General features: G+C 31.1%; 3 protein-coding genes across 13 annotated transcripts in view; 1 reads left to right on the forward strand and 2 right to left on the reverse strand.

Annotated features, from left to right (window-relative positions):
• Positions 1-13,941: 13,941 nt before the first annotated feature.
• Positions 13,942-40,770, forward strand: LOC110649686 (uncharacterized). 8 transcript variants are annotated; one of them, XM_058135039.1, is made up of 21 exons: positions 13,942-14,560; positions 14,685-14,823; positions 14,969-15,300; positions 16,357-16,438; positions 16,515-16,815; positions 17,227-17,285; positions 23,326-23,415; positions 28,136-28,227; positions 28,371-28,469; positions 28,594-28,671; positions 31,677-31,761; positions 31,844-31,902; positions 32,004-32,073; positions 32,161-32,252; positions 37,806-37,868; positions 37,978-38,056; positions 38,181-38,429; positions 38,790-38,906; positions 39,771-39,923; positions 40,104-40,233; positions 40,487-40,770. In XM_058135039.1, the coding sequence occupies exons 1-20, from the start codon at positions 14,133-14,135 to the stop codon at positions 40,197-40,199; spliced, it is 2,763 nt and encodes a 920-aa protein (XP_057991022.1). In that variant the 5' UTR covers positions 13,942-14,132; the 3' UTR covers positions 40,200-40,233; positions 40,487-40,770. The 8 variants fall into 8 exon arrangements, with proteins under 8 accessions (XP_057991022.1, XP_057991024.1, XP_057991025.1 ...); XM_058135041.1 differs by having other exon boundaries at positions 40,104-40,246; positions 40,553-40,659; XM_058135042.1 differs by having other exon boundaries at positions 40,553-40,659.
• A 2,112-nt stretch (positions 40,771-42,882) lies between these two features.
• LOC110649688 (uncharacterized) lies at positions 42,883-60,160 on the reverse strand. Of its 2 annotated transcripts, none has more exons than XM_021804369.2 (9): positions 59,914-60,160; positions 58,800-59,090; positions 58,545-58,694; positions 58,308-58,442; positions 58,121-58,186; positions 57,428-57,478; positions 57,193-57,303; positions 52,702-52,786; positions 42,883-43,264 (listed from the first exon to the last, which is right to left on the reverse strand). In XM_021804369.2, the coding sequence occupies exons 2-9, from the start codon at positions 58,995-58,997 to the stop codon at positions 43,068-43,070; spliced, it is 993 nt and encodes a 330-aa protein (XP_021660061.2). In that variant the 5' UTR covers positions 58,998-59,090; positions 59,914-60,160; the 3' UTR covers positions 42,883-43,067. The 2 variants fall into 2 exon arrangements, with proteins under 2 accessions (XP_021660061.2, XP_021660062.2); XM_021804370.2 differs by having other exon boundaries at positions 42,883-43,261; positions 59,914-60,159.
• Positions 60,161-71,712: 11,552 nt separating this feature from the next.
• Positions 71,713-72,089, reverse strand: part of LOC110633414 (expansin-A13) — a 4,771-nt gene continuing 4,394 nt past the window's right edge. For all 3 annotated transcript variants that reach the window (XM_021782000.2, XM_021782001.2, XM_058135141.1), the window contains one exon: positions 71,713-72,089. This exon is cut by the window's right edge and continues 77 nt beyond it. In XM_021782000.2, the coding sequence (XP_021637692.2) occupies positions 71,857-72,089 (233 nt within the window). In that variant the 3' untranslated portion in view covers positions 71,713-71,856.

Here is a 72,089-nt window from a genome sequence, read left to right on the forward strand (position 1 = left end):
AGCGTCAAATTTTATGGTTCGAAATTTGAGTTTAGACTGACCTCGCAGTCATTTCCGAGAAGATCACCCATCGCTGTGACTCCCGGCTCATTTAACTTCTTGTGTTCTATTTTTCTTATTTATACTTAACTATTTGACAATTACTAATTATTTGTATTTAGGGCTTCTCTAGGTATCTTAGATATGGTTCTAATTCTCTTAATTGTCCGGACCGACACCGGTCACCGGAACAGTAACATATATCAGGCTATACAAATAGGGGTGTTACATAAATATACTATTATGTCCAACAAAAACTATTAGTTTACTAGGCAATAAAACAAGATAAGCAACAAGAAAGCAGAACCTTAAGTTTGAAGAAGACTGCAAATCGAACCATATTTAAATTTTCATCACTTTATAAATAGCTAAAGACAAAAGAAGATTTAATGCTCAAATTTCTAAAGATAATTCTTCTTTTGCTCTCCATTGTCACATGCGAGAAACAATTTTTTACAAGAAAAAAATTATTGGAAAAAAAAAAAGAACGAGGAATACAAATAAGGTCTCTAAAGCTAAGAAGCAAATAAGAATAAACAATTAGTAAAGTAGTGTTCTCCGTTCACATAGCATGACACTTAAAAGAAATTCCTCTAAAAGCCCCTCTAAGCAGACATTCACAAAGAAGCCAAGAAACCCACCTTATCTTACAATAGATTGAAAGGAAAAACTTGTGCCTTTAAAATTGTGAGCATTCTCATTCCTCCAAATAATCCACAATAGCACAAAGAGGGCATAAATCCAAGGAAATTCGGTATCCTTTCTATCCTTTCTAATACTAAATCTTCTAAACTTTAAACCCACAAACATCTCCAATGTAGAGAACCAAACCCAATTCTGCTAAAAAGTTTAAAAATTTATTTCCAAAGGAAACAAGCCAACTCATGAAGTAAAACAAGGAAAAGGAAACTTGCTATGGTGGCATATAAAGCACATCAATACAAAGACAAAGCCTCTTGATGCATTCTTAGTTTTGAAAATCCTAAATATTGGAACACACACATGAAACAAATCCCATATACACCCTCTTTTGGGAATCCCACCCCCACAAATGCCAATGATCCATGTGAATATGCTTAAAAAGCTATTTTCATGGACTCATTAGAACTACTGAACAAAGAGACTACTAAAAATGTGTTTTTTCTCATTGTGGATTAATAAAATCTTATGACTTTATAAGTTCTTTGTTATGTGCATGAGCTCCCCTTGTACATGGATAGGACTTCAATTCTACCAAAGTATTAAAAAAATAATAATAAATTAACAAGCACATTGAATACATTTGTCTCACTTAAATGAAACAGTATTGTCAGCACTATCGATTAAGATATCTTAGTAGCAAAGAGATATTCAGATATTTTTGCATCAAAGAAACACTCAAGTAGGCCCCACTGAGGAATTTTGATTCAGATTTTATCAAAAAAATGAGCTTTCACAACATTTCTAAATAAAATCACAAAGTTTTCAAGATAAGTACAAATCTTTTTTTATTGTTCTTTGTTTTGGTCTTTTCATCCATAAGAAATGGCTATAAGAGATTCCACGGAGACAAATATAAAAAAGGAAACCTTTAAAATCAACAAACTGAATCCTTCTGTAGTAAAGTATATTAAAAAAAAGGGAAGAAGAAAAAGAAGGGAAGAAAACCCTGATTATACATTGCTTGAATAAACAATCCTTGTTTTTCTAGCAGCAATCAATATGAGATCAAGCCAAACTCATAATATCAAATGATTCAGTCCAGAGATCAGATGCATATACAAGCAACTTACTTTGCAATTCATCATGTCTAGTGCTCTTTTCAATCAAAAGGCACTCTGCCAGAATCACCACCTGCTGGATTGTTGTAAACGGGGCAACACCACCCAAACTACTTTTTTTATTACCTTGTGTACTAATTCCAGATTCATCACCGTTCTCTAGCAACTTTGGTGTCATAAGGATGTTAGAGGATTCATGTTAGTGCAGCTGCAAAGTTTCTTCATTAATTATGGAATCATGGTCAGTAACACTAGCACCACTATTTGATGAGCTTCTATTTATAAAAGTACCCTTTGTGCCTTTAGCTCTACCTGTAACCAATAGTGATCCTAGTGGTAAGCATAAGTTCCTATAGATTTATAATAGCAGTAGTAGTAATAATTTTAAAATATTAACCTAATGCACAGTACAGTAGCCAAGAACTCCAATGACAGAAAGTTGAAGCCCAGCTGATGCTTGAGCTGATCCAAAATGTAGTCTGACATAATAAAAATGTTTCAGATAGAGCATTAAAACAAATAAAGATTACTACACTAAATAGTGACCAGAAAACTGGAATCCAATTGCAAAACATTCAGTCCATCACTCATGCACTCTAATTGAAAATGGCATCCTAATAATTGAAAGGATAGCTATGTGTTTGAAAGATAATGATCATACATGTTATCCATCTGTCCGTGAATAATATCCTACGTTGCAAGCATAAATAGTTAGATTTTTTTTAAAATAAGAAAAGAGAATAACAGTGTTCAAAATCGAGGGTCAATGAGTGTGGATCAATAAACTGGTTGGCCTCCATATTGAGCTGAGCTTGAAACTGGGCTTCAATTCGCCAATACTTATATACCCTTCAATTTTCTTGTACACTACTGATGTGGGACTTCTAACAAGCCATAATATTCCAACAAAAAGCATTCAAAGAATCATTAAGGCTTGGTATATTGAAGGAAAAAAGAAACTGGTATAAATATGCAATGTAACTTATGTAAGAGATGTAAAACAATAGTTCTCTTTGCAAGTGCTCAACTGCATTCAAAAACATCTCCATAAGTTGATCTAGCATTGTTATGCTCTAGTTTCTTCATCAAGAGTTATGACATATAGTGGCCTCAAAGAGGCAATTTCTGAATTAGGAAATGAAGGTGCACCCTCTCAAATTACTATTTGAGAAAGCAACTTAGGTTCTTAGCCAAAACAAACAGATAAATGCAATATAATTTTTTAGAACGAACAACACCTTGCTTAGAATATGCATGGCCTAAACAAAATCTTAAAAACTAAACCTCTGATCAATAAGAGGTAAGTTAGAAGCTTATATCCTATAATTTCTTATCTATCATCACCAAAAAGCAAGCATTACAACATCATGATATGTAGATTGAAAATCATACTAAGAATATAAAGTAAAAAAAAAAAAAATTAAAACAATCACATGCAACGTAAAGGAAAACAGATTCTTCTGAATTCCTAAACATCTAGTTACAAATGGTAGAACACATATAACAGTTAAAAAGTCCTCTCACTACATGAGTTAATGATACCTGCATGAATCAACCTGTCCGTAGGCATATTCTATTATTCCTGCTTCTAAATGGACCATTGATACAATACTAGAAGCTTCTTCATCATGCAAATTAGCACACTAGTAAATTGTTACTTGCTCCAAAGTACCAAAATGACATAGAGTTTAGCCCATATTCACTTGCAATAGATCAAACAACTCAAAAGATTGCTCATCTAAAATTCTCTGTTGAACAAGTAAGATCCTAGCAAGCTACCATGAAATGCTTTTGATTCCATATGTAGAAGACACCGTTCCTTCAAATAGCAAGTCTTTTGTCTTTATAACCAATATTTTAGTAAAAACTACAAACTAGAAAACAAACAAGCAATTGGTATAGACCAAATATGATCAAGAACAAAACCCACCTAGCAACACAAGCCACTTATACAAACAAATGTATTAAGACAGAAACCATAATACTAAGTGAATAGGTATATTTGTTTAAAAGCAGTACCTGAAGATTTGAGAACTTCCCAAACAAGTGACAACCACCAGACATAAGCTGATTGCATGCCCAATCCTCCCATTCCACAAATTCTCCACCTTCTGGCATTTTGAATTGCAACCACCACAAATTCTCCACAAATTCTCCACGCTCTGTCAACTCAAAATATACATGTTCAGCAAAAGAATACTCCGGCAAGTCAGGCAACTGAGTTAAGAGTTTGGTTGCATCAGAAAAGAAAGCATGGAGATAGTTTCCAATCTCAATTGAATTGAGAAGTTCATTTATGAGTGAGTGGAGATTATGAATATTGCCATCATTACTACGGTGACTAGAATCTGAAGAAGGTGAAAGTGGGGAAGGCAGAGGAGCGACGGTGTAACAGAGGAGACAAAGTTCATAACCGCGTAAGATTTCGCACTCTGGTGGCTGTAATTCTTGCAGAGCTTCGGCCATTTGTATTATATTGTACTTAATCTATAAATTCAAAGGCTTTTTCAGGTTTCAGCAGAGAAAGGTAAACAAAAACATCAAATCAAACCAAGAGTGAAATTTAAATCTCAAATTACCATAAATAGAGTGATTGGTTCATTTTTCAATTTTCTTCAGGTGCTAGTTTAACAGCTTTAGTTGATGACATGGACACTTGAGGATCATGAAAAGTGCAAAGCCATTGTCTCCTCTCACATAGCATTAACCAATTAAGCTCAAGAAATCAAGGGTCTAGCCGCCAGCTTATGGTATAGCCTTACCACACTATTACCTTTTGGTGGGAACGGCCTTGTAGAATACAATCATAATATATAAGTTAACATAGAGAAATAAAAACTCCTACCTAAGTACAAAAAAATCTAACTCAACCCTCCCCTAAAATCATATGAAAAAGCTAGCAAAATTTCCCTAGTCAAAAAAATAAAAAAGGGACAAGTATAGACACAACCCTCCAAATATATATCTATCTGCCTTATTAGAACTAAAACATAACATATAACAATTATCACAAACAATACATATCATTTTAAACATTAAACTCATCAATAAACTATTTCCTCTTAATAATAATAATAATAATAATAATAATAATAATAATAATAATAATAATAATAAGCTATAATTGCAAAATAAATTTCTATTGATAAATTTATAACATTAAAAAAATACACATTAAAAAAATACTATGAAATTCCCACTTCATAATTAGAAAAGCTAAAAAGCATGCAGGGAAGCTATGAAAAGCATTATTTCATGCCATGATAAGGAAGAACTAATGACAAGAGCATCAACCACCTGCAGCAGTCACACTTATTGCAAAATTGCATAAACCCTTGCTCTTTAATGTAAATCCATGCTTACCTTGTCATCAAAGGCTTTAAGAGATCAAGCTCATTTACATAAGCTTTTCAAGCCTAAGGTGGTAAATGAGCCAAGATTGAGCTTGGCTTGTTTATATTATAAACGAGCTCAAGTTGAGCTTCATAAATTTTGAAAGAGACAAACTCAAGCTCTATTATTAAACCTCTGGTTGAACTCAAGCTTTTAAAAATATTGACAAGTCAAACCTAGGCCATTAAAGCTCAACTTTGATCATTTACAACCCTCTACTTCCATATCCCTATAGTTGGCATGTTTTGCCGTGAACCAAATTATATAATCGGTTTTTCTCCATTTAGGCTTAGAAAAAATATAAGCTTTAAGCAATAATGAAAACCTGAAACCATCTAGCTTTTATTCCATTAGTTTCCATCTATGAATAGTGTGAAATTGCCTTTAAATGATTATGAATTTGAGCAGAGCCTCTCATTATTGTGTTTCGCATGAAAATGTCTGGTTCAACAATTTAAGCGAATACTTAGTGGGCATAGAACTGAACTGATTAGTGAGATAGAACCAAACCAAAAATCTCAGTTCAGTTCGGTTTCTTAGTTTAAATTCAAAAAAAAATCCTCAGTCAACTCTTCAATATCTTAGCATCAAGAATTTGAATTCAATGACAACCCTTTCATTTTCACATTTGAACTTGCTTTATAAATATAATGCTTTTTTGGTTGGCTTGAATGTGTTTGGACCATTACATTTCACAGGCATAGGATGAACTAAGAAAGAAATTTCAGTCATATGCACTAAAAATATATCTCAAGGAACAAATGTGTAGGAGAACAAATGTTAGTTTTTTCCCAGACCATCTCAACTGAATAACAAGTTGCTCATTATGCAGGCTACTGGTTTAGGCCTTTGAACATTCAACATCTAAAGTCATAATCCACATAACAAAATTTCATATTATAATTTCAAAACACAGAAATCTAGAGTTATAATCAATCACTTTCCATGTCAAAACAATTCCAATTTAATGGCCTGCATGCTTATAAAAAACTTCACCTCCAATATTGGTTATTCTCCATATCTTCCTCACAGTGACCAGACTTCAAATACCACAATCATACAATGTCAAAAATAATCTCCTAGAACATTAAGTACTTGTAGAATCGAACTCTCAGAAGTCTTTTCTTTGGTCACAACATAAAATTTCTTATGACGAGCTCACAATGGCATATGAAACTATCCAGAAGTCAATGTCGCAGCAAAAATGTATCAAAAAAAGATTTTACAGGACATAAGGCAGCAATAAAAATTGCAGTTATAGAGAAACTCATTCCTTCCATTCAAAACTATGTAGTTTTGATAGAGTTAAATTCAAAACCACGTAGTTTTGTAATCACAACTTAACTTTTACTTAATTATTAATTATAATTATAATTTATTATATTTTTATCAATTTAATTAAAAATATATAATAATTTCCTATTATTAGTTTATTTATATATATAAATAATTAATTTATGTATAAATATGTTAAAAATTTGTTATCATATCGCTATATCGATATTATAGTTATCCAATCTAATCACATTTTATTATAAAATGCTATTTGTAAATCTATATAATTATATCTTTTTCTTTAATTTTTCTTATTTAAGTTATATATATTTACACTACAAGAAATTTAAAAAATAATTACAAAAATTACTGATTATATATACAGATATTTCATTGGTAATCATGATTACTTATGAATTAAAGATGAAATTTTTTCATCCATAAATTTTAGCACAGGTAATTTTTACTGACGAAAAAAATGTTTCGCTCAATTTACCGATGAATTATTTTGTAGGTAAGTTACAATTTTTTAGTAGATAATTTCATGAGATATTGTATACTTATAAATTATCGACTATTTATCAATAATATTTTTCGTTGGTAATTACTGAAGATGACAAATTATCGTAAGTAATTACCAACGACAACGTTTCATAGCTAATTTTTATTTCATATTTTTAATTTAATTTTTTACTTTTTAATTTACTTCAATTTTTTAATTTAAATTAGCTTTTAAATTTAATTGAATTTTTAAATTAAATTTAATTTAATTTAATTTACTTTTAATTTTTAAAATTTTTATTATTTTTAAATTAAATGTTAAATATTAATTATTTTAATTTAAATGTAAAATTATTTTTTAATTTTTTAAGATTTAAATGACTCAAAAAAAATTACAATTGGGGCCTAAAGTAAGCCCCACATAGTGGCTATGCCACAGTACCTTATGTTGGGAAGTGATTTTCTTTTCATAGATAAACTTACTCATTTCCTATCTATTCACAAACGATACGAGAATTTCATAATTTTTGTAATTTATCGATGAATAATTTTCATATGTAAAATTTTTTAAACTTTTTAAATTATTTTTTCTTTTTTTAATATTACCGATTAAATATGATTCATTGGTAATTACTAACGAAAAAATTTTGTATATAAGCTTTTTAATTTGTTTTAATATTACAGATCAAATATAGTTCGTTGGTAATTATCGATAATAGATTTTGATAAGAAATTTATTTTAAAAATTTTATTTTTTGTTTCTTTCTTAATATTACAGATCAAAAATAAATTCGTTGGTAATTATTGACAAAAAAATTTTATAGGTATTTATTTTAAAATTTTATTTTTTATTTTCTTTTTAATATTACCTACAAAAAAAGCAAGTTCATTGATAATTACCGATGAAAAATTTTTGCATGTAAAATTTTTTAAGCTTTTAAAAATTTTTCTTTTTTATTTTCTTTTTAGTATTACCAACTAAATTTCGTTGGTAATTACTGACGAAAAATTTGTATAGATATTTATTTTAAAATTTTATTTTTTATTTTCTTCTTAATATTATCTATAAAAAACGAGTTCGTTGGTAATTATCGATGACAAATTTTTATAAGTAAAATTTTTTAAGCTTTTTAAAATTTTTCTTTTTTGTTTCCTTCTTAGTATTACTGACTAAATATAATTTGCTGATAATTACCAATGAAAATTTTTTGTAAGTATTTATTTTAAAATTTTATTTTTATTTTTTCTTAATATTACCTAAAACAACGAGTTTATTAGTAATTACTGACGAAAAATTTTTATAGGTATTTATTTTAAAATTTTATTTTTATTTTCTTCTTAATATTACTTATAAAAAACGAGTTCGTTGGTAATTACAGACGATAAATTTTTATAGGTAAAATTTTTTAAACTTTTTAAAATTTTTCTTTTTAATTTCTTTCTTAGTATTACCTACTAAATATAATTTCCAATGAAAATTTTTCATAGGTATTTATTTAATTTTTTTTTATTTTTTTCTTAATATTACCTAAAAAAAACGAGTTCTTTGGTAATTACTGATAAAAAATTTTCATAAGTAAAATTTTTTAAGTTTTTATTTATTTTTAATTTTCTTTTTAATATTATCGACTAAATACTAGTTAGTCAGTAATTACTAAAGAATCTTTTCATCGGTAATTTTTTTATTTGATCACTAATTTTACTGTCAATATTAGATGCCACTTTTAATTACAAAATTGTGTTGTCGGTAAAAGGTTAATCAGTAATCGGCCGATAATTTTATTGGTATAAATTAGTTTAAATTTTATTTCTTTTTTTGTTAATAAAGCGTCGGTAAATTACTAACGATATTCTGTGATCGGTAATTTTCGTCGTTATTATATATATATATATATATATATATATATATATATATATATATATATATTAGACTTATATAGGTTAATTAAAACATTTTTAAAAAATTAGATAAGCACAAAATCAAAAGTGAAATTTTGGAGTTAAAATTTTATATAAATTAAAACTTTTAATGTATTGATACTTTTAGATATACTGTATATTTCATGCATTAATATTATTCTGTACCATTGGAAGAAAAAAGTTTAGTATTCATTAAGTTCATATTTATACTTTATAATTAATTAGAATTTTAATAAAAATAGTTTTTTCAAATATTAAATAAAATCTTTTTTTTTTCCATTAATTCACATACTAACTATTTATTTGTACTTTATATAGATTATAAATAAATTAATTAAAAAAAAGATATAAAAACTATTTCACTGATATTTCATATTATAAATAATCATAATTCTTTCTAAAACATCAAAAAGAAATTATAAATAATCAAAGAATATATATATATTTTTTTTCTTTGATTGGTTTGAGATGTATGCTAAACAGCATAACATTTCATATCCGTTTTCCAAAACTCCAAAAACTTTCAAAAAATCAGATCCAGTTTCAAAACCTTTTCAAATTTCAAAACCTAAACAACAGGAGTTAGAAGATAATCAATCAGAGTTCATTGCGGCTCTAAAAGCTCTCCTAAAGAGAACAGAGGAAAAACTGTCTGTTAACGCTGTTACTGTTAAAAATAAAACTCCTCACAAAAAGAATTCAAAACAACGGGTTTTAAATGAACAAAACCCCCAAGAAACCTTTGAATTACAAAACAAACCTCTTCCAAAATCAATCCCAGAATTACAAATGGAAAGTGAATTCAAAATCTCTGAATCCACTGACAATCATAAATCATTACAAAAAAAAGAATTAGTCATTCAAAATTTGAATACTAATTTTTCAACTTTCCCTTCAAACTCCAACCAGAAGTCTGAAGAAAACGCGCCTTTACAAAAAGATGGATTAGTTAAAAATTCATCTAATTCAGATTCTAAAATTAAATCTGAAGAAAATGTAAAAAATGTCAACATGCTTTTAAAAAATCAAGAATTAGTCTTAAATGTTTTAAAGCATGACGAAAATCCTGAAGATCAGAAAAAATTATCTTTGTAGCCGAGAGGGCGTATTTAGGGCAGTGATTCCTGATGCGATTACCTCACTTAACTCAAAAGATCAACCTAGAAAAATTCTTTAAGTATGAATCCAATTTTCTGTAGGACAGTTTCTTCTTCAAACTCTTCTACCTCGTCCTCCGAGTCGAGAAAGATAGTTAATAGTGAAGAAATAATAATCGAAAACTTTGAAAAATGTATAGATAATTGGGAAATTCCAAAAGTACAAAAAGATCAGATCTATCAGACTACAAAACTCAATTTTTTCAAAACTGATTTCACAATCAAAACTGAAGAAAGAGATCTTCAGATTACAAAACCCTTTGAGACGATTTCTCTTCTGTCTCAAAAATCCTTACAAAAACACCGTGAAAAACAATACAAATACATCCATATAGGTTTAGTCCAAATTGGAATTAAACCGCTTACAAAAGAAGGGTTGAACACCTTAATCCTAGCAGTTCTTAGAGATACTAGGTTCATAAACTTCTAGGACTCCATGCTTAGTTCAGTCGAGTCTAGCTTGTGCAGTGGACCAATATCTTTTGATTGCTATCCAAATTTTACTGTTTCGTTAAACGACATTAATATTACAAAATCCCTTGTCTTACAAATCAAAACTCACAATTACAAAATGCTTGAAGGATCTATTCCTCTTACACTGATTTACAAAATCCATTACAAAGCTATGGTTTCTGCTTTTGCTACAAAACATAAGTTTCAAAGTAAAAGAGGAGAAACTTTGCTTTTACAAATTGATCTTACAAAATCCAACACTGTAATCCCTTGATCTATCCAGTGGAAGGACATAACCCTACCAGAAGAATGGATCTTAGAAGGTGCAGTAGAACCAGAATCTTCAAAAATAGTTGAGCCAAACGTTCAACTTAGGCAAATAACCCAGTATGATGATGAAAGAGTCAGCCTTAGCTTTAACAGAAACCTTAGGTTTTCAGATGATTCCTCAACGTCTAGTACTGTTGACATAGGAAGAGTGTCTAGTATACCTTCTGTCATTAGTTTGCCTGTTACAAAACCAATTGGAATACAAAATATTCAGCCTAGGTATTCTACCTCAGACTTACCTAGTTCTTCTAGGTTTTCTACTTCAGAAATACCCAGATCCACTTTACAAAACGTAAATTACTCTATAAATGTTTCACATCTAGTTTATACAAATTTACAAAATGAGTCTGTTCAGGATGAAACCCAAACATAGTCAGAACCTACTTCTCCTACCTTTTCAGCCATTACAGAAAATGAAACCCGAGCCTACTATCAGGCAATACTTGAATTTACTGGCTCGGCAAAATTCAAACATTTTTATCTAAAAGAAAATCATGCTGATCCGGCTTATTCAACCTGCCACATTCAAAACTTCCTTAATCCTACTGATTGGGGGCAAGAACTTACAAAACCAAAAGTCTTCCATTATCATTCCAAAACAAGATTGACCATTGCCAACATTTCAATTATTGAGATTACCAGCAGGCATGGTATAATACCTTCCTCATACAAAACCACAAGAATAGCCATTCTTGGCTTTTTTATTTCCAAAAAACATTTGACCCTTCCAAAACCCCTTCATGGTTTGCTCAGTGGTGGAAGTATTTTTATGCACTACCTGAAATTCTTACACCAGAAATATCAGAGAGTTTAAACCTTTTCAAAACCCATTAATATATATATATATATATATATATATATATATATATATATATATATATATATATATATATATATATATATATATATATATATAATTTAACATAATTTACACCCATTAAATAAAAATACTTTTCTAAGATACTAAAGATTTTATTAAGTTTATTATTGTCTCTCTCAACATTATTTTCTTGTATGCATGTGATTAAATCTATGTTTTTGAAAACTGTCAAGATAAAATTGAGAAATTAAAATTAAAAGTATATAATTATAAATTAAATTATAAAAGTTATTAGGTAGCATAATAGTTAAATGTGTATTTTACGATGCATTTAAGAGTTCAAATTATGATTATTTATATTTTCTTTAAAAACTTTTAAGATGTGTGGAAAATAAAAATGACAAAATTGCTCACTTTATAAAAATCTAAATAAAACTTCGATTCTTAGAAGATTGACCATATATAATTTTTTTTTAACATATAAAGTCTGATGCTATTAAATCAATTTACAATATTGATTAAAATTCTTTTTTTAGACAATCTTAAAAATTGCATTTTTCATATTAATCTAATGTATAATAAAATTATATTATTTATTTATTTATTTAAATAAATTATTAACTAAATTTATTATCCTTGCTAATTAATGAGACTATATTTTTTATTTGTAATTTTAACATTTTAATTAAAGTATTTTAACTTTATTAAAATATTTTTTATTAATAACATAAAATATAAAATATTTATTTATATTTAAAAACTTAAAATTAATTATAAATTTTTCTATTAACAATAATAATTATTTTATTATTTTATCTATATTTTTAAAATTATTTAATTATCTTAAAAAATAATTATTTTCTTATTTTAATAATAAAATAAATAATATAATATAATAGATTAGTAATTATATATTTAATTTAATAATAAAATAAATAATATAATGTAATAAATTTATAATTTTATATTTATTTAAAAATTAAATAAATTATATGATATATATCCTTATTAGTCATTTCACATATCAACAATAACAACTAAATATAATTTTATTAAATACTTAACATAAAACAGCTATCATTAACTATCAATTATCAGCTATCAGCTAACTATAACAACTACCAGCTAACAGCTAGCTATCAATTGTATTCAACAGTTAAACTAAATAAGCCCTAAAATGAATATTGTTGGTCCCGGCTTGATTGGGTTAAGCATTATTTTATGTGGAAGTTATGGCCCTTACTTATGCTTTTAAATGTCTGCACGGGGAATGGGACTCTTATTGTTCAGGGGCTTTGGCTGTTGCTTTTGGTCTCAGTCTTGCCACTGATTTCGTTTGGTATCGGTGTCGAAATTATTATTTAAAAAATTATTTTTTTAAATATATTTATTAAAAAATATTAAAAAGTAATTAAAAATTAAATTTAATTAATTTTAAATATAAAAAAATTAAAAAAATAAAATAATTTTTTTAAAATTTATTTTTTTAATAATATCTATAATAATATTTTTATTAAAAAAATAGTTTTACCTTTCAAAATTCAATGCTAATCAGCGTGTTAGTCTTTTTTTTTTTTTCTCTTATTGTCGAACTGAATTGCAAGTACATTGTTGAGAAAGTCCAAATGCAGACTTCTGTTCTAACTCTTTTGGGAATGATTCTTGAGAATTGCTATGTCCATTGTGGTCAGCTGCATCAAGTTCGGTGGTCTTTTACTCCAAGAAGTTGTAACAAGCCTTCTCGTTATTTAACTAAATCTTTTGTCCCATCTATTGGTGAGCTTATTCTAGTGTAGTTTTTCTTCATCCTTTATGCAATTCCTCTGTTTCAATCAAAAAAAAAAAAAAAAAAAGACGTGAAGTTTTATAATATACTACGTGTACAATAACCACATGAGAGCTAAAAAAGTATCACATAAGATTGATATCATATAAGATTTAGAGGCATATATTTTGATGAAAATATAAATTAAATAATAAAATTAAAAATAAGATTATTATGAAAATAATTAAATAAAACAAATTATTGTGAAAATAAATTATATAGTCTATAGAATTCATCATATATCAGAATACTATACTCATTTTGCAGTATTTAGTATTTTATTTTAATGAAAATTGTATTTACTTTTATTTAGAAATTAATAAAAATTGAATTAAATATCCTTAATTTAGTCGATTACAGAATGGAATCCAACTTTCATATGCGCATTTAGACATCAGTATGTACTTAAAACGACAACGTTTCTTCATGGCGAAAGCCCTAATTACCATTTCTTTCCTGTGTTCCCTCCATTTCTTGTCTTAGCTTCTTCCCTTCTCTCTCTCTCCTCCTTCAGCCAAACTCTCACCGCAAAATCCTCCCTTTCACCCTCTCTCGTCTTCTTCTCCTTCTCTACCTGCTGCCAAGTAAAGCCAATTTTCTGTCTCTGCTGAAGCCTGAAAAAGCCTTTGAATTTGTAGTTTAAGTACAATTTAGTACAAATGGCTGAAGCTTTGCATGAATTACTGCGACGGGAGTGCGAAATCCTACGCGGTTATGAACTTCGTCTCCTCCGCTGCACTGTCGCTCCTCCGCCGTCCTCACTTTCACCATCCTCGGATTCGAGTCATCATAATAATGATGACAATATTAATAATCTCCACTCACTCTTAAATGAACTTCTTAGTTCAATTGAGACTGGAAATTATCTGCAAGCTCTCTTTTCTGATGCAGCCAAACTCTTAACTCAGTTGCCTGACTTGCCTAAATTTTCTTCTGCTGAACATGTTTACTCTGAGTTGACGGAGTGTGTGGGGCTATTTATCATGAGCGAAGGTGTTGATGATGAGGAGAGGGCCTGCAGGGTGATTCTGGTCTTGTGTGTTGCCGTTGCTGCAATTTTCTTCTTCACTCAGTGTAACATTACTGGGTCTGTTTTTTTTTTTTTTTTTTTAATTTGTATATTCTTATCTTGTTATCATGTTCAATTGGATTTTGATGGCTTTTGTTATTAATATTTTTCTTCTGCATATTGTTTGATTTTGGAAATTTAGACCAATAGATGAGATTCCTAGATTTCCTCTGCCATTCAAAGTGCCAGAAGGTGGAGAATTTGTGGAATGGGAGGATTGGGCACGCAAGCAGCTTATGTCTGGTGGCTGTCACTTGTTTGGGAAGTTCTCGAATCTTCAGGTACTGTTTTTAAACAAGTATACCTATTCACTTAGTATTATGGTTTCTGTCGTAGTACATTATTTTGTATAAGTGGCTTGTATTTCTAGGTGGGTTTTGTTCTGGATCTTATTTGGTCTATACCAATTACTTGTTTGTTTTCTAGTTTATAGTTTTTGCTAAAATGTTGGTCATGAAGACAAAAGACTTGCTATTTGAAGGAACGGTGTCTTCCACATATGGAATCAAAAGCATTTCATGGTGGCTTGCCAGGACCTTACTTGTTCAACAGAGAATTTTAGATGAGCAATCTTCTGAGTTGTTTGATCTATTGCAAGTGAATATGGGCGAAACACTACGTCATTTTGGCACTTTGGAGCAAGTAACAAGTTATTGGGGTGCCAATTTGCATGATGAAGAAGCTTCTAGTATTGTTTCAATGGTCCATTTGGAAGCAGGAATAACAGAATATGCCTATGGACGGGTTGATTCATGCAGGTAGTTATTAACTCATGCAGTGAGAGGACTTTTTAACTGTTACATGTGTCCTACCATTTGTAAGTAGATGTTTAGGAATTCAGAAGATTCTGCTTTCCTTTATATTGCATGTGATTGTTTTAATTTTTATTTTTTACTTTATATTTTTAGTATGATTTTCAATGTACATGTCAGGATGTTGTGATGCTTGCTTATTGGTGATGGTAGATAAGAAATTATAGGACACAAGCTTCTAACTTACCTATTATTGATCAGAGGTTTAGTTTTTATGATTTTGTTTAGGTCATTCATCTTCTAAGCAAATGTGTTGTCCTTTCTAAGAAATTGTATCGCATTTATCATTTTGTTTTGGCTGAGAACCTAAGTTGCTTTGTCAAACAGCTATTTGAGCGTGTGCACCTTCATTTCCTAAGTCAGAAATTGCCTTTTTAAGGCCACTCTATAAGTCATAACTCCTGATGAAGAAACTAGACCATAAAGAGGCTAGATCAACTTGTGGAGATGATTTTGAATGCAATTGAACACTTGCAAAGAGAATTATTGGTTTAGATCTCTTACATTGCATATTTATGCCAGTTTCTTTTATCCTTTAATATATCAAGCCTTTATGATTCTTTGAATGCTTTTTGTTGGAATATGGCTAGTGAGAACAAGTCCCACATCAATAGTGTACAAGAAAATTAAAGGGTATGTAAGTATTGGCGAACTGAAGCCCAGTTTGGAGCCTAGCTCAGTATGGAGGCCTGCCAGTTTATTGATCCACACTAATTGACCCTCGATTTCAACACTGTTATTCTCTTTTCTTATTTAAAAAAAAAAATCTAACTATTTGTGCTTGCAACTTGGGATGTTGTTCACGGAGAAAGGATAACATGTATGATTATTGTCTTTCAAACACATTGCTGTCCTTTCAATTATTAGGATGCCATTTTCAATTAATGTGCATGAGTGATAGACAAAATGTTTTGCAATTGGATTCCAGTCTTCTGGTGGTTGTTTGGTGTAGTAAGCTTTATTTGTTTTAATGTTCTATCTGGAACATTTCTGTTGTGTCAGACTACATTTTGGATCAGCTCAAGCATCAGCTGGGCTTCAACTATCTGTCACTGGAGTTCTTGGCTACCGTACTGTGCATCAGGTTAATATTTTTAAAAATATTATTACTATATATATATAGGAATTCATGCTTACCGCTAGGATCACTACTGTTACAGGCAGAGCCAAAGGCACAAAGGGTACTTCTTGTCAATAGAAGCTCATCAAATAGTGGTGCTAGTGTTACCGGCCGTGATTCCACAATTAATGAAGAAACATTGCATCTGCACCAACATGAATCCTCTGATATCCTTATGACACCAAAGTTGCTAGAGAATGGTGATGAATCTGGAATTACTATACAAGGAAATCAAAAAAGTAGTCTGGGTGTTGTTGCCCCTTTAACAGCAATCCAGCAAGCAGTGATTTTGGCAGAGTGCCTTTTGATTGAAAAGAGCACTAGACAAGATGAATTGCAAAGTAAGTTGCTTGTATATGCATCTGTTTTCTGAACTGAATCCTTTGATATTGTGCATTTGGCTTGATCTCATGTTGATTGCTGCTAGAAAAACAAGGAGTGTTTATTCAAGTAATGTATAATCAGGGTTCTTTCCTTCTTGTTCTTCTTCACCACCAATCCCTCCCCTCTCTCCCCTCAAATTTAGAAATTTGAGCATCAAATCTTCTTTTGGCTTTAGCTATAGTAGGTGTTTGGTATGGCGTTTGTGTGATACATGGACTTTTTGTCTAAGCACTTAAGATGTAAGATGCAATTGGAAGTTGTAGCATTTAGATTTGTGCATTGTCTATAAAATTCAGGTATGTAATAATTTGGTCATCGAGTCCTTATTCTTTCGTAATAAGCATCTTTTTTTTTTTTAATGGTTTCAGGGTGGGATATGGCTCCATTCATAGAGGCAATTGATTCCCAATCGTCATCATTGTTTATAGTAAGTATGCTAACATTAGTCTTCTTGAAATAAAAATGTTGGATGTATTATAGTTACTTGGAAATAACTTTTAGTTCTTTTTTTACTAGCAAAGACAAACAAATTCTATTTAATTTCTAATAGGCCAATAAGTTTTATCTTTTAATATTTTTGTCCAATTTTATTTAACTCCCATGTAATATGCTTTCTATCCTTTTTCCATTTACCTTTTTTTGGGTAAATAAAGGACTTTGTTAATCCTGTTAAACCCTCTTTCCCCCATATAAAGAATGGATTATTTTCTTATTTAAGAAAAGGAGGGGGGACATGAAATTGATTAATTGCAGCATTTAGAAAGTTATATATTATAATTTGGAAAATTTGTGTTTCAATGTATAATTTTTGACAAGCAAGGGTAAAAGAATAAAAATTTTTTTTATAAGATTTGATATAAATGACCAACATGAATTAGAAACTTGTAAATTCTTTATGATATGAACAAAGAAAATTTTCAAAGGTTGTTTGCTAAAGGTAAGAGCTTTTTTTGATTTAAAATTCTTCGAAGGTGGGTTAGTTCATTTGGAATTGTCTTTTTGGACATTTTGAGGAGAATTGGGTATTTCCATTTTGATTCTTTTATTAGGTTAAAAAATGGAGTTGGATTTGGTGGTAGGAAGGATTCTTAAAATCTTTTGGAATTGAGTTTCCTTTGTGGTGTTGGAGTATTTGGAGCTCCAAAGTTTTCTCTTAGCAACACTGAGCATTATCTTTACACTATTGCCAACAAAATGTTTCTTTACGAGCACTTTTCACTTGCATAAAACTTGAGAATCATTCAATACCTTTGGTGTTAGAAATTGTAGAAAGTGAAGAAGAAGAAGAAGAAGGAAAATGGGAGAAGAATTGCTTGATTATTCCCTCAAGTTCAGGGTTTATATATAAACTAAGAATCAATGCATCGATTAGGAAATCCAATCAATGACATAATGACTACCTATATTCTTTGTAATCATAATCTTAGTATTCACATACACATCATACACAAACAACTAGGATTCTAACACTATCTTGCAAGCTGGATGAATACATATCATATGCTCCTAGCTCGTTACAAATGTAATCAACCCGAGAACCTATAAGGGATTTTAGTGAGGATTTCTGCTAAACGAAACTAGTAGTAATATATTTTGACTTTTGCTTGATGAAATGACAATAACTCTATTTGTTTTGTCCTTTCATGAAAAACTAAATTACAGGTATTGTGTAATGTTGCTTGATTATCATACATCAACTTCATCTATTTAATATCCGCACATTTTAGTTCTTGAAGAAGTTGTTTCAACCAAGCAAGTTTACATGTTGCTAAAACTATAGCTCGATATTTTACTTCTACACTCGACCTAGCTACTACATCTTTCTTCTTTTCCTAAATATTAAATTTCCTCCAAACAAGACACAATATCTTGAAGTAAATTGTTTGTTTGAATGAGAACCTGATGCAGCATAAGCACAATAGAGCACCACACACAAACATTGGTATTTGAGAGAAAATCTAATATAGAAAATCTATTGATTGAAATCTAAACTGAAATACATAGATTAAAAGGGTTTATATAGAGTTTTGAAACCCAAACTAACTAGGAACATCTGTGTCTATAAACTAGGAAAATAAGCAAATCTTAAACAAAGTTGGAAACCAACTCTAAATAGGAAAAATAAAGAAATCTAAGCTTTTCTCATGCGTAACAAGGCCTAGCTAGTGTTGCATGCTTGTGACACTTGGCTTTGCCCATGTTTCTCTCTGGAATATTTTTCTCAACATAGGGTGGGCCTGTGATGCTTTGGATTATGTTCCCTCAGCTTTTTTGTCTCACATTTCTCCCACTACTCCATAAATACATCACCAACACCTTCCACATTAGTCTCCTCCACTCGGAAAAAACTTGACCCTGAGTTTGGTTCAATTTTTGGATACAAAGGCTCATACACTACTCATTTTTGAACTTTTGATTTGTGCTTTAGCCTAAAAGGAAACTTTGCAAGAATTAACAAACTTTGCAAGAATTGACACCATCTTGTATGCATGTCTTTGCTAATCCTTTTGCTATTCAAGTACTTTGATACCTCGTGCTTTGAATACAACATGAAGCCTTTTACCCCCCCAAGTAATGCTCCCATGTTTTAAGAGCATGCATAATTGAGTAAAACTCTTTGTCATAAGTGCTCCAATTTCACCTAGCATCATTGAGCTTCTCACTGAAATACGTCACAAACCTTTCTTCTTAGGACAAGATAGCTCCAATCCTAACTCCACTTGCATCACAATCAACCTTAAACAGCTTATCAAAGTTAGGCAATACATGTACTGGTGTGGTGCATAACTTTTCTTTAAGGATTGCAAAGCTATTTACGACTTCCTCTCCTTATTGGAATTTGCCTTTCTTTAAGCATTCTGTCATTGGTGCATCAATGGTGCTAAAGTCTTTAATAAAGAGCTTGTAGAAACTGGATAGTCCATGGAAACTCTGAACTTCGGGGTTCGGACACATTAGTTGGAGTTGGACATTCCCTTACATCTTTGACCATCATCCACTTGTGTACCTTCAGCACTCACAACATAACCCAAGAATATCCATTTATTGGTCATGAAATTGCACTTGAAGTTAATGTACAACTTATTCTCTTAGAAGGTTGTTAGTACCTTTCTCAAGTACGATAAATGATCTTCTTTTGATTTGCTATGGATCAAGATATCATCAAAGTAAACCTCCACAAATTGCCCAATGAAAAGTTTTAATACTTGATTCATCAAGCTCATAAAGGTTCTAAGTGCGTTGGACAATCCAAATGGTATCACTAGCCACTCAAAGAGCCTCTCCTTTTTTGTTGGCTCTCTTTCATTTATCACTAGGTCTAATGCAAATCTGATGGTACCCATTCTTCTAGTTAATCTTGGTAAACCACTTCACACCATGTAGCCTATCCAACATGTGATCTCTTGGAATTGGAAATTTATAACCCATTGTGATTTTATTGATGGTTTGGCTATCTACACACATCCTTTAGCTACCATCCTTCTTTGGGATCGATAATGTGAGAACAACACATGGACTCATGCTTACCTTAAGAGGGCCCTTTTGAAGCAGCTCTTCAACCTTCTCCTTAAGTATTTCACTCTCTTTTGGGCTCATCTTGTAGTCTGGCAAGTTTGGCAAACTCTCACCTAGAATTAAATCAATGTGATGTTGGATATAATGCATTGTAGGCAGCCCATTTGGTGTATCATCTGGCATCAACTCTTCAAATTCTTTCAATAGTGGCTAAACTAGCTCCGAAGGCTCCTCCAATTGAGGTTTAGCTTACCCCATAAGTACCTGTTTAACAATCAAAGCATGAACTTGTCCTGTTTCTTTAGCCTACATCTTGAACTCCTTTGTCCTTTGTGATTGTCAAGAAGGTCTACACCTTCCTTTTTGCTACTTTGTTCTTTAATGGCAATAAATTGTATTTCACTCCCTTCTTTTTGCTATATGTATTGTTTCTCCTAGATTGTTGTGCATTGACATCATTTGCCATGGTCTCCAAAACAAAGTGTGATAAACATTCATGTCCACAATGTCTCAATAGACGTAATCCTTGTACTAGCCAGTAGAAAATGGCGCTTTGCACCTTTCGATCACCTTGATTGTACCAACTGTTGTTTTAATTCGTCCCAAAGTGTATGGATTGGGATGTTTTTCAATTGGCAACCCCAAGCTCTTCACTGTCTCTTTCCCTACAGTATTTTCACAACTACCTCTATCAATAATAACACCAAACGCTTTATTATGAATAGCATACTTGGTTCGAAACAATTGGTGACATTGAGTTTGGTCCGCTTGCTTTGGTGCCAACGTCATTCGCCTCACTACGTAATTTTGGCCTTCATCAAGCTCTTCCTTGAGCTCCTCATCATCTCCTTTGGCTTCGCAACACAATTCTTGCTCTTCTTCTTCCCTTTTAATTACATTCATTGTTTTACTCAAAGGATAATCACTAGAATGGTGGCCTTGTTGATTGCATTTGAATCACTTCCCAAGGACCTGTTGGGCATATGCATTGGTGGCTTTCTACACCTTCCTCACTTTACCTTCATCTATGGGGTGCTTTCCCACAACCTTTTCCTCTTGGTAGCACTCCTTGTTGAAAGCGATTGTTACTATACCATCCATTATGTGCACCATACTCTTGATTTGGTTTTGCCCTTTCGCTTGAGCTAGTAGTTTTATACCCTTCAAAATTCCGTGTACTCCTTTCTTGCTGCATCAATTCAGCATTTGTTGCCATGTTCTTTCCTTCAAATAATGTTCGTAGCACCTGGACACCAATTTAATCTTTGATTGCACCTGGATGCAATCCGATTATTAATTCCCTTAGGAAAGGAATCTCGGGTTTGTTTTCCAAGGGTAGGAACCAATTTTTGGAGTTGGAAAATACTTGGATGACCCAAACTACAGTGAATAAGATTTTGAGAATTAATAAAAGCAAAGATAGCTGGAGATTTTAGGTTTGAGAGGTAATATAGTCCTTGTGACTCATGTCCTATGCCAATCACATTCCTCGTATCTCAGTCCTGCACAAGAACAGAATCAGCCATGAATGTGACAGAACAATTAAGGCATTGGGTTAATTTGCTAATGGGGATCAGATTGTATGGACACTTAGGAACAAATAATATTGAAGTTAAAGGAAGGGAGATAAGAGGATGTGCTTCCCCGATTTCTTCAATTACAGTGTTTGATCCATCGACGAAAGTGATGTTAGAGACAGTAATAGAAGATCTAAAGATAGAGAAAAGACTTTTAGTGCTAGAGATGTGATTAGAAGCACTAGAGTCCAGAATCCATGAATATTGTGATGGAATGATATTACCAGATTGCACTGTTGAGACAGTGGATGAGGATGACTAATGTTAGTAGCTTTATATCGTAGAAATTGTTCATATTTTGGTTTAGTTAGAGTAACAGATCCATTTGTATCGCAAACCTTATAATTCATGTTGAACAATCAATTCTTACCTTTTTTTTTAATTGTCCAACAAATATCCTCCAATCAGTAAGCAATAAAAGGAACTGGTACTAGCAATTAGACATGCCAACCAATGTGCATTAATTAGGAAAAATGGGTTCATCAATAGGAATCAATATAACAACTAGAAGTAGATATAACCTGAAATGACTAAAGATTCAAAGGACCCAGGTGATGGGTTGTAGCCAGATGGAGTCACAATCATTTGCAAGACTGCCGTTGTTGATTCTGACTAAAAAGGATGAAGAAAACTTGGTGAAGTGAAGAAGCAGGTGCTGACCCGACTCGGTCGAATCTCACAAATGCGGTATCAAATGGAGTTCTGACGCTAGATTTGTAGTCACATAGAGCTGGAGAAGGGCAGGGAAGTTTTGTCCTTTGGTAACTGTTGAGATTTTTTTGGGTCACGACCAGGGTTGCCTTCTAACTCAAATGGATCTTTGTCTCCTGCCACTTTCAGGTAGCTAAATTGGTTTAGCTGGTGTCTTCTATTGATGGCCGATTGTTTGGCAGTGGATTTGTGGCTGTTTGGTGACCAGAGAATGGTGCTTTAGAAGAAATAGAGGTTTGTTCTCTGTTTCTGTGAGACCCAGAAAAAGGAAAGGGAAGGAATGGGAGCAGGGATTAAAACCCAAGCTCTGATGCCATGTGGAAAGTGAAGAAGAAGAAGAAATCGAAAGAAAAATGGGAGAAGAATTGCTTAATTATTCCCTCAAGCTCTTGGGTTTATATACAAAAATCGCATAATTACAAACTATAATCTCTATAATCATAATCCTAGTATACACACACATATTAGACACAAACAGTTTTCATTCTAACAGAAATGATTGCTTTTGTAACTGCCATTATGTATTATTGTGGAGCATGGTTATTGAATATGATTGTTGCTTTTCAAGAATTGAAGTTGTGTTGCTTTCCCTATTTTTTTGGTCCTTTTACTATGGAAGCATTTTTTTTTTTTAATTTACCATTTGATATTTTGTTCTTCTAGATAAGATATTTATGCAACCTCTTGCGTATCCGTTGGGAGTCGACTCGTAGCCATACAAAGGAGCGTGCTCTAGGAATGATAGAAAAATTGGTATGTGTGGCATCTCCCTTTATGGTTGGCCAATCTTCTTTAACTAATCATCATGTTTGGACTTTATACATTGTTTTTGCTGATTTTTAAATGCTTCTTCATTGAGTTAGCATCTATTTCTTTAATTGCTTTGAGTTTATTTAGCCATTTGGACAAGTTTGTGTTTGTGTTTAACAACGTAATCATCAGGAAAGGAAATGCTGTAAAGATGAATAAAGCTTGGTATGTTAGTTTGCTGACATTGTTCACAACAGGCTTACTAGGATAATTACGCAACTAAGGAAATTTGGGTGATCTGTTATTTTTTCATCAGATGGGTTTCTGCAGTGTTAATTTTTTTTTTTTTAAACTAGCTATAATGGTCGTCAGGAATCAGAAGATACCCTAATCTTACACACGCTTTTGGGAGGTTAACTACTAACTAGTCTTGCGTGTTTCTATTTCCTTACCTATTTTCACTAGAGCTAGCTTTTTTAAGTTCATTTTTATTTTTTTTTTTTGGTCATAAGCCTCATAAATTCAAGCATTAATTGACCATCAATAGTTCCTCAAAGACATTTCCCTTCTTGATCTTCATATGGATTCACGTCTTTGCATTTGCCATTTATCCAAAATTTGTTGCATTTGCATACCAGTTTCTCTCAATCTTTCTTTAACTTGCACTGTCTAAATAATCAAAATTTGGTTTACTTCGCTTGAATCTTGTTTTGTAACCCTAATATTCTTGGCAGATGTCACGTATTATAGGAGAAAGTATAGGAAGAGGGCAGAAAACAATGTGTGGACAGTAGTAAGGGAAGTCAAAGCAGTTAGTTGAATTGAGGGAAACTCTTATAGAGTTTGTTACTAGAGCAGTTACCAATTGGCGGGAACTGTAACATAAAAGAGCTAGGATAGCTCCTGTATTAGTCATTCAAGAATCTGAATCAATAATACAATCTCCTCTTCTAAACTTTCTAATTCCCTCTCTCTATCTTTTCTCTCTTTTATTCTTTTCTATAATTCTCTGTTACCCTAACATTTGATTTCTAATGGTATTCATGATGAATATATCATATTGTTTTAATGCCGTCTTTGATCCTCTAGGTGGTTTAACAAAATTTTTTTTTTTACTATGTATATATTAACATTTAACAAACACTCAAACACACACACACCCCCCAATGTTAGTCATCCACAATTTACATAGTTTTAATGTGGTCATTCTTATAGTTTTTTATTTAACAAATTTATGCTGTAGAAGATTGCTTCCAATTTCAAAAAAATACCTTCTCTTCTAATCTTTTGTGGGAGAAAGTCGTTTTTCTTGGCATCTTTATGCACTATTGCTTTTGAGGCTTTTAGAGGAGTGTCCCTAGGTGTCATCTAACATGAAATGAGAACATTACTCTACTTGTCTTGCTGTTTTTTCTATTTATATTTTACTTGTTACCCTTTTGATTTATTCTGATTTCAGAACAATTTCTTTTACAGAAGTAACAAGATGTTGGTCCTAAACAAAGTTGAATATAGGATTAAGATCTACGTATCTAACAGTTTGTTCTGGAGCAGAGACTTTGTTGAGCCGAGTACATGAGATGTTTAAAAATTTGACTCGCAAAGGCAGCTGGGTTTTCTTATTTTTATCAATCAGTCTCTTCTTGGCATCTTGACTGCAGTCTCGCCGTATTCTATTTCCCATTTCCTTCATCTTTCTCAAAATGTATGCTCATGAGTCCTAAGATCTCAATCTCAACTCAACTAAGCTGAAAGTCCAAGATCTCATCAATTCGAAGCAATTTCTTTAAATTTCTTAAGGGGTTTATTTTTGGCCGTTGACAGCGTATACATTCATGTGGATCTGCATGTACTCTTGGTTTAACTGCTGCCTTCGTTGTTAATAGCCATATAAGATCTCAAAAGCATTTCCTTGGTTGTACTTGCTGCCACTATTGTAGGCTTTCCTTAGAATTTACATTCTTTGAATGGCTCAGTTTGACTGCCTTTCTTGTTTCTGTTAGTTGCTATTGTTACCATAAGCATCTTGCCTTCTTTCTGACTATGAAACTTTTTCTTCTTCTTTTTTTTTTTTATTAAAAAATGGCTATATTTATTTGACATTAGATGTAAGGAGGCTCCCACTTTGTGCATTTAATTTGCACCTTTCTTTTGGTTGGGATGATATACCATCAATATCCCGGATTGAACTATGTACTGTTTTCTTGATTATTTGAATTTTACCACTTGAACTTAGAACTCAAATTCCTAAAATCTGGATTTATTCTGTTATCATTGCTATAATCACGAGTTAGTAGTTGTAACTCTTTTTTCTATCAGGGGTTTGAGGATTTTGTCCATCTATCAAGTTAGAGCTGGTTAAAGTAAATGCATTTTAATATTTTTGGTTTTGTCAGTACCATAGGTTCACTGAATTTTGAACTACTACAACCATGAAGAAACCTAAAGGAACACTAACTTGCGAGGAACTCACTACAAGCATATAAGCTTGCTTACAAGCATGTTGTGCACAGATATCAAACTTGATTGTGAATTAAGCTTTTTATTACGTTTAGAATCGATTAATTTTGTTGAAGTGCCAACACCTTTTCCACAAGTTTCTTCCCCTTATTACTGTGTAGCTTACCCACCCCCAGAGAATTTTCTCAGTAGTTATTCTGAAAAAAAAAAAAAAAAAACTGTCTTCTAATCTAATTTAATGTCCAATAAAAATCATTATATTTCCTTTTCACTTAGCTGCCTCCAAAACTCAACTTTAACTGGGATTTCCAAGATCTTTCAATTTTAGAGGCAGCTTGTTCTGTAGGATGGCATTACATTCTTCTGTTAGAGCAACTATCTCATAGTCCTCTGGTCTCCTTTTCTTGGAGAGGATTTCCTTTAAGAATTTTGTATAGGAGGGCATTTGAGATAACACTTCTGTAAAAGGAATATTGATATAGAGCTTTTGCAAAACCTCTAAAAATTTCCCAAGCTGCTTGTCCAATTTAACTTTCTAGAATTTCTGAGGAGAAGTTAGGGGGGGCTGGTAAGATTCTGGTAGTTTCTTTTTCTTCTTTTCCCCCTCTTCTTTGCTTTCCTTAGCTTGCTTATCTTCTTCCTCTTCTTGAATATCAGGATTTCTAGGAGTTTCTTCTTTCTGTTTTTGCTTTTCTTCTGGTTCTTGTAATGTTCTCCCACTCCTCAATGTGACAGCTTTGCAATGTTCTTTGGGATTCATCTCAGGTTGACTAGGTAACTTTCCACCTTGTTTGCTTGAAGAACTGGCCTGCTGAGCGATCTGATTTTCAAGCATTTTATTATGGGTGGCCAGTTGATCAACTTTGGAAGTTAGTTGCTTGATCATCTTATTTTGCTATTGCTGTGCTGCTAAAAAGCTCTCCATCATAGACTCTATAGTCAACTTTGATTCTACCTGTTGAGGTTGAGGGAGTGGTAGTTGTTGATGCATCAAATTATACTCTCTGTTCTGGAATCCTGGTGGTGGTTGCCTATATCCTTGCTGTTTGTTTATGGGTTAATTCTGAGAATTCTACAAGTTGGACCAAGAGAAGTTTGGGTGGTTCCTCCATCCAGGGTTATATGTGTTGGAATATGGGTTATTGACCTGCCTTTAGTTGAAGTTTTCTCCATTATTTACATAGTTCAGCTGCTCTATGGAAGGCTCGCTATAAAGACTGCATTCTGAAGTTGTATAATCTCCTCCACAACTACCGTAGAATTGGTTACTTGCTCCTATTACATTGGCCTGCATTCTATCAAGTCTTTTAGTGAGTTAGTCAAACTGAGCATTAGCAGTACAACAATAGCAAAATTCTATTGCTAGGCATCCAATTCTGAGCGTTAGCAGCACAGCAATAGTCAAACTGAGCGTTAGCAGCACTGGCATCCAATTTTAGGATCCCTGCTATTCTTCTTGCATCTCCTCTTTCATTTGACTACTCAAAATTATGGTACGCAGATAAAAGTAATAGGCATAAATGGAAGAGGTTTCATCCTATTCTTTTGATAATGTTTTTTTTAATTCCTGGTCAATCAAGAAGTGGGCCTTTACAAATACATGGGCTCAATATTCAGAACGACTTACACACTCACACACACACACACACACATATATATAAAATGAAGGAGAACATGAATTAAATGGTTGCCTTCAGATTTAATTAATTTAAATCTCTCACACATGTGACATGCTTTGTTTTATGGGAAGGGATATATTTAGCTCGTATATAATGTTGCCTTGTTGATAGTAAAAAATGCCTTGAGACTTATATTGGGACCTCGACTTGTGTTTGGTAAATTTTCAAGATGAAACAGTTCTTTCCTTATAGCCAGTTTCAAAATAAAATTGTAGCCAATAGATAAAGGAGGGAACCAGACAATATAAAAATGTGTTGCTAAGTAGGCTTGATTTGGTAAACTTTGTATTTTTTTACATTTTAATTTTGCTATTGTTAAAAAAAAAGAGTTTGCCAAAGCCTAAATTTTTGTGGCTTATTTTGTTCATAAATTCATGCCCTTGTTTGTACTAATATTTAATTATGCATTTTTCTTTTTTGGTTTGTAGCCTTGTTTATAGGTTAGGTCTTTAACTTCTAGTGATTCTTACTATATAGTCAACAGTTCCATTTTGCAATCTTTTAATTGCTGGTGTATTTGAGCCTATTTCCCTTCTTTATTGCTGGTTTAGTGGTGTTCACATATATAATTTGCATTATTTCAGGTTGAGGGCATTCATAAACCTTTTACTGGAGTGGCTAACAGGATTCTTCTTTCTTATGTGGCTTATGTTCCTGCTATTCCAATCCTGCAGAAGTAAAATAATTTCTTTTTTCATGATAACTTTGTATTTGGCTATTCATAACGGATCTTAGCTTGTTCTACTTAAACATGTAATTATTTAAAATTCCTTTTATTTCTCTCTCTCTCTCTCTCTCTCTCTTTTTTGTCTAATTTAGGGAATATGGTGAACTTTTAGTGAGCTGTGGTTTGATTGGGGAGGCAATCAAAATCTTTGAGGGTTTAGAGTTGTGGGACAATTTAATATACTGTAACTGGTAAGATGTCTCTTGATGGTGTTGTCCATGCGAACTTGTTCATTGTTTTATATATAATTACATATATTTATTCTTTGTTTCTGGTTTCATGGGATCTCATGTGCGATATTATATAATAAAACAGCTTATTGGGGAAAAAAGCAGCAGCTGTTGAATTGATCAAGACACGGTTATCTGAAATACCTAATGACCCAAGACTATGGTATATTAGCCATCTTCTCTTCCTTATTTTCTTTATCTGCAAAATTTTCTGTTGTTATCTTTGGTCCTGCTTGTTCCTTTTTGTTATGTCAACATAGCAATAAGAATATAAACAGTTCAACATTTTTTTTTACGATATCTGCCAGTCTATCTCCTAATTCTTTTTTAGTTGATTTGATTGTTGAGAGATTGATACTAGTGATTTGTCCAACGCCCACATGATGGAGTAGTCCTTGACTGTTATTTCAAATTCTATGCAAAAGAAGTCTCATATAACTTTAAAGGTTTTAAGGAGGATTAAACTTCAAACTTCTATGCTCAAGAAGTATTATGAGCGTTGGGGGGGTGGTGTGGGGTGTTGTTTTTGTGTTTGTTATTTTGTTTTTTAGCTAAAAGAATTGTACAATGTTGAAAGATAAATGTAGTGAAATTTCCTTGTGCAAGTCAACATGTAGCACAGAATTAATTTTGTTTGAGCACATATTTTTTCTCTGCAAATTGTTTTGCCCTTTTCTGTTTGGTTGTTGAACATATTGGACTAATTTGTTCAGGTGGAGTTGTTTTATTTTTGAAAATTGTGGCATGCAAGATTTAAGAGTGGTGCTTTCTATTTGTAGAGAATCTTAGCTGCACAATTCATGAACTAAGCTCTATTAATGCATGCATAATAAATTGTAAAAGTAACTCTGTATGTTGCTGTCCCATTAAATAATTTCATTTGGGTTTTGTAGTGAGACAAGGTCTCCTAGATTCCATAATTTCAATTCAGTGAATGTTGTTTGTGTATTATCAATTATTTTTAGTGAAGATCGACAAGGTGAATCTAAAAAATTTAGTCACTGGGGGCAATATGTGTTAAGTACACATAAGCATACACAAGGCACCATATACACGTATTCAAATAAAAATAAATGTAAAAATATCAAGAATAAAAGCAATAAAACTTGTTAGATTTTTTAATATGTTTTATAACCTGTTGAATTTTCAATATTTTGATTCCTTCATGCATATATATGTTACCAAACAAGTCATTCATTATCTTTGTAATTAACCATTTGAATTTTTACATGAGAGTGAATTTAGCAATAATGCATTTTTCTTTAAAGAAAATTCTTTTGTTAGAAAGATAATTGAGAAAAAAAAACTAATATTTAATAAATATAAAGGTTTTATAATATGCATCATTTTTTTGTTTTTGGAATGGGGATTGTTACTAATAACATTGAACTTGACAAAAATATATATTAAAATGAATAAATTAATCTAATTTAGTGGTAATTCTATTTTTTTTTCTAATTTTTAGTAGCATTCTAACTAAAATTAAAATAATGATTTTTATTTAGTCTAAGTACAATAAAAAAGCAACCTAAAAGATTAAGTGAACTATGGGGAAAAATTGATAAATTTAGTGGGGACAAAATTAATAAACTTAGTAAGGGTAACATTAAAAATAACCTACTCACATAAATGATTTCTAGGGGGCAACGGGCATGGTAAAACCGCCCATGAAGATTGACATTAATGCATTTGATTTGCACACACACACACACACACACACACACACACACACATATTTGCTCTACACTTAGTAGCAATGGTCTGGATAGCTTCCCTTTTGGCATTCATGTCACACTTACCTTATCCTTTCCATATGTTCCCTAATATATTTGAAGTATTTGTTGGCCAACGCACAAATGCATGTGATTGGTAATGTGCTTAAAGATTCTTACAAAATTTATTTATATGAAGAATAGAATGATAAGAGTATATGTGAGCATTCGGTCGGTTCGGTTCAAAACTGAACTGAACTGAAAAAATCGATAACCAATTTTCATTTAAAATTAAAAACCAAACTGAATTGAGCTATATATACTACTGAACCGAACCAAACCAAAATAAATCAGTTTGGTTCACTTTATAAATTTGGTTTTCAAGCCTCCATTTTTCTTCCATGTTCAATCACAATATTATCTCCCATGTTCAATCATAGTACACAATCACGAATTCAAATACATATCCAAAACAAAATAATTAAAAACAATATTTCCATCAATTGATTTAACTCAAAATTACGATGATCGATTCAAATCAAATAACAATATCAAAATTACATATTGCAGAATATAAATTAAAAAAAAATAAAAGAAAAAGAAATGGAGAAATAGGCAAATAGGAAACATTAATTCACAAACATGACTCATTTTGAAACTTTATTTTCTTGGCTTACAAGTAATTAATCTTCTCAAAATGCAAGCAGTTGATAAAATATCTTTGACATTTGGCAAAGCTTTTTTGCTGTTAGGGGCTCAAAATCTTTCTGCTATAAGAAAATTTGAAATTTTTAGCCGCTTTAGGAAAAATAATCATATTAAGGATCTAAAGAAATGAAAAGGAATAACAGGCAGAGAGGAAAAGAAGATAGATGGCGTCACTGGTCAAAGAAAGAGAAGAAATGTGGGTTGGGAAGGTGGGTGGCGTTACAAGGTAGAGAAAGAGAAGAAAATGTTAGGGTCTCTTTTGTTAAAGAATATATAGAGAGAGAGAGAGAGAATTGGATGGCTGAGATTAGTTTTAAAAGGATAGATGGTTAAAATTAAAAGTTAAAAATGTAAAAAAAAATGGGAGATGTTTGTCTTGGGTATCAAGACCAAGACACTGGCAATCCTTAAAGTGCATGCTACCACAATGCTAGAAGAGAGGAGTGTATCTAATAAGCATTTAATTAAATTTTATTCGGTTTGGTTCGGTTTCTCCGATTTTTTTTTTTTCTGAAAACTGAACCAAACTGAATTAATAAAAAAATTCTGAAATTAAAAACCAAACTGAATCCATTTACTATAAAAACCGAACCAAATTACTGAATTTCATTGGTTCGGTTAGTTTATTCGATTCAAACCGAATAGTGCTCAGCCCTAGATAAGAGTTTAATGGGATTAGCTTACTATCTCTGTCTTTTAGTTGAGTGGTTAGATACTTCATTGACATGTTGATAAACTTATTTTCTAGGTGTTCATTAGGTGATGTTACAAATGATGATAGTTGCTATGAAAAAGCCCTTCAAGTTTCTGACAATAAATCTACGCGTGCAAAGGTGATTTTTGTACTTTCAATCAAACGAAAATGGCATGCTTTTAGTTTAATATTTTCTTGAGCTAGTATATTTTGTATGCCAGAGATCTCTTGCTCGTAGTGCATATAATAGAGGAAATTATGAGACATCTAAAATCCTTTGGTACGTTTGCTTATTTTACTACTATTTTCTTACTTTCTATGAATTGCATACAATATCTTTGTAGTGAGTAGTACAGAGAATAAACTTTGGTTACACCACAGGGAATCTGCAATGGCCTTGAATTCTTTATATCCAGATGGTTGGTTTGCACTTGGTGCTGCTGCCTTGAAGGTACCTATGCCTATTTTGAAATGTTTTTCTGGTATTTTATTATACACATACAGGTTTTGAAACTTACTAATGAAAATAATGGTGCAGGCTAGGGATGTTGACAAGGCTTTGGATGGATTTACTCGAGCTGTTCAGCTGGATCCTGAAAATGGGGAGGCTTGGAATAATATTGCATGTTTGTATGTTATTGTTTCCTTTTCTTTGTCTCCTCTTTCTTGTCTTGTCATTTATTCCTCTACTATAAGAACTTATTAGCAAGAGAGATAAATTGAATAGTTTCTAGGAAAATGCCATGTAATGAAACATTGAGTACAACTTAAGGGAAAAAAAAAAAGTCGTCCATATATACCACTTCAAAGCTCCAGAAGTAGAATGAAAGTCATGGAGAAAATCTAGGTTTATAATAAGAACAAAGGCAAGTTCTGATTGTTAATTATAATCACATTTTCTTTTTCCAAATAGATACTCTAAATCACTGCAAACACAGTATGACACCTTAGGCCATGTTTGGTATGACGTAGGCTCCGTTTGTTTCACAAAAAATAATTTTTTGAAAAATATGCACTCAAGAAAATGAGTTAACAGAAAATATTTTTCTGGTCAAATGGAAAACTAAGTTATTTTTAAGGAAAATGACTTTCTCTTAATAAAGGAAGTTATTTTCCATTTTCTAAATTTTGATAATTTTATTGAATTGTAAAAACACTTATATATACAAAATATAAAAACATACTATTAATTTAACATTGCAATTAAATAATGGAAAATATTTTCATCGTAAATACTTTTTTAGAAAACATTTTTATGAAAAACATTTTCCACATACAAGTTATTTTCTGCGAAACAAACAGAGCCGTAATCAAAGTTGTAATGTAATCATGATTACATTGCATATTTGATTGCGTTATTTTGTAATGGAATGACAATTACATAATGCAATCAATTATGTTTAAACTAATATAATGATTATTATATACAAAAATGGATATAATTATGATTACTTGTTTTAATTTTTTTTTCATTTATTATTAACACTACCACCATCACTACACCTACCACCACTGCTACTGCTATCACTACCCCACCCTGTTGCCGCCGCCACCACCATTACCATCACCACCACCACCACCACCACCACCACCACCACCACCACCATCACCTTCACCCTATTACCACCATCGTTATCATTACCATCATCACTACTATCACCACTTGACAACCTATGCATTAAACAAGGAGAAAGGTAAAAAACATGAAAAAATTATGATTCCACAATTACTATTGCCCTAATACATAAATTTGCCCTCAAACTTTATGGAAAAGGTATAATGCTGCCTTATAATTTCATTTAAACGTATTACACTGCTTTTGCTTTATTTTTATAAGGAAGATTGTTAAGTGGCCAAGTCCATGATACGTTACTTTTACTTGTACTAATGTTAAGAGAATGTTGATCTCTCTTTTTGAACTTTTGACATGTTAAATTTTTAACCTTTTATTTTCTCTCTTCCTAATGCTCGATATGCACATAGGGAGAAAGCAAGGAAACTGCATTAGGTTAAGGAATTTCAACAAATTCTTTGTGGGCATTATTTTATTAACACTCAATGTAGATCAATAAAGGCAATCCCATGATGACAATCGCCACATTCAAATAAAAAACTAGCAGGAAAAAAGAAAGTATTATAGAGAGAGACGTGATAAGCTATGTTAAATTTGGAGAAAGTATTGGTCAAATTACAATTTAATTTATTTTAATTCGGACTTGTATAAGTGATTAGATTGCTTTATACATTAAAATGACTAGTCAAGTTAATGTTGCAATCTAATCATTTATATTTACCCTTTCATGTTTATACTTTCTTGATGCGGGATATAATCCCAACACTCCCTCCCTCAAGTGCAACAACACAGTTGTCACTTGACAATTTAATTTGTATTTTTAACCCAATTCGGGCCCAATTATACAGTCTTATGGGCAGCTTAAACTCACATCCCAGTCCAGACTCTGATACCATGTTAAATTTGCAGAGAGTATTGATCAAATCATAATTTAATTCATTTTAATTCGAGTTTATATAAATAATTAGATTACTTTAAACATCAAAATGACTAGCCAAGTTAATGCTGCAATTTAACCACTTATATTTACCTTTTTCATGTTTATACTTTCCCAATGTAGGATATAAACATGGTATCAGAGTCTGCAAAAAACTCTAGGGTTTCTAATTTTTTATTGTCCTCCATCTTCGAAAAGCAATGGATTTCAGTCTCAAAATTTGTTTTACTTCTTCAGGATTTGAGTTCCAAAGTTATGGGTTTTAGTCTCAAGTTATTCATCTTCCTCTTCTTCACTTTATTCATGATTTGAGAGTCTAGAGTTGAAGTCCCTACTCTCTTCTTCTTCTTCTTCTTCTTCTTCTTCTTTATCAGAGCCTAGGGTTTGAGTCTTCGCTATTTTTCTCCAATATTCTCATTCTTCTTCATTTTAGCTGAGAGTTTGAGTCCCAAAGTTATTTTTCTCCCAAATTCTCATTCTTGATGATGGATCCGTAACTTCAGCAAAAATCTCATCATCAAGGAGAAGTGTTAGAATTGATAAGATTTTACTTTAATTAATGGGATATCCTTATGAGAAAATCATGTAATTGATTAGCTTACTTAGTGCTTGTGTTAATGAGTGATTTACGGAATGCCATATATCTTGTATCTTTTATTATAAATATGGACTCTTATGTATTATGTTGAATACAAGCAAATGAAAATGTAATCCTTTGAGGTTCATTCTAATTCTCTTCCTTTTCTTCTTTCTTTCTAAAAACTCAACAAGCTAGATAGATGAAGAACAGTGGTCCAAATGCATATTTCCTGAAAGCCCTTTCGTTAAAGAGAGGTAAATCCATTTATAGTTAGGATTAGTAAGTCTGTAACCTACTTTGACCACAGCTTCATCCTTGTACTTGTGGCTAGCATGGCAATGGGCAAGTAACCTGCAGCTGGACTACCAATCACCAATTCACTCACGCCATTTGCTTAAAGAAGTTGATTTGATTCTTGAGAAGTTTATGAGATGAAGACATTATCCCTAGGCCCATTTTGGGAATGAATTGGAAGAGCAACTTGCAATTAAATGAACTCAAGTATATACTGGTGGTGGGAAAATGGCAGTAGTAAAGGGAAATTCGCAATTAAATAAATTTGAGTGAATAAAAGAAATTTTACTTTTGTTAATACTGTTAACCAATATGTAAACATTTTTTTCGACCATGGGGCTGAGTGAAAGAATGACAAGACAAGAATGGGTCTATCAAAGGTAGGATTGTTTAGGTTAACTAAGAGAGAGGAATAGAAGCTTCTTAAAACTCTCTACTTGCTCATTTAAGCATGTGGTGGACCTGATGTGCCTTTCTAACACCAGTGATAAGGGTTTATGCAAATAAAAAAATCATGTGCATTATCAAATTTTTCCCAATAAGTTCAAGGGAAAATTTTATGTATTTGGTCATAAAAAAAACACATTGTTATTTACACATTGTAATGATTGAAATGGTTGAAAATGAAATTTATTTCTTTATCATCAAGGATTGTAATGATTGAAAATTTCAAGATAAAAAAACACTTTGTAATTTACAAACTAGAAATGTTATCATCATGAAGAGCAAAAGACAATAGGGATTCATTACAAACCCACAAGTCTTTCGAAAAGCCAATAGGGATGCATTACCAATTTTATATTTAATATTCTAAAATTGAAAATCAATTTCTCACCATAGGTAATCGTGACCCAAGCCCACACTGGAGAAAAGGGAATATTTCACAACTATTATTCTTCTTTTATTATTAGGAAACTTATTAAGTTCTTTTATGTTTTTGTAGGGTTTTTTTAACCCATTTTTTATTTAATTTCTCTATATAGGTTGTAGCTTTTGTTGGCATATTTAGTTTTTGTTTCAATTAAAGAATTTTGGTGTGAGAATATAGGGTTCTACATCTCCTAACTAATTTATACATTTTGCAATAATAAGCTTCCCATTTTCTATTGACTAAGGATTATTTTGCTAAAGAAGCAAAAGAGGAAATGATTTGATGAGAGATAATATGCAAGGCTGATCCATTTCCTCCTTAAGCTTCCATCAGTGGAAGCATTTTGAATAGAAGAGATAACATCCTCTCCAATGCAATACCCAATCATTGCATAATACATTGGCAAGGATCTTATGCAAACTAGTTAAGGGACTATATCTATAGTCCTTAACCTTAATGTCCTACCTTCTTATGTTGTAAAGTGGAATTTAGACTTTCATTATTACAATGTAAGCATCAGAATAACAATCTATATTACGTTTTTAATTTCTAAGATGCATACCTAACTTCATCTTGTTATAGACCTATAGAATGCACCTTGTGCCTTCTTTGCCTCCAATTACATCCGAAACAACATGTAAACCTTATTTTGACCGTCCATCATTGGGTGTTTGTGGATTCCATTATCAGTGTGTATTCATGGGTTTTTGTACCACCTTGCCTCCCAAGTGTCCTTGCCTCCCACCTTGCCTCCCAAGTGTCCTTTGCACTTAAATGTGCCTAGTTTAATAGCATGGATAAGTACTAAACTCTTAAAATTGTTTTCTGATTCCACAATCCTACAAGAAAGATATACTATAGTTAAACCATTAAGGACCAGGGACTTATATGAGAAGCTGGTTCACAAGAAATTTTGAAGGCCAGGATTGTTTCCTAATTTTTCCTCCGAGGGCCTAGGACTCGTCCTTTGGTAGGGCTAGGCCTAACCATGGTTTGGTTTGAGCATGGAGTTGGACTAGTCTAACCTAGAACTGGATTGGTCTAACTTGGAACCAGAAACAGGCTGCATTCTCTCTCCTATTGAACTGGACCAGAATCGGTCGGTTCTGTTCAATCTGGTTCAGGGCCAAACCAGATTTTTTTCCTTTTAAAGAAAAGGAAAAAGTTTGGGAAAAATTTCAACTATCGGATTAGATCAAAACCAGACCGGATAGGAATTGGGACCTGGGAGACCCTGTGGTTTGAAGGCCAGGATTGTTTCCTAATTTTTCCTCCAAGGGCCTAGGCTCGTCCTTTGGTAGGGCTAGGCCTAACCATGGTTTGGTTTGAGCATGGAGTTGGATTAGTCTAACCTAGAACTGGATTGGTCTAACTTGGAACCAGAAACAGGCTGCATTCTCTCTCCTATTGAACTGGACCAGAATCGGTCGGTTCTGTTCAATCTGGTTCAGGGCCAAACCAGATTTTTTTCCTTTTAAAGAAAAGGAAAAATTTTGGGAAAAATTTCAACTATCGGATTAGATCAAAACCAGACCGGATAGGAATTGGGACCTGGGGTACCCTGTGGTCTGGTCTCAGGTCCCCTGAACCCTTGAACCGGCCCGGACCAAACCAGCATCAAGGTCTAGGTGGGGATGTAACTGAGTAATGTGCTGGTCCCTTGCCTTTCTCATTGCATTTTGAAAGTGGGAAAGGGGGAAGGATATCATGATGTGCATCTCTTTCAACACAACAGTATGAGCAAAAGTTTTTTGTCAATACATTGTAAACTTGATGTAAAGCATATTTATTTTATCCTGCATTAGATTGGTGTTTCTCTCTCTCTTTTTTCGAAATAACTATTATCAAGATCATAAAATTCTAATTTACATATTCTTTTCTTTCTTCTATGGGAAATCTCAGTTACATAACTCTTTATCAAAATGCAGGCATATGATCAAGAAGAGGAGCAATGAGGCATTCATTTCATTCAAGGAAGCCGTCAAGTTCAAGTATGTCTTTTCCTTGATAAAACCTTGTCACTTTTTCTAATATAAAACGTGATGTGAGAGTGTACACACGCAAACACATTGTTTATTCTGTTTTGCAAAAATTGACAAGAATTCATTCCAGACGAGATAGCTGGCAGTTGTGGGAGAACTACAGTCAAGTTGCAATGGATGTGGGCAATGTTCGTCAGGTACAAATTTTGCGTGCCTATTACATGTGACACTTAGTGCTTTGAGTTCCATGGTACCATATCACATAATGTATGTGACAAGCACATTAATTGCAGATATCTTTTTTCCTTTGTTTATGGTTAGGCTCTGGAAGCTATACAGATGATTTTACATATAACCAGTTGTACACAAGCTGATGCTAAATTATTGGAGAGAATTATGCTAGAAATGGAACGAAGAGCTTCAAGTATAGTGACCAGTGATAATCATTCCACCAATCAAACTTGTTTCAGTGACTCTAATAATGGTACTATAAATGATTCAGAGATGCAATTTGGATGGTCACACGAAACTGAGCAGTTGGTGGAGCTACTGGGTAAAATACTTCAGCAGGTTTGTGGATATTTTTATGGCAGAAGTTTTACTTTTTGTTCCTCTGTTCCATTTTATGCACAGATTATATTTTGCTATGTGTTAGTGCTACTCTTTGTGGATATTTGAGGTCATAAGTTAATTGTTCCTGTTGGCTATTTTCTACGATTAAAGCAACACGATATTGCAGCATAGCTATCAATCCATATATATCTGCCTTTGATTAGTATGTTTAGCATTCACATTAAGTTACTTGGAAATGTTAGAGAAATCAGCTTTGACTAGCTTTATTACTGTTGGTGGTGATTTTAATTGTGTGGTATACGTGCAAATTATTAGCATCCTATAAGTTATCTTGAAGTATTTTTGTTCGAGATACAGATAATTAAAAGTGATAGTAGAGCAGATATATGGGGTTTATATGCAAGATGGCACAAGATTAAAGGAGATGTCACAATGTGCTCTGAAGCCCTCTTGAAGCAAGTTAGATCATATCAGGTATCTGCAGCTTTTAGTGAATTTCAAGGGCCTTTTATGTGGTACACCATATGTTATGAAAAAGATATAATAAGAGCTTTCAACCCAACTTGATCTTCTATTAGATTTCTAATGCATATGTTTCCTTTATTCAGAAACGATCATGGATATAAATATAGCAATTTTATAAGCATCTTTGTTGTACGTTATATAGTGTGAATCAAATGCATGCTAATAGCTCAAGGATAGATGAACATGAACAAATTTGAGGTACGTGGTGGGATTTAGATGGGTGCTTCACTAGTCTGGAAATTTACATTAGTAGGGACAATTGTGTGTGCATAGGTTGCTTGTCAAATAAGCACTGCAACAGGATGTTTTTAAGAGATTGACATGTCATGTATTGATTAGGCTTTATAAAAATTATAATGGATTACACCATCTTTTCTTTGTAATAACTTGCTTATAATAGACATGATTGAGCTAAAAAATTGAACCTATTCCTTTACACTGCGCTGTTGAAAGCTATTATTAGAAAAAGAAAATAATGCCACCATAAACTTTTCCAGGGCCATAGTTCTGAAGTAATTTACATCATTCCCAGCACAACTAATTTTTAATGTGTTTGCCAAGTGTTTTCTTTAACCATGTTATAATGATATCTAAAATTATTCATATTCTATTAATATTTTTCTTTTTCTTTTTTTTTTAACTTTTCTTTTTATATGTAATATTCATCAGCTAATTCTTCAATATATATATATATATATATATATATATGAAAATCTTCATCCTGCTTTTTCTGAGCTGATTTTATTTTAGTTCAGAAGGCCATCACTTGAATTGTTGTTTATGTTGCATGATTATAGTTAAATTCTTTCTCAGGGATCTGAGTTGTGGAAAGATAGAGAAAGATTTAAAAAGTTTGCACATGCCTCATTGGAACTATGTAAGGTGTATATGGAAATATCTTCCTCCACTGGTAGCCGTCGTGAACTTTTTACTGCTGAGATGCACCTCAAAAATATAGTTAAACAGGCAAGATATATATTTTATAATGTCAAGGGACATTGACTTGAGTAATTTATGTTGGAATGTCCTTCACTAGTTGACCATAAATATTTCAGTCCATGCGTTGTTGCCAATGGAAATTGTTCAGATTTATTTTCCGCTTATTTTGTAAACAATGACAATAAGAAAAACCTATTGAACTCTCAGGCCGAGAGCTTTTCAGAGACAGAAGAATTCAGGGATATTCAAGCTTGTCTTGATGAAGTGAAGATGAAGCTTCAATCCAATTCTTTGCCAACTTGAGAGAAGGCTAAAACATCCGTTTGTGATATTACAGGTGATAAATACAAGTAAACAATTTTCATTCACGAGCACACTATCCTTTTGCTTTATGTGTTTTTTCATTCCATCTTTATTCTTTATTCAGTTCAAAATTACCGGTATATTTTTTGAATCTTAATAGAATTTGTTGCCTGAAATTCTTGCGTCTTGGAATCAATCTGCTACTACTACTCTTGTTTCAGCTTATCTTTTTTGTCTGTCATTTGATGATTTTGAGAAGCTTGCTTCTTTTACTGAATCACTTGCAGATTGAACAACCATTCTCCCACTCCCCTTCCCTCAGTAATAGAAGGATCGTTTACTTTTATTTTCAGGGGAGTGCTTAATTTTTGTTGAAACACAACGAGGGACTCTTGTAGGTTTAAAGGAAACCTCACTTTTGGGCTGATAGAAGATTAGGATTTTGTCTACCTCTCCTTTTCATTATCATGTAACTTAATCTAATATAAAATCCGATTCAACTTGTAGCATCTGTTTATGTATACATTGATCATGGTTGTATATTTATTATAAAATTCAAGTTCCATTTTAATTTTGGTCTTAACCTTGAACATCCATGGCGGGGATGGAATAGGGGGGTTAAGTTATTTATTTATTCATCGAGCATCGGAGAAGGGAGATTTTAACATTATCATCCAATTGTTGTACCAGTGGCCGTCTCCTCGTAATGAACTCTATTAATTGAAATCTTTCTGTCCTGTTTGATACATGTAGATGAATCTTGAATTTCAAATTATTGTGTTGCATATATTAAATTTACTTGATAAATGTGATTTTGATTTTGAATAACAATAATAATATATACGATTCTTTACTTAGCAATTGGATAATCCCAAGCTTCATTGCAATGTTGGATAATCACAAGCTTTATTGCAATGATGAAACATAATTTTCGTTTCCAATTTAGTTCTTTGATTGCATGAATTGCATGCCATGTAACGCCAACCAAATGACAAAACAATGGCATATATTTTAACCGTTATTGTAAAATGAACTTCTTAGTTTTTTTGGATAGAAAATTGAGTTAAAAATACCCCTATTTTTGTCAAACCTATCGATAGACCCGTTGTATGTCCATGGTTTATTTTAGGTTGGAATTATTATTAGAGTTGCGATTGAAAAAAAGTATTTTTTTACATATATTAATTAAAAATTATTAAAAAATAATTTAAAATTAAATTTGATAAGTTTTAATCATAAAATAATAAAACAATGCTTTATTTTCAATTGTTTTTTCAAGTATTTGTAATCATCTGGTGTTGAATCGAAATTTTTTCAATAGTGTTGGACTTGATAGCATCAACTAGATTTTGGCGTTCATTTAATAGATTGTTTTGAAAGACAATGGCTTATTGACCTGTCTAGGATGTGCTTAGCCCTGGTCAACACATTAGAAAATTAATAATAAATTGCTATTAAAAAAATTAAATTAAGTTACTTATCAATTTATCACGTGTATAATTATATCATTTTCTTAATTTTTTAAAAATAAATAAACTTTTAAATATGCAATATTTTTTTTAACTTATTTAATTTTAGATTTTATTAAAAAGAGTTCAACAACAATATTAGTGGTATTTATAAATATAATCAATTTTATTGTAGTTGATGCAATTACAATCACAACACAAACAATCTGGTATAGACAATTGAACCATACATGGAGGTTCTCTAGAACTCCTTGCTTTTATATTTTTCATTACTGATTTCAAAGAAGTGAATATTAAAAAAAAAAAAAAGAAATCAAAGAAGTGATTATTGAAGTAAAACAACATTCCAAAAAGAATTTAATACCAAAAATTGTTGTATACTTTAGCTGCTAAGAATTCCTACCAAAATTTATCTTTTCAAATATCATTTTGGTTGGAGGTCAACAATGGTGCAATCTAGATCATCATGAAGAAAATATCAGAACTCTCATAATTTAGGTTACTGTACCTAAAGTAGGCTAGGGAGGTGTATTAAGTCCCCATCCTTCTATCACGTTTGAATGGTTATGATATGAACTGTTGAGCATCATGAATCATGAATCGTAGGTCGTATCACGTGAGAATAGGCTACCTAGATAGAATTTACTCTTAAATATTGACTTGCAGGTAGAAAGTTTAAGCTAGCTTGTAAGTAAAGGGATACATTTTAAGGGCTGTCTCTAAATTTTAGGAGTTGTAACAGAATCGTCTCTGAACTTAAAAATATAACATAAAACCTCTGAATTTTGAAATTTTACATAGTAAAATCTTTTTAATCATCAATAGCAGTAACGTGAATAATTCTTTTTTCTCTATGTGATAGCGACAAAATCAACTATGATTTTCTTCACAGACTAACTATATAAAGAATCTTAATTGTATGAGATAATAAAATACTAAATGAATAATAACTTATCAGAGGAACTGCCTTTAAAAGGATTTTATTGTGCAAAATTTTAAAATTCAAAGAGTTTTATGTTGCATTTTTAAATTGAGAAACGACTTTATTACGGTCCTTGGACCAATAAATAATAAACATATTTTGATAATAGAATAAATCCAGGCCAAAGCATACTGTCGACTGTTATAGTTTATCAGCATTTTCAGTTAAAAGCAAACTCGCACATTTAAACATAAAACTCAACTTCCCATTGTGTTAAATTCTAATACATCAATTTAAATTCTAATACATCAATTTATTATATCCTCTTCCTTTTCTTCATATATACAATCTTCTGGTATTCAATATCAGGGAAAGGCTAACAGATACCACAGAAAATTTTTGGAAGTTTCTGGAATTTTTTTTTGGGTTCTCATTCACATTTGATAATATCATTCAATCATGCAATACATTGACCGACTACTCATCATCACTGTTATAGTTCTGACATAATGATAGGAGCCCCGTGCTCTCCACTTCTTTACTCTGTTCAGCCATTGCCAGCTTGCTGCCATCAGAAGTTCCGACTGGCTTCTTAGTAACTGAAATCTTGACAATTGGAGATAGGAACTTGGGTTTGGTATCAGTCTGTGTCCTCGAGTTACCTGAACTTCCTGCTATCAACCAAGCAAACATGAATTTGTCAGTGTCTTCATATTAGTATTCTTACAATTCCACAATATCACAAGAATATTTGAACATTTTGAACAGAAAGTAGTGTTGCATTTCAAATTGAATACAATATAGATTTTGCAGCAGAAAAAGGTCTTTTCCCAGCTCACAAAAAAAAAAGTATTTTTCTAATTCAAGAGTTAATATCATCATTATTTAGCGATGTTGCACAGATACCTCTAAAGACATTGGACCCCTCATGCAGACAACATCCAACATAGCAGCAGGAAATTTCACCCTTTTTATTAATATTCATGAATTAAAAAAGGTTTAATGATAAAATAATCCAAAACATTGATCAATTTCTACTATAACTAACACTTTAATTTCAGACGTGCTTAGATGTAGACTCCAAAAAAAAAAAAGAAGAGCATAATTTAAAAATCAGAACTTATTTATTTAGAAACAAAAACTTAGGAAAGAAAAAAAATAATAAATCTTTTTCATCATGTTCTCCCATTATTCTTTCCCTTCCCTTCCCCTAAATAAGCCTAGAGATGTGCTTATGTGAAATTTTTGAATTAAATGAATGCCACGCCAGTAATTTGAAAATGTTGGCACAGAGTCTTACAAGTTTGACTAAAACTGATACCAAAATTACACGTTATGCATATAATTGACCAAATTTAAGCATTAGCCACAATAGAAAATTGAGTATAGGAAAATCTGCTAGTCATTAGCCACTTGCATAATCAGCATTCACCTAAAATACGGATACTTATTTTTATAACATAAACTATTATGTTAGGATCTGAACCCTAAGTGGCAGCTACAAAAGAAACAGACTTGAGATAGAAAAGATAATTAGAAAATAGACTCGAGAATAGGAGAGAGAGAGAGAGAGAGAGAGAGAGAGAGAGAGAGAGAAGAAGGAACTGATTCTTGATATTACTTGAATGAATGATCTCTGTCTGCTGTACAACTGTATTTATACCAATTCTAGTAATCTGTTATTTTCTAACATACACTTCCTGCCCCTTTCTATAATCTGTTAACTTCCCTACGAAACCAACTAACTCCACTCCAGCACCTTTTACACCAGAATTACATCCTATCACTTCCCTACTGTATTCCTAAACCTCTCTCTCTGGTATGTAACAATACCCCCTCCTTGAGCACCTACTAGCCCCATGGAGGTGGCAAAAGTTGGAAACCGGGACATGAGAAAGGAATTAGCCTCCCAAGTAGCATCCTCCTGAGATAAGCCATTCCTCTAAATAAGAGACTGAGGAATCTGCATATTCAGCCTGTCAATCACCATGGTCTGCAGCACATTTATTGGCTTGACTTCCACCTGATCTTCCACCAATTAAGGAAGCCCCAAAGTAGGTATCTGATTATCCCCAAACTTCTTCTTAAGTAATGAAATATGAAAAACTGGATGGACAGTAGAAGATTCTGGCAGCTGCAATTTATAAGCAACTGTGTCCGCTCTCTCCAACACCTGAAAAGGGCCATAATACTTAGCAGATAACTTGAGATGTTTCCTTACAGCAATAGTGGTCTGCCTATATGGTTGCAATTTCAAATACACCCAATCTCCTACTTGAAATTCCCTTTCAGTCCTCCTCTTATCCACTTGCTGCTTCATTCTATTCCTAGCAAGCTGTAAATTCTCTTTGAGCAAGTAATAGCTTGCCTGTCCTCAAGAAAATCTTCTACTGCACCAACTGTTGTCATCTCAGTAGGCAAGGCTGGAAGCATTGGAGGATAGTATCCATAAAGTGCTTCAAATGGAGTCATCCTAATAGCACTATGGTAGGTAGAATTATACCGCTATTCTGCTACGGATAACCACCTACCCCAAGTAGTAGGTTTTAAATGAGCCATGCTTCTTAAATACCCCTCCAAACAATGATTTACCCTCTCAGTCTGTCCATCAGATTGAGGATGATAAGAGGTACTAGAACAAAAACAAGTACCCAATTTCTTAAACAATTCTCTCCAAAAAAGGCTAGCAAAAACCTTATCCCTGTCTGAAACAATAGTTCATGCAACTTGTAAGCATGATCCAAAAATAGTCGTGCAATTGAAGAAGCAGAATGGGGTGAGAGAGAGCTATAATATGAGCATGCTTGGTAAATCTACACACAACTAAGATGGTATCCTTGCCAAGTGACTCAGGCAACTACTCCACAAAATCCATAGAGATGTGCTGCCAAGCATGGTTAGGAATTGGTAAAGGCCGCAACAACCCAGCAGTTGCACATGTTTCTCCCTTACATCTTGCACACTGATCACATTTCTAAATCCAACCCACCACATCTTCCTTAACTGAGGCCAATGAAAATGCTTCTTCAACCTATGACAAGTCCATAATACCCCTAAATGTCCTCCCAAAGGGGAATTGTGATATAAAGAAATAAGGAAACTCCTCAAAGAAGTGCTACAGCCCACAAACAATCTGCCTTTATAATACAACAATCCAAATTTGAAAGCAAATCCTAAAACACTATCAACTGCTAATGAAAACTGCTGAATTAACTCTTCAGCCCTCACATCCCCCTCATAAGTGGCTGCAAAATTAGACATCCATGCAGGAATTGGTGAAGATTGCAAAGCAAAACAATTATTCTCAGAAGGCTCGTCAAAACTCCTTCTAGACAAAGCATCAGCCACCTTATTCTCAATCCCCTTTCTACATAAAATCTTATGTTACATAACAGCCTGCACACTTAGTGAAACAAAGCAATAGGGAGAGAGAGAGAGAGAGAGAGAGAGAGAGAGAGAGAGAGAGATGAGAAAAGAGATAGATTGGATGAGAAAAGAAATAGATTGGATGCGAAGAGAAGAGAACATTCAGAGATGAGAGAAAAGTATTCTTGTTTATTAATTCTTGGAATGAATCTCCTCTAGTACATTTCTCTTATTTATATAGCAAAGACTTCCTCTACAATAACTACACTGCTCTCCTCCTCATACAACTACAGCTCCATTCCTATTATTTCCTTTCCCATATCTAGCTTTGCTATACTTAACAATACCTCCCCCCATGAGCACATTCTTGTCCCCAAGAATGTGAAAATTCAGGAAATATGAACTGAAAATTGCAGGTACTCCCTCATTTGCAGTTGGAAATTTGAACTGAATGGCCCAAAAAAAAAAAAAAAAATAGCTGGAAGTTTCAAGTACATCCTTCTCTTCAGCTGAAAGTATGAACACTTGAATGACAAAGAGTTAATTTTCTTCCTTTCTCTTCTCCCAATTTCCCATGTTTGTTCCTTTAAGATCACAATACCATTTGGGGGTTTAATTTTCTTCCTTTCCCTTCTTGATATTTCCCATTTATCTTCCATGAGACTGATAAGAGTAAAACAGCTGAATTTACCATCTTTGCTCCCCAAATACAGCCACTTGCTTCCAACACCCACACTTTTTGAAACACCTTTATGTTTCTTTTTTTTTCAAAAATATTCCCAAGAAGTTCTACAGCAAACAGTTTAGTTTTGTGAATGAATTTGAATTGTGCAATTACATCAGATTTAGCTCCTATTTTCCCCATTGCAAACTCTAGTTGCCCATCATCACCATCCTCATATATCTCACCTATACTAGACATATCAACAATAAAATCTTGCTCCGTCGCAGCACTAAACTGATCTTCGTATTTTTCTTCTAATCCCAGCTGTGGATGAATTGTTACTTTCTGAACTTCAACAGGTATGTCGTCTTGATCCTTAGCAACCATGTTTTCATTTTGAATTGAATCTGATTGATCTAGGAAAATCTCCTCTCCATCAATAATATCAACCTTTTCCACTTCTCCATCACCAACAATATCAACCTCTTCCTTTTCTCTATCACCATGAAGAAATGCTGCATCATCAAGAAGGTCAGTCTCCTCCTTAACATCAAAATCTCTCATCTCTCCTTTTTGATTCAGCAATCCCGTATCACTGCCATTGCTCCAAGAATTCTCGGGTAATGATTTTGGCCTTTCTATTTGCTCTTCTAACAATTTATCCAATTTTTGCCATCTTTGATACAGCAACTCCTCTAAGCGTTTTGTTACTCTTCTTTCAAAAACTTCAAACATTCCCTTGAGATCCTTTTGTTCCCAAAATTGTACGTCCATGGTTTGATACTCTGAGTGTATTTTATTTCCAGGAAAATTTGAGGAAGAAAATATTAAAAGAAAATCAGACCTGAAGCATGGATTCCGAACATGGAACTGCTATTGGAATTGGAAGAAAATTACAGAGAAAGGAAGAAGAAAAACTTGTGAAAAGAACAAAAAAACAGGGGAATAGAAGTTGAGGTAAAAATAAGGATTTCAAGAAGGAATAGAGAAAAGAAACCCTAATAGGGTAGAAATTGAAAATAGAGAGATTGAGAAGAAATTGATAGAAGGGAAAGGAATAAGGTAGCTCTTAAGATGGGAAAAAAAATCTTTTTTTTTTCAAATTTTCTGGAATTTGGGAAAAGTCTAGTTCTCCAAAAAAAAAAAAAAGAAATTAGAGACAAGGTGGAGGAAGAACAATATTTCAAGAATTTCAAGAAATGAGTTTCTTGAAATGCTGGAAATGAGAAATGAAAGAAGGAAATAGAAGAAAGAACCAGAAAGTAACAGAAGAAGAAAGAATTTGATTCAAGAATTTCAAGAAAGAAAGAAGAAGAAGAAATGGAGGGGAGAAAGGGAAGAATTTTCAAGGAAAGAAGGAAGAAATTTCAGAGGAGGAGAAAGAATAATTTAGAGGGAGAGGGCGAGAGAGAGAGAGAGAGAATAGCATAAAGAAACCTGGAATTCTGGAATACTCCCATTGATCTGTTCAGGCTTGTGACTCCAGCAAGAAGGATTGGAAGCGAGCCCAGCTCAGAATAGGGCTCTAATACCAATTTGTTACATAACAGCCTGCACACTCAGTGAAACAAAGCAATAGGGAGAGAAAGAGACAGAAATAGATGAGAAAAGAGATAGATTGGATGAGAAAAGAGATAGATTGGATGAGAAAAGAAATAGATTGGATGAGGAGAGAAGAGAACATTCAGAGACGAGAAAAAAGTATTCTTGTTGATTGATTCTCGTTTATTGATTCTTGGAATGAATCTCCTCTAGTACATTTCTCTTATTTATATAGCAAAGACTTCCTCTACAATAACTACTCTACTCCCCTCCTCATACAACTACAGCTCCATTCCTATTATTTCCTTTCCCATATCTAGCTCTGCTATACACAACATCTTATAATCCAACCCTAACAACTTAGATATTCCCCTTTGCTGTAGGTTTAGCATGAAGTCTTTGTTCCAGCGAATACTTGACGCTTTCATGATCTGTTTTAATAAAAAAATTGCCCCTGCTCTAGATAATGTCTCCACTTAGAAACAACAAAAGTAATTCCCCTTAATTCCTTCTCATATACTGAAAGCCCCATACTTCTCACCCCAAATGCCTTAGAAACAAAAGCAATAGGGTGTCCCTGCTACAGCTCCCATCCCTTGACTGCCAGCATCAGTTTCAACAATATACGGTTGGCCAAAATCCGGCATAGCTAACAAGGGGCAGAGGACATAGCAGTCCTCAAGCTTTCAAAAGCATGTTGTGTCATAGAAGGCCACTGAAAGACATCTTTTTTTAATAAATCACACAAGGGTTTACTGATAAGGGCATAGTTTCTAATAAATTTTCTGCAATAGCCAGTTAGCCTCAAAAAACTCCTCAACTCCTTAATTGACTTGGGCAATGGCCACCATACCATAGCCCTTATCTTTTCTAGATCCGTAGCTACCCCTTTTTTCTGAAATAATATGCCCCAAATACTCCACTTGTTTTTTAGCAAAAGAACACTTTGAAAGCTTAGCAAAAAGCAGCTAATCTGCTAGCACCTTAAACACATCTTCTTAATGAGAAATATGGGATGCTAAATCAAGGCTGTAAATGAGGATATCATCAAAGAATACCAACGCATATTTCCTAAGAAATGGCTGAAATATACCATTCATAAGGGCCTGAAATGTTGCAGGTGCATTTGTAAGGCCAAAGAGCATGACTGTAAACTCAAAGTACCCATTATGTGTCTTGAATGCAATCTTCGAAATATCTGAAGTGTCCATCCTAATATGATGGTAGCCAGCTCTAAGGTCTGTCTTGGAAAAGACTGTTGCCCAATGCAATTCATCCAATAGATCCTCAATAATAGGAATTGGAAATTTATTTTTAACAGTAGCATCATTCAGCTTCCTATAATCCACACAAAACCTCCAAGACCCATTTTTTTTTCTTAACTAATAAAACAGGGGAAGCATAAGGTCTATTACTATGTTGGATCACCCCACTGTCAAGCATCTCAAACACTAGTTTCTCAATTTCAGTTTTCTGGAAATGAGGATATCTATAGGGTCTAATATTTGATAGGTTGGGCAACAAGTAGTAGAGGAATAGAATGATTGTGAGACTTGAAGTGATATGAACCTGCCTGACTCCACCTCAAAAGCTAACTCGCAAGGGGAGGTTTGCAAACTCATATATATTACACTCAAGACCTCCCTACAAAATCGACGTGGGACACATCATTACTGACCCTTTAAACTGAACGTCCTCGTAAAGCAACTTGAGTCTTGACTCGTTCACCCTGACCTCTCAAAAGAACATTAGGGAACCTTTGTACATGGCCTTGTTCCATCAATTCCTATAAAGTGAGGCTCTGATACTAAATGATATGAACCTACCTAACTCCACCTCAAAAGCTAGCTCGCAATGAGAGGTTTACAAACTCATATATATAACACCCAAGACCTCCCTGTAGAACCGATATAGGAAGCATCATGAAGAGTGGTAGTGATTTTGGTTCTTCAAATAAGAAGGAATACTTATCCAATAGAGATTGAACTTCAGATGGATAAGTATGTATAGAAAAAAATTTAGAAGATTCGGAATTTACCTCCTACAGTTCAGAAAACTGAATACTAAACAAAGGAGTTTGGAAATTTGACCCTTGCTTCTGTAAAAGCCTTTGACTGCAATGGAGATGCTGCATCATTAAACCCTTGCAATTCTACAATCATCCCATCCATTTGAAACCTAACCAATCTAGCTTCAAAATCAAACATGAAGGGATTAAAACTTCTCATGCAATCAACTCCAAGGATCTTGTCAAAACTACCCAATTCTAGAGTTCTAACAGTAAAGGAAATCTTGAAACGTTGAATCTTCCATGTAAAATTACTACAAATAAAAGAACTCATAATTTTCCTCCCATCAGCTACTGTAATTGCAACAGCTGTAACTGGCGCACAAGGCAACTTCAATTCACTTGCCACTTTAGCATCAATAAGGCTTCTATTACTTCTACTATCAATTAAAATTGCTAATTGTCTATTTCCATGATACCCCAACACTTTAATTGTATCCACCCCTTGACTGCCTTCTACTGTATTTACTGACAATGTAAGTGCCTCCTGAACCCCCTGATCTAATCCCTCTTAACCCTCACAAGCCTCATGCCAAACTTCCTCCCCTTGATCTCCTCCTCCCTCATTCTGCAAAGCTATTATAGTTTTCTATTTACATTGGTGACTTGGAAAGTATTTCTCCCCACAATTGAAACATGGACTAGGAGACCATTTGTCAGTAACTAACTGCTAGCTAATAACTTTTGTGGTAGATTTATTGGCTGATGAAGCATTGACAGATTGAGTGGCAGGTTTACTACCAACAGAATTAGACTTTTTGGTTGCCACTAGAACCAGCTATTGGTGGTTTATAAGCATATGGTTAATTGGAATTACAGTGAGGAGATTTGGTGGTAACAGGAGAATAGGAACTGAATTAAGAACATCTTGAGTTATTGATATACGTTTTGAATGGGGTTTTAATGTTTCTTTGAGCCTCCAATAACTATTCCTGCAACCTAGCTGCTTCAAAAGCATCAGCTAACGTTGCTTGTTTAAGCATTCTCACCATCAACCTTACATCAACCCTTAATCGCCCAATAAATCCAGAATGAAAATAGGATTCCGCCAAATCTGGCACTACCCTCTCCATTCTCACCCTTAAATCCTCAAATTTATCTTGGTACTCATCAACACTCCCCTCTTGCCTTATTTTCATAAATTTTTCCAATATAATCCAACCCTTGCTCTCCAAACCTCTTACATAAACTTTGCTCAAACTCTTCCCAAGCAACCTTTTTCTAATTCTTACTTCAATTTTGAAACCAAGCTTCAGCTCTCCCTATCAAAAACAGAATAGCCATCTTCACCATTTGCTCTTTAGGAACCCTATAAACTTCAAAAAATTTCACATTTTCTTACCCAAGATCTAGGATCTTGGCAATCAAAAGTGACCAATTCCACCCTAGGCAACAGTTTGGATCTGGCTTCCCAATCCATTACAACTGTGGTAGAAGAACTTCCTACCTCTTTTGATTAAGGATTCAATTTCTCTTTAGGGTTTGGCAAAATGCCCTTTCCCTCCAAATTAATCGCAAGTGGTTGTTCATTACCAACCCCACTCCCTTGACCACAAGTTCCCTTGCCTTTATTTTTGACGAGTAGCCACAAAAATTTTCAGGTCACCAAGAATAGACTCAGCAAATTGCTTGAACTCCCCTCTAAGACCTTCGATAGCCTTCTAGGATTCAGCTGGTAATTGTTAAGCTTCTCCTCCAATTCTGCAAGCTTCACAGCTTCGTCACTAATTACCACAGATCTAGTCATAATTGCGACCCTAAAGAAAGGAAAACCCAACAGATTCTAGGAATCTTTGAGCTCTAATACCAATTTGTTAGGATCTGAACCCTAACTGGCAGTTACAAAAGAAACTGACCTGAGATAGAAAAGAAAAATAGAAAAATAGACTTGAGATTTTTGGGAGGGGGGGGGGGGAAGGGGGAAGGGGGGCGAGGGAGGGGGAGAGAGAGATTGAGAAGAAGGAACTGAATTCTTGACATTAATTGAATGAATGATCTCTATCTGCTGTACAACTGTATTTATACCAATTCCAGTAATCTATTATTTTCTAACATACACTTACCGCCCCTTTCTACAATATGTTATCTTCCCTCCAAAACCAACTCACTCAATTCCAGCACCTTTTATGCCTGAATTACATCCAATCACTTTCCTACTCTATTCCTAAACTTCTTTCTCTGACATGTAACATATTACTAGCAACTGATGAATAGCTCCAACAAAACAATCAATCAAGATTAGAAAGTGCAAAAATAATAATAATAATAATAATAATAATAACAACAATAATAATAATAATTAAAAAAAATCAACTTGACAGTTGACATACATATTCACACACATCTGAACATACATTAATATATTACTTCACTTTTAATTCGTAATATATTCAATTGTAGAAGAAATATTTCAATTTTCTACAAGTTAAACGGGTTGAAAATAAAAAATAAAAAATAAATAAATAAAATACCTCCATTGTCTGCGCTATCTAAAGCATTGGCCTTCGTTAATGAATCTGTCGGTTTACTTGGATGTTCATTGGAAACCTTTCTCCTCTGCAAAGGATGCAAGTAAATGCATTAGTTAATGAACTCATCATTTGATCTAAATAAAAAGTATGGATTGATGGACAACATTTATAGGCTTCCCTCATACTACACAACAAACAGAGTAATTATTTAAAGATTCACGATAAAATAGATAGATCACAAGGACTTGTGAATGGATTGAAGCACTATGGTTATAAAAATTGAGAGAGAATTCAGATGTGAGATTCATCAAAAGATACAAGGCCCAAATCATTCAAAATGTTATACAGAAAATGTCACTATATCAAAATTAAAATATGAGTGATCCTAAATTAGCATACTAAAAGAGTTATTGTTGAACTATTTTCTCAGTATTATACTTGTAGAAGGAAAATGTGAGATGATGGAAAAGCAAGATGATGGAAAAGCAAGAAAACAAAGGATAAAAACTATTTTGCATTATTAGGTAGGGTGGGAAATATAGAGAAGCAAAATACGAGAGATAATTCTCACCCAAACCAAAGCTTTAAACTTCAAATAGAAGACAAGGGAGTGGAAAATGAGTTAGTGATTTGTATTAGATTTTGCAAGGAAAATATAGATATCATAACACTATATTTCACATAAATTGACAGAAAAAATCCACATTTGTTTTATTTCCTTCCACTTTTTACAACTTTTCCAACAAGCATATGAGTGTTTGCTATCCCTCCTTTTTTTTTCCATCATTCTATTTTCCACCCATTCTAATCCTCTAATGAATTTCAACCTATCTCAATACTCAACTCAACTCAATTCAACTAAACCTTTATCCCAAAAATTTGGGGTCGGCTATATGGATTCGCTTTCTCCACTCTAAACGATTTTGGGTTAAATCCTCAGAAATTTATAATGCTTATAGGTCATGTTGTACTACTCTCCTCCAAGTCAATTTAGATCTACCCCTTTTTTTCTTTCTATCCTCTAACCTAATGTGCTCTACTTGTCTAACTGGAGCCTCCGTATGTCTACGCTTCACATGACCAAACCACCTCAATCTCCCTTCTCTCAACTTATTCTCAATTGGTACCACTCCTACCTTTTCTCTAATACTCTCATTACGGACATTATCTAATCTAGTATGGCCACTCATCCACCTTAACATTCTCATCTCTGCAACTCTTATCTTAGACGCATACGACTCCTTCAATGCCCAACACTCACTACCATATAACATAGCCGGTCGTATAGCTGTACGGTAAAATTTTCCTTTCAACTTATTGGGAATCTTGCGATCACATAAAATTCCCGTGGCACGTCTCCACTTCAACCATCCGGCTTTAATCCTATGACTAACATCCTCCTCACATCCCCCATCTACTTGAAGGACTGAGCCGAGATATTTAAAGTGATTACTTTGGGACAGTACCACTCCATCCAAACTAACTCCTTCCCTGTCACCAATTTGGCCTTCACTGAACTTGCAATGCATATATTCTGTCTTTGTTCTACTTAACTTAAAGCCCTTTGACTCTAGAGTACTTCTCCAAAGCTCTAGCTTTCTATTGACTCCTTCTCGCGTCTCATCTATCAGAACAATATCATCCGCAAACATCATGCACCAAGGAATACTCTCTTGTATATGTTTCGTCAATTCATCTAAAACTAATGTAAAAAGGTAAGGGCTTATAGCTGATCCTTAGTGTAATCCAATTGAGATCGGAAAATATCGTGTCCCCTCCCACTGTGCACACAGTAGTAGTTGCTCCTTCATACATATCTTTCAACACTTGTATGTACCTAATAGATACCCTCTTTTGTTTTAACACACTCCATAGGACATCTCTTGGAACACTATCATAAACCTCCTCCAAATCAATAAAAACCATGTGTAGATCTTTCTTCACATCTTTATATTTCTCCATCAAGCTTCTAATGAAAAAGATCGCTTCCATAGTTGAACGACCGAGTATGAAGCCAAATTGATTGAGAGAGATAGAAGTATCACGACGTAGTCGATGCTCCACAACTCTCTCCCACAACTTCATAGTATAGCTCATGAGTTTAATTCACCTATAGTTCGAGCAACTCTATATGTCTCCCTTATTTTTAAAAATAGGTACTAAAATACTCGTCCTCCATTCATCAGACATTTTCTTTGAGTTTAGAATCCTATTAAATAATTTAGTTAACCATGCCACTCCCATATCTCCCAAACACTTCCACACTTCAATTGGTATTCCATCAGGTCCACAGGCTTTACCCACTTTCATTCTCTTAAGTGCTTCCTTTACTTCTAAAGATCTAATCCTTCTAGTATAATTCACATTCTTTTCTATCGTTCTATAGTCTATATCCACGCTATTACTATTTTGACTATTATTAAAGAGATAATTAAAATAATTTCATCTTTTTTTAATGTCCTAATCTTTCACCAACATTTTTCCTTCTTTATCCTTAATGCACCTAACTTGATTGAGATCTTGACATTTCCTTTCTCTACTCCTTGCTAATCTATAAATATCTTTCTCCCCTTCTTTAGTTCCAAGTTTCTCATATAACTTTTCAAAGGCCTGTGCTCTTGCTTGACTAACTGCCTTTTTTGTCTCTTTCCTTGCTATCTTGTACTGTTCATATGCCTCATTATTATCACATTTAGGTAATTTCTTATACCATTATCTTTTTCTCTTCACTGCCTTTTGTACTTCCTCATTCCACCACCATCTCTCTTTTGAGGGTGATCCATGTCCTTTAGACTCTCTTTTGATGCCATCTGTATCCACATATCATTGGCCTCCATATTCAGCTTCCATACTTCGGACTTGAGAAGCTCATTTTTGAACTTCACTTGCTTTACTCCGTTGAACTCCCACCACTTTGTTCGAGCTACACTATTTCTTCTGACCTTACTTGAATTATTCCTAAACTTGACATCCAAGACCACTAACCGATGTTGACTTGTTAAAGCCTCTCCTAGAATGACCTTGCAATCCTTGCACAGAGCTCTATTTGTCTTTCTGGTTAAGAGAAAGTCGATTTGGCTTCTATGTTGCCCACTTTTGAAAGTCCCTAAATGTGACTCTCTTTTGATAAAGTAGGTATTTGCTAGTATTAGGTCGTATGCCATAGCAAAATTCATGATACTTTTTCCCCTCCTCATTTCGATTGCCAAAACCAAAACCTCCATGAACATTATCATAGCCTTGCCTATCACTTCCTACATGTCCATTTAAATCTCCACCAATGAAAATATTCTCTTCATTTGATATGCTTTGCATTAAATCATCCATATCTTCCCAAAATCTCTAGTCCTATTTGTGGGGCACAAGCACTAACTACATTTATTGTTTTTCCTTCTAGTACTAGATTTACTAGTATAACTCTATCTCCTACTCTTTTCACAGCTATTACAGCGTTTTTCAATGTCCTGTCTATGATTATGCCCACTCCATTCTTATTTCTCTCCTTTCCGGTAAACCACAGTTTGTACCTTGAATTACCCACTTCTTTGCTTTTTTCTCCTACCCATTTAGTCTCCTGAAAGCAAGCAATATTCACCCTTCTCCTTTTCAAGGTATCCACAAACTCCATTAATTTTCCTGTAAGTGATCCAACATTCCAAGTACCAACCTTGATCCTCCTCCTATCCTGTTCCTTCCTAATTGGTCTCTTTTTATGATATCTTCTATTATTTTCTATGTCTATCTTGTGTTCTGTTCTACTATTTGTTTTACTATCTATCCTATGTACTAACTTCTTTACCCACACCTGTCCATGATGTGGGAACCCTTGCTCACTTAACACCACACCCGGGCGCCGGCATGGCTTGTCGCTTTCGGTGAACGCCCTACACCCTTGCATATTTCTCACTACATCCGGGTTCCGATGTAGCGCGTCATTAGTAGAGGACGCCCCAACGTTTATATCATTTGAATCCATATCATAAGGTGTGACGAAATTTTTACGCTAGTTGTCACCTACCGCAACCCTCCTCCTTTATTCGGGCTTGGGACCGGCTAAACGCAAACTACTTAGGCGGAGTTTTCAACCTATCTCAATCCAGAAGTTATTTTCATTTATTGCATCTATATGGTCGAAGTTTTAAATCATGGTCGTAGTGCCAAAGTATAATGGTTGCCACAAAACTATTGGGGACTCCTATTTCCCCCCTTCCAAAGTAGCAAAATGAATCAAATTCATAATTTAACAAATTTTTAAATGAATATACACTAAAAAAAAAATACTTTCAACATCTAAAATATAATTATTTATTTATAAAAATGATAGTCATGACTTATGTAATAAATTGTTAGACAAATTTTACAAAAAAAATTTTGTTTCTTTGAATAGTATTTAACAATATCTAAAATTGTCCCAACTCTGACTAGCCAAAATGAATTGTATGTCCAAAATGGCCAACAAAAAGTACAAACCACATTACAAGATTATCATACCTTTGAATTATTTCTCAACGTTTCACTATTGGCATTTGAAAGCTGATTGAAATCATCATCATCATCCGAATACTCATCAGGAATCCTTCTTATAACTTCTTTTGATCTCCGCTTCAAAATTTAATGACAAAGAAAGCTGAATTAAGAACAGTCATCCACAAAGACAAAAGAACATAAAGGAGAGATGGGTAAGAAACTAAAACAAAACCAGTACAAAGAGAATGCAAGTACTAACTTCAAATATTGATTTTATAAGCGCTTCATCCTCTTCTTCCAACTTCTTCTCCTGCCAGAATAAAAATACATTGACAGTGTCAGAATGAGGGGACACAGCTCATAAATTAAAAAGGAAAAAATTACCAGAAGAAACAAAAAATTATGCCAACTAGTTAGTAGCATACATGATACATCTTGTAATAAGTGATAGATGATGAAAAAGAAAAATGCTTCAATCTCATTAAAGAAACCAGATTGCAAAGCCTACACAAATTTGATGTATCAATTGAGATGCAACATGGCATTCTAAGATGGTACAGATACTGAAATTCAATCAAATGGCAAGGGCCACTATTATGTATGATGTCAAAACCTGAATTGTCCATATTACAATCTACAGATGTCTTAAGCACTAAACACAAAATAAGATTTTTTACCAACACAAGAAGTTCCGACATTAAATTTTAGGATGTGGATGTGCTAATTCACTTAGTTTAACCTAATCCTACCTCTAATGCTTATAACCAAACATTGATATTCATAAATATTGCCAGAATTAAATTCATGACAGCATTACATATTTCATAAAATCAATTAAATACAGAAAATAGAATCCAGTGATCTTCAAACTTCAACACTGACATGTTGCCATCTACATAATGGTATAAAATGTGTTTTAAGAAAATAAAAATAAGTATTGAAAGCACAGTACCTTTTCTGCAGCTGTTTGCTGCAAGGCCTCAAGCATAGCATCTACGCTGACAGTTGCATGTCTTGACTACAAACCCAAAAAATAAAATAAAATAATATTGCATTAGTATGGAAACACAAGAAATAATGACATATGAACCCCATTCCTTCCACACCTAAAATATGCAATAATAGAAAATCCCAAGTACCTTCATAGACTTCATCTCGTCAAGTGCAGCAAGAATGTCCATCTCTCTTTTGGAGTCCAAAGTCCGATTCTCCAAGGATTTCATTGCATCACCCATCTCCTCAGCATCCCTTTTTTGCCTCTCCTTATCAGCTTCCTGGTACAAGCAATAATTAAAAACAAAAATTAACCAAATTCTGCGACAGAATTGAGCCTAACAACATTCAATAGAAAAAAAAAATTCCAAATAGTTACAAACCTCATCCTCAGCGCGCCAGGGCTCAAAATTTCGTGTAGCGCCACTCTCAACAACATAATCAGAATTTTGAGGATCAGTCTTTATGGCAAGCTCGGCTGAACATTTGGTGCACTTGAAATAGAACCTGAAAATTTGAATTCCGAGATATGTCTGCCACAATAATCAATTAATTCCAAAACCCATCAACCACAGACCAAATAAAAAAAAAAAAAAAAAATCAAAGAACAAAGATCAATTCAATATAAGAAAACATACCTCACCAATGACATCTTCCTTGCGAGAATTGAACTTGGTGCCCTTATATATATAATTGCCACAAGTGTTGCAACGTATACTCATTGGAAGCATCATCCGGACCTTAATCTGCTGGTTTTTTGGCCTCCTAATTCGGGGAAGCTTCGATGGATCAAAATCAGGCGGATAATACTTGTTCAAAACCTTTCTCTCTCCCATCTTTCTTCTTCTTCTTCTTCTCTACCACGCAGGAGATTCGAAGTGTTCAAAGGATTGCTTTGCCAAATTGAGTAGCTGAATGGGTTAATTTTCCTGCGTATGTGAAGGGAGAGGGGTGCTTAGGGTTTTTACAAGAAGAAATTGTAATGTCTAACTGCTTTATATATAGTTGAGATGTCTCTCTGTTATATATAATCTTAAAATTTTTTTTTGGTTATTATCATTAGATTAATTATTAATTAATTAATAGCAAAATATGTAAATGAAATATATATAAAATGAGTTAAAAATTAAAGCAACTATATATATATATATATATATATATAAACTGGGTGTTACAATTATACATATATAGCCCCATAAAACCACCACATCTTCTACGCTTTTTAAATAGCTCTTAGCTAAAAAAACCCATTGATTTTAGATTATATCTATACCTAGTTTTTGGGGGTAACTGATAATGACTGCACGGCTTAGCAATTACTTCAAAATTAGGCCTAATCATCGCTAGACCACTTGTAATCCTCCAAATCAAAATTAACTCATGTACTAAAATACATAAGAATTGAAAGTAATCCATGATTTTCTAACCCAATATTCCTTCGGCTTTAAAAGTTTAGTAATCCAAGATTTTATTTTTCAATTCTTCGTTACTAATGAAAAATTTCTAACCCCAATAGCCCATATTCATTCGGCATCAATTGTTCTGTCCAAGATTTTTTTTTTCAATAACCCCAAGAATCCATATTCCTTCGGCTTCAATTGTTCAGTCCCATATTTTTTTTTTAATTCCTTTTTACAAATGAAAAATTTTTAACCTCAATTAACCCATATTCTATCGGCACTTTTTCAGTCCCAGTAATGTGCAAAATGTACAATAAAAGAAAACAAAAAGTCTGCAGCAAGATAAACTCACCTTAGTTTGTAGAAAATAATCTGCAGTGAATGAGCTGCTGGAGAACGTATCGGATCCGCCGAGAACGAGCCAAATTTGTTGAGAATGAGCTAGATTTGCTGAGAACGATTCTGTGTTGAGACTGATGAAACCAAAGAAGAAACGCCGAATAGGAATGAGATGAAGTTCTCGTCCGAAGAGAAGCGGCCGAAGGCTACTGGAGAAGAAGTGAAACGGCTAGGGCTAACAAATGAAACGGCTGGGCTAATATGACAACTAATACTGCGGAATTTAGACTATTTGCATAAGAAACTCATTCTTTCCATTCAAAACTACGTAGTTTTGATAGAGTTAAATTCAATACTACGTAGTTTTGTAATAACAACTTAACTTTTATTTAATTATTAATTATAATTAGAATTTATTATATTTTTATCAATTTAATTAAAAATTATAATAACTTCCTATTATTAGTTAATTTATATGTATAAATAATTAATTTATATATAAATATGTTAAAATTTTGTTATCATATCGCTATATCTATATTATAGTTATCCAACCTAATCACATTTTATTATAAAATGCCATTTGTAAATCTCTATAATTATATTTTTTTTAATTATTTTATTCCACATTTATGATTATAAATTATGGTATCATTAAAAAAAAATTAGATATAATGAGTGTAATTATGAACAATTTAATTTTTATGGAAGAAGTGGACAATATAAGTATAATAATCTATATTATATATATAAATGTATGAAGGAAAATATTAACTTTATTTAAATTGTCTTTATTCTTAAAATTAATTATAATTATATTTTTATTGTTAAAATTTATTTTAAAGTATGTATAAATTTGAAATTCTTAATTTTAGAGTTTACATAAATTTAAAATTATTTAAAATTTTTAATCCTACTTATATTTAATTTTAATTAAATATAAAATTATATAAGAAGTAATTAATTAAAATATGAAATTAATAAATAAAAAATAAAAATAAAAAATATTATTTATCTATCTATTATTTATAAAAATATAAAAAAAAAATTATTTCTGGCAACAGATAAATAAAATCGTCACCATTAATGCATATTAAAGTTAATAACATACTAATTTATATAAATTTGTTCATAATACTATTTAGCGATAAAAATATGCACCACTAATAATTTTAGTAAATAGTGCCTTCTAAATATTATCGTCGCTAATATTTTAATGATAGAAACTTTGTCGCTAAATACTTTAACATACTAATTTTATAATATTTTATATTCTTTCTAATAACTTTAGCGATAAAATATTTGTCACTTAATAATTTCATTTTTCAATATTACATTAATTAATAAAATTAAAATATTATTATTTTAATAATAATTCTATTTATATTAAAAAATATATTATAATTCATAATACAGTAGTTCTATAATTCATTAAAAATTATTTAATTTATTTTAATAAAATTAATAAGTAAATAAATATATATATATATATATAATTAAATAAAATTTAGCATAAACTAAATATTAAAATCAAAATTTTAAGTTTTTAATTGAATTCAAGTAAATAAACCATATTATTGATCATATATTTAAAACCTTTTTTTTAATTGTTTATATTAATAAAATATAACTTTAATCAAACTTGAAATTTATTTTTATACATAAACAAATTTTATTCATTTCATTTTCAATTAAAATAAAATAAATAATTTTATATTCTGAAATTATTGTTTAATATAATAAATTAAAAAATAATTTATATTGAAAACTTTAATAAAATTATTATAATTGCATTTCAATTTTGACTAATTTATATAAATAGAATAAAAATAAAATAATTTAGGTAAATAGAATAAATCATCACCAATTTTATAATTTTAATAAAATCAACTAAAAGCAAAATAAAGTTAAAAAAGTGCTTAGAATTTTTTTTAATTAATTAGTTCTATTTTCAAATTAATTTTATTCTTTACATCAACAAAATAATATAATTTATAGATATATTAAAAATTTTTAGAAAAATACTATTCATAAAATTATTTAGCCTTTATTTGGATAATTAATTAATTAAAATAAAAAAATTAATTTTATATTAAAATATAAAAATCATAATATTAAATTTAAATGCTCGTTCATTTTAAATTTTTATCTGTTTATATAAATTTTCTATTATTATTTATTGGCTAAATGATTAAAAAAATTAAAATTTTTATAAATTTCTTTAATTTTAGCTAAACATTTTAATTTTGTTGATTTAATCTTAAATTTTGACATTAGTTTAAATTTTAATAATTAGTCTAATTAGATTATTTAATTAGCAAAAGTAATTCAAATACTTACATGCATTATTAATATTAGCTCATTTTTTATTTTTATATCAATTTTAGTAGTTATTATCAAATTGATAGAAAATGTTATTTTAATTAACTTATATATCATTTTAAAAATTATAATTACATATATTTTGATTTTATTACTTGTTCATACTTTATAATTAACTTATTTTGTTCCTTTTTTCCCTTAACTCTAAAATAAAATGATAGGAAATGTGTGAATTAAAAATATAAGTAAAAAGAAAGAGAGGAAAAAATTTTAAAATTCATATAATAATATTAGATATATTATTTATTATTTTTTTATCAACATTAAATTTATTAAAATTAATAAAAATATTAAAATTATTGAATATATTAATAAAATTAAAATGCTAAAATTGATAATAAAATAAAAAATTTAAATTACTTTTTACCAATTGGTGAGTTAATTGTTGTCGCTAATATTTTAACGATAGAAACTTTGTCGCTAAATACTTTAACATACTAATTTTATAATATTTTATATTGTCTCTAATAACTTTAGTGATAAAATGTTTGTCACTTAATAATTTCATTTTTCAATATTACATTAATTAATAAAATTAAAATATTATTATTTTAATAATAATTCTATTTATATTAAAAATATATTATAATTCATAATATAGTAGTTCTATAATTCATTAAAAATTATTTAATTTATTTTAATAAAATTAATAAGTAAATAAATATATATATATTTAATTAAATAAAATTTAGTATAAACTACATATTAAAATCAAAATTTTAAGTCTTTAATTGAATTCAAGTAAATGAACCATATTATTGATCATATATTTAAAACCTCTTTTTTTAATTGTTTATATTAATAAAATATAACTTTAATCAAACTTAAAATTTATTTTTATACATAAACAAATTTTATTCATTTCATTTTCAATTAAAATAAAATAAATAATTTTATATTCTAAAATTATTGTTTAATATAATAAATTAAAAAATAATTTATATTGAAAACTTTAATAAAATTATTATAATTGCATTTCAATTTTAACTAATTTATATAAATAGAATAAAAATAAAATAATTTAGGTAAATAGAATAAACCATCACCAATTTTATAATTTTAATAAAATCAACTAAAAGCAAAATAAAGTTAAAAAAGTGCTTAGAATTTTTTTTAATTAATTAGTTCTATTTTCAAATTAATTTTATTCTTTACATCAACAAAATAATATAATTTATAGATATATTAAAAATTTTTAGAAAAATACTATTCATAAAATTATTTAGCCTTTATTTGGATAATTAATTGATTAAAATAAAAAAATTAATTTTATATTAAAATATAAAAATCATAATATTAAATTTAAATGCTCGTTCATTTTAAATTTTTATCTGTTTATATAAATTTTCTATTATTATTTATTGGCTAAATGATTAAAAAAATTAAAATTTTTATAAATTTCTTTAATTTTAGTCAAACATTTTAATTTTATTGATTTAATCTTAAATTTTGACATTAGTTTAAATTTTAATAATTAGTCTAATTGAATTACTTAATTAGCAAAAGCAATTCAAATATTTACATGCATTATTAATATTAGCTTATTTTTTATTTTTATATCAATTTTAATAGTTATTATGAAATTGATATAAAATGTTATTTTAATTAACTTATATATCGTTTTAAAAATTATAATTACATATATTTTGATTTTATTACTTGTTCATACTTTATAATTAACTTATTTTGTTCCTTTTTTTCCCTTAAATCTAAAATAAAATGATAGGAAATATGTGAATTAAAAATATAAGTAAAAAGAAAGAGAGGAAAAAATTTTAAAATTCAGATAATAATATTAGATATATTATTTATTATTTTTTTATCAACATTAAATTTATTAAAATTAATAAAAATATTAAAATTATTGAATATATTAATAGAATTAAAAGGCTAAAATTCATAATAAAATAAAAATTTTGAATTACTTTTTATCAATTGGTGAGTTAATTATTTTTTAAATTAAAAGCAGTTGAAAAAGTTTCTGATTAAATTGATATAATTAAATTTTTTTACCAAAATTGATAATTAACAAAAAAGTTTTGGTTTTTTTTTATCTTTTAATCTTATTTAATTATATAAATATATGAGTATTTAGAGCTATACTGAAAAGTAAACTTAATATATGATATATAATTATAACAATGTATTTTTAAATTATGTATTATATAATTTAACTTTCATCGATATATTTATCATATATACTTTTTTGTTTTAAATACTTGAATTTTTAAAATTTTTAATTATATATATTAATAAATAATAAAAATTAGTTCAATCATAAATTTAACTTTTTAATTATAGCATTACATTTTTTTCTAATAATTAATTAATGAATATAAAAATATGAATGTAAGAATTTACAAAATGAACAAATTATTTTATAATTTTTAATTTACAATAAAAAATATTAACATATTAAAATATTAATCTTGTTATAATTCTTATTTCAAAAAATACTTACATAAATAAAAATCGTAACTCATAAACACTTTTATTAATAGTAAATAGTAATATGTAATTTAAAGGCTTAATATTTAAAATTTTATTTTTGAAATTTTTATAATTATAGCTAATCTTTTTAACTATTTTAGCATAGTTTAAAAATTTTTTTTAATATATAATCAAAATTGAATTAAATCAGTTAATGAAATATAACTTTGATTATTAGTTTCTCTTTTAGTTATAATTTTGTTTATCAATTTATTTTAATTTTTAATGCTTATTAAAAATAATTCATGTTAAATCAACATATAAAACTAAAGATATAGAAAAAAGACATTATAATTTTTATCAAATGGTAATTATTATTCTAATATTTTTTTTTATTTTTAGTATTTAAATTCAATTATTACTTATTTATATTTTATTTATTTGATTTTATTTGTACTTATATTGAAGTAATAATCTTTGATCTTATAATCATATACGAAAAATTATTAAAAAATTATATGAAAATAAATTAAATCACAAATAATGGGTATAAATAATGTACATAGCACATTTAAAAAACTAGTAATCATAAAAGCACATATCTAAGTTTAAAGGTGTATATATCTACAGAAATTTAAATGTTTAAGAGAGAGGTTTTTAAAAAATGCGTAAAAATTAGTACATAGAGGTGAATACTGACGCAAGGAAAGAGAGTAACAATAATGAATAAATATCTTAGTGTTAAAATTGAATATTCATATTTTAAAGGTTCAAAATTCAAAAACTAGTAAAAGAGATAGAAAGGGAGAGAGGTAGAGAGTAACAATAATGGATGGAGAACTTAGTGTTAGACTTAAATTTTAATCTCTTAAAAGAACTAGTCAAATAGATGGAGGAATGGAATGAGAGATATAAAGTTATAGTAATAGTTGGATAGTTTAGTGTAATTTAATCTTTTAAAGGTTTAAAATTCAGAGGGGTTGGAGGGGGATGTTACATAGAGAGAAAGTAATAAAAATGACTATCAATTTAGCAATTGATTCATAATTAGTTGTTATTTACAATTGAAACGACTAAAATCAATTGCTAATAGCAATCAATTATTGCAATCAATTGTGAATTAGTTGTTAAATTATAGAAGCAATTAAAAACCTCTATAATTTAGCAATCGATTTGTGAATCAATTGCTAATAGCAATCGATTTGTGAATTTAGTGCTATTAGAAACCGATTTGTGAATTTGGTGCTATTAGCAACCGATTTTTAAATCGGTTGCTAATTATATATTTAAGGTTTTTCTAATATTGATTTGCAACCGATTTAGCAACAAATTATATTTTGGTTGCTAATTAGCAACTAACATGAATCGGTTGCTAAATTTTTTATAAATAACAATTTTATTTAAAAAAAGATCAAAATCATAAGTTAGTTGCAAAATCGATTACAAATAGCAACCGATTTCAGTTGGTTGCAAAAATCGGTTGCAAATCTGCTTGTCTTTTGTAGTGATTGAGTTTTTCAAAAATACCTTTAAAGTTTGCATAAATTTAAAATTTCTAATTTTAGAATTCATATAAATTTAAAATTCTCAATCCTACTTATACTTAACTTCAATTAAATATAAAATTTTATTAGAAATAATTAATCAAAATAAAAAAATAATAAGTGAAAAAATAAAATTATATTATTAATCTATAATCTGTGGTGATGAAAATTCGTTATTAATTATTTTTAGCGACAATATATCAATGCTAATACTTTCAGCAATGAGAAGCTATTTTATGCAAAGATGTTATTAATACTTTTTAGCAATGCCTTATCTATCGCTAATACTTTCGATAATGAAAAATAATTCTATATAAATTCGTTGTCAATAATTTTTAGAGACAAATTATCCATCGCTAATACTTTTAGTAATGAGCTATTCAATACAAATTCATCGCTAATAATTTTTAGCCACGACTTATCTATGGCTAAATATGTAAGTACCTTCAATTTCTAATATTAGTAATAAATAACTTTTATATTTACACACTCTATTTTGGTATAATAAGATTCAAATTTAATTAATTTTACCTTATAATTGGTTTTTTTTTTTCTTCACTATATTTTTTAATTTTTTTTCTCAAATGGGCATTTATATATATTAGAATTAAAAAAAAAACTCTTAACTGTATAAATACTATAGTCAAAGAGAATGATTTAAAACAAAATATAGAAAGTAAATGTGTAAAAAATTTAAAAATACAAATCAATTTTAATTAGTAGTGAAATATAGTCATGGTCATTTATTGTTATGATAATGAATGACTATATTTAATTAGTTATTGAATATAAATATATTATAATTGGATTATATCATATATGAAAAATTAAAAAAAAATACATGAAAATAAATTAAATAACAAGTAATGAATATAAACAATATGTATTGTACGTATCAAAAAAAAAAAAACTAGTGTCTATAATTTTAGCTTATGGCTCTTCAAAACAAGCGCGCACACACAGGTATATATATATATATATATATATATATATATATATATATTATTTTTATAATTATAGAGATGCAAAAAAAATGTATTATAATATAACTTTTTAATATAATATGTAATTGAGAAAATTATTGAGTATTATTAAATAAAAATTCATTGCTATCTAAAAAGAAAATTGAAATTAAAATCTCACATAACTGATCTTTTTAGATATGAAAATTTAAAAAAAATTATAAATCAATTTGAGTTTTGTTATAAATTACAAGTTGGTTACAATATTTTTTATAAGAATTTATTTAATCTCTTAGATTAGATTTCATCAATAGGATAATCCCTCTATTTATTTTTTATATGTAAATAATTATTTATTTTCATATTTAAAATAGTAAATCCTTATGCATTGATAAAAAACTGAAGTATAATGTGGTTGGCTTGCATAATTAATTTGGGCAAATGAAACGGGAAAGTGATTTGGGTAATTGATTTGGGAAATCAATTTTGGTTACTTATTTTGGATTTCATGTAAATGTAGGGTACCTATTGTGATTTCTTCAGGTGGCATGATGAAAGATTCAATGATTATCTTGTAAAGATTTTTAATAAGATGAAAAAGGATGTTGCAGACCTGAAACATGAGCTAGAACAAGTTAGTGGTAATTGAGGATAGAGGAGTTAATTGACAAGTGTTGCCTTTGATGAGATTAAGCCCTTGAAGAAGGAGTTGAAGGCAAGTGAAGAAAAGTGCAAGTCATGGAAAAAGAGTTGTTCTTATTATAAGCTATGTTTCTGTGCCTCTAGAGAAATGTTAATGTTTGTAATTTCAACTCAAAAGAGTTGAAAGTGAGAAGGCTGTTATGATGCTTATAGGCATATTGGTTCATTCTAACATTTTTAGAAGATTATGATATATGGTCCATTCTGCACTTTTTTATAAAGATTATGGTCCATTCTGCATTTTAAGCAATATTTGGTTTAATTTTTAACTTAGGTTCAATATGCACATTTTGTACAATTTGCACATTTTGTACAATCTGTAAATTTTTTCATTATACTAATCTAGTAACCAAAATTTATAATTCTTGCTACATTAACAACCTAATTCCTACTTCATTAACTTATAATTAATCATAAAAAAGTACAATATTTGTAATTCTTACCAACTTAATCTATCTAATTACAGGATATCTAAAACCAAAATGTGCTATAAAAACCAACATTCGACAAATGCTACTACAGAACTCAAGTTTAACACAACAATTAAGCCACCAAAACCAAACACACTGCTACGATTAAAATGAACATTCTTCCACAAAATGTGCATCTTCTCATACCTCCTTCCTTCTTCTCTACTTCATGGTCATTTAGCCTTAATAGCAGACCAAGAATCACATTCTTCGAATGCTCTGGCACAGTGGGCTCAAACCAAGAGAAATAACCACATGCCATAGAAGCCTTCACCTTGCAAAAAGAAAAAAATCACATTGCAATGACCAAATTATAATAAAAAAAAAAAATCATAGTATACCATTATATACTCACCTCATAATATCTACAATTGAAAAAACTTCTCCCAGGATTCAAGCGTGTCCAAGAAACCTTCAACGTTGCTGTTTCTTCATAATGGCAGATCGAATACACAAAATTCATATGGTTTGACTCCATTATTCAACAAAGTCCCTAATTTTCACAATTTCTTAATTTCACAGAACTAGGGTTTGTATGAATAATGTAAATTTCAATAACGAATCAAAAGATCAATGAGACTAACTTTCTTACGGGTGTAAAATCGCTCACCAAAGAAAAGGAATCAAAGAAAAAAATTATAATAATGTGAGGATGAAGATATGCAACACGAATGATTTATCTCTAACATAGAAACGACTATCTTTTTCATACCCAAGTGCCAACTAGCCATTAGAGATGCCACGTCAGCAACACAAAGCCTCCTCAATTGCTTCCCATCGCATGCAATCATGCATTGTGCTAACTGTACAAATTTGGATTTAATTATTAAGTATTTTGTAAGTTTAGGTGTGTGATAGGTAAAATTTTTAATTTAGGTGTGTGTTAGGCAAAAAGTGAAAAGTACAAGTGTGTAATGATGTATTTGGCCATGAATAGTTAGTTAATGTATTGCATGATTGAATGATTATCAAATGTGAATGAGAACAAAAAAAAGAAGTTCAAAAACTTTCAAAATTTTCTGTAGTATCTATTAGCCTTTCCCTAATAGTGAATACCAAAAGATTTTATAATTGAAGAAAAGGAAGATGAGAGCAAATTGAGGTATTAGAATTTAACACAATGGGGAGTGCAAGTTTCATTTCACTGTGCTTCAAGTGAAAATGCTGATAAACTATAACAGTCAACAGTATGAAACTTTGAATGGCAATCCATTGAAATCCAAGGGATAGCTAAATTTCAATGCATGCTTTGGATATTAGAAACATATATCGGATTTAATACTTGAAAATTTGTGTATTGCTAGAGAGAGAAAAAAATGATTCCATTATCAAAATATATTTATTATTTATTGGCTTGGATTTTTGTGTTTTTAATGATAATATCTAGGCTATGTTTGGTATAATATAATCGTAACTACATTATATATTTAATTATGTTGTTTGATAACACAAAAAAATTTGATGTAATAAAATAATAATTACATAATATAATTAATTATATTTAAAATAATGTAATGATCATTACATATAAAATGGATGTAATTATGATTATTTGTTTTTAAATTTTTTTTATTTATTATCAACAATACCACCACCACAAGTATATGGCCGCTACTTCTATTATCACCACTTCCTTACCCTATCACCACTACTACCACCATCACCACTACCACCATTACCATCATTATCACCACCACAACCACCACGCCCTTGTTACCATCATTACTATCACCACGCCATCAATTGACCACTGTTATTACTTGACCAATGCTATCACCATTTAGTCATTGCCACCTCTACCACAACTTGACCTCTACCACCACCATAACCTCACCTTGCCACTACTTCACTTTGCTACAACCATCACCTAACCACCGTTGTCGTTACCCCCATTGCCACTTAACCATCACCACCATTTTTCTATCAATCACTGTAACCACTATCACTTATTATTAACATTATAAATAAAATAAATTTTAAAATCAAAATTATAATTATATTATATTACTTATATTTTTATTTTGCAACCAAACATAGTAATGTAATGATAATTACATTATATTATAACATTGATTGTATTACATAATTGATTGTATTGCATTACATTAAACTCTACTAAACATAACCTAAATTCATTGGTATTTACATGTTTATTAATGGATTGGTTTGTACTTTTTTTTATTTGATTAAAGCACATTCAAGTCAGCAATCCTTAATTTATATTTTTGGAAGAGAAAAACTTTTTAATGAATTAATTTTTTTATATCATATTATAATTCAAAAATTATGTAAAATGAAGTTTGGCTCGCTAATACTATATTTGAGAGGATGTTTATAAAGGAAAGATATGGGCTTTTAAAGTAATATATTTATTTGGGAGTAAGGTTTTTTTTCAAAGAAAACAAGGCTTTTGAAAGTTTCAAAATTTCTAAAATCCTCACTTTCAATCTACTAAATTTGTGTGTATTTAGGAGATTTTCATAGCTTACCTTGCATTGCCTTAAAAAGACTTCCATTTACTCTATCTAAACATACTGTAAAGAAATTTTCTAATGCCACTACTACTTTTGAGATAAGCTCCTATTTTTAACTTCATAGTTTTGAAATTGAATGTAATACCATTAACAATACCATTAAATTAGAGTTTATTCATTATGTTGTATCCAACTATCCATTATTAAAATTAATTTAAATCCATATATATATATTAATATTAATTTATAAAATAAAAATCCTTTAATTTAATTTATTATTAAAAAAAATCATTCTCACGCAACTCTCGCCAAAATTTGGATGAATCTGCCATTGTTACCTGCCTAACTAGCTCTAATTTTATTAAAATAAAAATAAAACTAACAAGGTTGTGTAGTCTCTCTCTCTCTAAGCCTCTTCAATACCTAATACACTCAATTATGCTCCCTGAAACAGTTTATTATTACTATTATTATTCTTATTATTATTATTCTTATTATTATTATTATTATTTCAAATAAATTACAATTAAGTCCTTGAAATTTTACAAAACCCACATACTAATCCATTATGTAAGTTTGGCAATGATTTGATCTTTCAATTTTATTTTTGTTAACAAATCGATCCTCACATTTTACTTTTATTAATAAATTGATCATTATCACCAATGAATTTTAAGGACCAATTTGTTAATAAAAGTAAAGTGTGAGGACTCAATTGTTAATGAAAATAAAATTTAAGGACCAAATCATTACCAACTTACACCAAGAATTAATCTATGAGTTTTGTTAAACTTCAGGGACACAGTTGTAATTTACCCTATTATTTTTTTCATTCGACACTCTGCGAATCCAACCTCAATAAGCTGCAGATTTTATCATATAGCACGTTTAGTTTTACATTACAAGTACAACAATCGTAGTATGCTCGCAAAATGGTGACCAGAAAAGAAAAGAATGGCCTCATCTATATGATTTGTCATCACGGTGCTACACTAAGTCTCAAATTGCTTGCCTTCAAAAGTCTGCCCAAAGCTCCAATCCTTGGGAGCAACATTGTAAGAGGTAATTGTGATTCCATCACTACTAGTGACCTCAAATGAGAGAGGTTGATTCTTTAAATCAGCATTGATATGCCAGTTCTGGCCCCAGTTTCTACCCATTTGAAGCCAACCTGTTCTTGAACCTTTAATCTTCACCGCAGTTACATCACCTGCACCTGCAACAT

Source organism: Hevea brasiliensis, chromosome 14 (assembly GCF_030052815.1).
Source record: "Hevea brasiliensis isolate MT/VB/25A 57/8 chromosome 14, ASM3005281v1, whole genome shotgun sequence".
NCBI classification, from domain to species: Eukaryota; Viridiplantae; Streptophyta; class Magnoliopsida; order Malpighiales; family Euphorbiaceae; genus Hevea; species Hevea brasiliensis.

Bases quoted from the DNA above. Each gene is read 5' to 3' on its own strand.
- LOC110649688 (XM_021804369.2), bottom strand. From the start codon at position 58,997: ATGGGAGAGAGAAAGGTTTTGAACAAGTATTATCCGCCTGATTTTGAT. The intron at 58,187-58,307 runs GTACTTGGGATT...TTGGGTTTGTAG, and splicing joins ACGAGATGAAGTCTATGAAG to TCAAGACATGCAACTGTCAG. The intron at 43,265-52,701 runs GTATTTTATTTA...CTTGGTTGATAG, and splicing joins AGATAGCGCAGACAATGGAG to CAGGAAGTTCAGGTAACTCG.
- LOC110649686 (XM_058135039.1), top strand. From the start codon at position 14,133: ATGGCTGAAGCTTTGCATGAATTACTGCGACGGGAGTGCGAAATCCTA. The intron at 17,286-23,325 runs GTAAGTATGCTA...TTGTTCTTCTAG, and splicing joins AATCGTCATCATTGTTTATA to ATAAGATATTTATGCAACCT. The intron at 31,903-32,003 runs GTACGTTTGCTT...GTTACACCACAG, and splicing joins GAGACATCTAAAATCCTTTG to GGAATCTGCAATGGCCTTGA.